A 68,775-nucleotide genomic window follows, 5' to 3' on the forward strand; every position below is an offset into this window, starting at 1 on the left:
CGACGTTTAAAGCGCTCCTGCTCGAGAGGTTCCTCAGGCACGATAAAGTCTTCGTCACCGAGGCTCACCTCATCCTCGGAGAGTGGGAGATAATTACTGTCCTCCGAGTCTTCGTTTGCGGCCCGTTCCTCAGGGCTGACTTGCCCATCTTCCCGATCGTCCTGTTCAGTAGTTGGCTCGTCGGGGTCTGCTCTGTCTTCGGCACCGTCCGGAGTGTTATTGTCTCCTAGGCCGGTATTGCTGTCTTTTCTACGGCGTGATTTAGAGCGGCGCCGCTGACGCCGGTGCTTTGGCGGTATCTCAGGAGGTTTATCCTCAACTAGGCCTTCTTTGTCATCGCCATTATTCTCATTGGGTGTATCCACCATATACACGTCATACGAAGAGGTGGCCGACCAGCGTCTGGTAAACGGCGGGTTTTGGGCCTGCTCATCTCCGACATCGTCGTCCATACCGTCGATGTCTTCGGAGCCGTAATCGAGCATATCGGTTAAGTCCTCGACAGTGGCTATGAAATGGGAGGTGGGTGGGAAGCGAAATTCCCCATCATCCACCCCCCGTTCAGACCGGATATAATTCGGCTGCGAGTCCCCTGCTAAGGAGAGGGTTTTTAATTAGTTCAGCACATCGCCTAAAGGTGAGTGCCGGAAGATGTCCGCGGCGCTGAATTCGACGACCGGCGCCGGATCGGGCTCGACGGACGTGAATGCACGTGGTTCGGAACCTGTGGCCGGAGACGAATCCGAGGTTCCGGTGACGCAGGTCCCGCTCGAGGTTAGGTCTGTGTGCGGCTCCAGCGCCACTGAGTCTGCGGCTCTCGTGGCGGGGTTGAGCTTCCCGTCCTCGGACGGCGCAATCTGCTCCGGATCTAGGGCCGGAGCACTTACAGGTGCTATCTCCTGGGTATGGTCCGATGACAGATTTAGGTCATGCTCATCGCGGTGGCAGGGAGCGGCTGCCATGGGCTCGAATCCGTCAAAGATCAAGTCTCCGCGGGCATCGGCAACGTAGCTCAAGCTTCCAAACCTGACGATGGCCAGGGGCGTAGCTGTCGATCTGCTCTATATGGCCAAGCGAGTTGGCCCGCAACGCGAAGCCGCCGAATACGAAGATCTGGCCGGGGAGAAAAACTTCCCCCTGGACAGCATTGTTGTAGACGATTGACGGAGCCATCGAACCTCTTGGAGACGATGTAGCGGAACTCTCAATGAAAGCACCAATGTCGGTGTCAAAACCGGCGGATCTCGGGTAGGGGGTACCGAACTGTGCGTCTAAGGTCGATGGTAACAGGGGACACGATGTTTTACCCAGGTTCGGGCCCTCTCTATGGAGGTAATACCCTACTTCCTGCTTGATTGATCTTGATGAATATGAGTATTACAAGAGTTGATCTACCACGAGATCATAATGGCTAAACCCTAGAAGTCTAGCCTGTATGATTATGATTGTGCCTATGGACTAAACCCTCTGGTTTATATAGATATCGGAGAGGACTAGGGTTGTACAAAGTCGGTTACAGAGAAAGGAATCTTCATATCCGAACGCCAAGCTTGCCTTCCACGCCAAGGAGAGTCCCATCCGGACACGGGTGAGAGTCTTCGGTTTTTTATCTTCATAGCCCACCAGTCCGTCCGGCCCATGTCCAATAGGCCGGACGCCCGAGGACCCCTTAGTCTAGGACTCCCGCACCCACCCCCGCGCGCTCGACCACCACCCCGCCGACCCCGGCGCCGCCCACCGCCCATCATCGCTAGATAGGCCATCCCCCCCCCCCGAAAAGAGAGAACGTTTCGCGCGGCAACCTCTCCACCACCTTCCGGACGAGTTTTCCGGCGTTCCAACCGCGCAGGGCGGCATACCGGCGGCTCTGCACCCACCACGCCCGCTAGGTGTTCGGCGATTTGTCTGCTCGGCGATGGACTCAGACGATGAGGAGGCGCTCGCGGCGTTGCTGGAGGAGGAAGCTGATGCCGACGTCCAGGAGGAGGAGCACCTCATGGTCCTCGCTGCCCTCGCCGGCCTGCTCACGAGCAATGAAATGCCACGGCGAGGTGTCTCAGCGCCGGGGTGGGTGAAAGCAAAGAACCGACATCGTATGGAAGGCTATTGCATGCTCTACTCCAACTACTTCGCTGACGCTCCATTGCACGGCGACAAAGTATTTCGGCGCCGTCATCGGATGAGCCGAATTTTTTTCCTCAGGATTGTGAATTCCATCTGGGAGTTCGACGGCTACTTCAAGTGCAAGAAAGATTGCACCGGCAAACTTGGATTCACCTCAATCCAGAAGTGCATGACAGCTATGAGTATGCTTGCATACGGAGCTCCCGGTGATTCACTCGACGACTACGGGCGCATGGCCGAGTGCACGACCATTGATTGTTTTTACAAGTTCTGCAGGTCAGTGGTGGCAGTGTTTGGACCGCAATACTTGCGATCACCCAATGCTGAAGACACTGCTCGGATCCTAGCACAGAATACAGCAAGAGGATTTCCTGGGATGCTTGGAAGCATCGACGTGCATGCATTGGAAATGGAAGAACTGTCCATTTGCTTGGCGGGGGATGTACAAAGGCGCCAAAGGCGGTTCCAGTGTGGTACTTGAGGCAGTGGCCACACAGGACCTCTGGATTTGGCACTCCTTCTTTGGTATGCCAGGAACTCACAATGACATCAACGTGCTGCAGTGCTCCCATGTCTTTGCCAAGCTTGTTGAAGGTCATTCTCCTCCGGTGAACTTCGAGGTCAATGGCCGGCACTACAACGAGAGGTACTACCTAGCTGATGGCATCTATCTGAGATGGTCTACGTTTGTGAAGACTATCTTAAATGTTGTGCCAGGAGGCAAGAACTCCCACTTTGCGAAGGTTCAGGAGGCTTGCAGGAAGGATGTCGAGCGGGCATTTGGTGTGCTCCAATCTCGATTTGCTGTTGTCCGGTACCCCGCTCATACCTGGTCGAAAGATCAAATGTGGGAGATCATGACTTGCTGTGTCATCTTGCACAACATGATCATTGAGAGCGAGCAGGAAGAGCTAGTGTTTGACACTGAACCATATTACAGGCAGGGTCCTCTTGCGCAGGTTGATCACCAGCTATCGGCAACCTGGACTGCCTTCCTCAATATGCGTCAGGAGATCCGAGACCCATAGGTGCATCAACAACTGCAGCAGGATCTGGTGGAGCACCTATGGAGGCTCAAGGGCAACGCCTAGCCCGACGTGTGATGAAATATGAGTTTTTATTTGTTAAACTATATAATTTGATTTGAACTATTTGTTGTTGAACTATCTGATTTCTATTGATTTTTTGTGATGAACTATGTGATAAAAAAAATTACTTTTGTTGAATTTGCACCGAATCACGGCGAATATGGGCCGATTTGCGCCGATATCGGGCCGATTTTGCACCGAAAGTGGGCCGAAAAGCGGGCACATTTGCGTCAAAATGGGCCGATATCGGCGCGTGGGGGCGACCTGGGAGCGGCGGCTGGAAACCCAATCACCACAGAGCCGATTTTAGCGCCGGCTCGCCCCTAGGCGGCGATTTTTAAGCCTCCTGGAGGGCCAACGGCTGGAGATGCTCTTACAATCTGTACATATAAGAGGATTTGACAACACGCTTGTAGGCGTTCGAATCTTGGGAACCGGTGGCTGTAGTCGGTAGTAAGAAAAAATGAACACACAATCATTTATAGTGTGTTCTAAAACTTCTTCGTAGCATTCATTTGCATAGGTTTCTTTTTATGGGGATATACCCGAAAAAGGCATAATTGTTTTTTTTGCGGGAAAAAAGGCATAATTAAGTGACCCATGATGATTTTTATATATAATACCATTGTGATATGAACAGACTTGCTCGAATCCTGGTAGCTACACTTAATTTGAGGAGAGTTGCCGAATCTTGGTAGCGACACATCGAGAAGAGTAGCCACATAAATGAGCTCTTAAGAGTACATTTAAGATATTTGTAAACTGTATAAGCCGTAAGTAGATTTTTGGAAGGAAAGAAAGGGGTACATGGCTTGGAACTGGAACTGAATCGGGTACTCTCTGGAACTGAGTCGGGTACTCTCTGAAGTATGAAGTAGACACTAGGCGGGCATGCAGACTGAACATTCCTTTGCTAAGAACAGCCGCAACCAACTAAATTAACATAAAAATACATTTTTTACTCTTAAGAACTCATTTATCCAAATATTGGAGTCACTGCCTTCATGAACAATAATAAAGATAAATGTGTAGTGAGGTGCTGCTAGACCTGCATCTTGAGAAGGTAGATGTGTCGTCCTTCAGGTTTTGTCATGTTCCATTATCGCTGTCGTTAATTATTTCTTCTGAAGTATTGCTATCCTGTATCTACTTGTTATGATACCTATCATCCTCGGAGTTGAGGAAGAGCAATGCTTAGTCCTTGCAGGAACATACGGCGAGCTGAAAAAGATAATTTGCACGGTGACTCCAAATATAACCAACACGAGGTTTGATGAACCAACATAGACAACATGCAACTTTACTATTTATATTTATTGTTTGTTTTCTGAGAATTTTTCTGTAGAACATTGTAAGAAAAAAGTGTTCCAAGAAAAGAAGTCATTGCAAAGGACAAACACAAGAGATTATTGACATACTTACTCTTCAACTTATTCTTAATTTGGTTCATTAATCAAGATGCATTCACTTTACAATAATCATGAAGTATCAGGAGAAACAGGCTCTTGTACAAATTATTACATGAACGACAGACGACAATGCGCGTAACGTGTTGCAGAATCATATGTATGTCCTCTTTTCAAAATAGGCTCAGTAAAATGAAGTAGCTAGATGCAGCATTTGGTACGTAATCCTCGCCGATAAGAGGAAGCAGATTTCTGATTTGCGCACTCCATGGACTGATCTTACATGCTCGGCTTCGAGCTGAGACGGCTCGCGAGCTTCTGGCCGAGAGACTTGTCAGCCTGCACGATCCCACGAGAAGCAATTCAGTATGATATCTTACTATAATCTTCAGAGAACATGGAAAAAATTACACACAAATTTCTTCAGAGATGTTTGATTACCTGAGACCAGTAGGAGAGCCAGATGGCCTTGATCTCGTGGGTGAGGCGGGGGTCGGACAGCGCATCGATCCATCTGTTGATGAATCGCTCTTGCCTGAACATACACACACACACACACACACACACACATACATCATTCAGTTAGCAATACCAAATTGATTAACCATGCAAGTTCATAACAATTGCTTGCTGATTGATACAGTAGCTTGGTACGCACCTTGCCGGGTCCATGGAGCGGTACCTCTCCCCGGGCTGCTTGAAGTTGTTCTCCTTCTCGATCACCATCTGCATTCCATGCATCATGCATTTTAACTTACTAACTTGTGAGAAGAACAGATCAGCAGGTGGCAGCCAAGGTACAGCATATAACAGTACGAGTACCTTCTCGCGGCGGCCGTTGAGGGTGCGCGAGGGGATGGGGTAGCGGGGCGCGTGCTTGGCGGGGTCGAACCTGGAGGGGAAGTAGTCGACCTCCTCGTCGCGGTGCATGAAGTTCATGAGCCCGTCGTAGTGGTTGTTGTGGTGGGAGCACTTGGGCGCATTGGCCGGCAGCAGCAGGTAGTTGGGCCCCAGGCGGTGGCGCTGCGTGTCCGAGTAGGAGAAGATCCTCGTCTGCAGCAGCTTGTCGTCCGAGTAGTACACCCCGGGGACGATGATCCCGGGGCAGAAGGCCAGCTGCTCGTTCTCCGCGAAGAAGTTGTCGATGTTGCGGTTGAGCACCAGCCGCCCCACCGGCTGCAGCGGCACCACGTCCTCGGGCCACGTCTTGGTCACGTCCAGCGGGTCAAAGTCGAAGCGGTCCTCGTGGTCCGGGTCGATGGTCTGGATGTAGAAGGTCCACTCCGGGTAGTTGCCGGCGGCGATGGAGTCGGTCAGGTCCTTGGTGGCGTGGCTGTGGTTGGTGCCGCCCACCGTGACCGCCTCCTCCTCGAGGAGCGACTTGACGCCGCAGGTGGGCTTCCAGTGGAACTTGACGTAGTGCGCCTTGCCGGCGCGGTTGACGAGCGTGTAGGTGTTGACGCCGGAGCCGTCCATGTGGCGGTAGTCGGCGGGCACGCCGATGTCGTCGAAGAGGAAGGTGAACATGTGGAGCGACTCCGGGTGGTGGGAGAAGAAGTCGAGGATGCGCCAGTTCTCCTGGATGTGGGTCTTGGGGTTGGGCTTGAGCGCGTGCACCATGTCCGGGAACTTCATGCCGTCGCGGATGAAGAAGACGGGGAAGTTGTTGCCGACCAGGTCCCAGTTGCCCTCCCGGGTGTAGAACTTGATGGCGAAGCCGCGCGGGTCGCGGAGCGTCTCGGGGGAGCCGCGCTCGTGGATCACGGTGGAGAAGCGCACGATGACGGGGGTCTGCACGCCGGGGGCGCGGAGGAAGTCGGCGCAGGTCAGGTGGGACACGTCGTGGGTCACCTCGAAGAAGCCCTTGGCGCTGGCGCCACGCGCGTGCACCACCCGCTCCGGGATGCGCTCGCGGTCGAAGTCGGCGATCTTCTCCACCAGGTGGTAGTCCTCCAGCAGGATGGGACCTGAAGTCACAGTCACAGCACATACAAGCATCGTCATTAAATCAATTTGCAGGCGTCGTCAGCATCAAACACTCGATTGATAATTTGATATGCATGGTAGTATATGTTTGTCCTGAATTATTCTTAATCTCCTCTATCATTATTAGCACTTAAAGAATAACCAAGTTCTTTGTGTCTTTCTTTCACCATGAATTATTCAGTTGCTCCCAATCGTACTGAAGCCTAAATCACTTCATTTTGGGGGGTTAAGAACTCAAAACACTTTAAGTTTGCTTACTGCGAACTTCAGTATAGTATCGTCTGAACATTTTCTGTAATCTCGGGCTTGGTAGTCTAGCTTAGTTTGCTCTGACAATTTGAATCCCCGGCGAGGCACTAATCACTTAGGAATTCTATATGATACAGAAAGTAGGAAATGTGAATTTTGTGACAATGAAGAGAGCATTGATCACTTATTATTTTTCTTGCTCACTAGCTAGGTTCTTATGGAATGTTATTGGGGCTGCTTTGGGAAATTCCAAAATCTTTTCTTGATTAATGTCAGAATAGGCGTTGCTGGACTTTTTTGGACTATCTGGAAAACAAGGAACAAATCTTGCTTTCAATGTGTACTTCCTAATGATCTCAGGAATGTTATATTTTCTTGATGTTCTCCTGCTGGGTTTGTGGACTGTTGTATAGAAAAGAGGATTGTAGAAAATGTCTCCCCTACCCCTAGTTAAGTTTCTTTTTCTTCCAGTTTAGAACCTCTGATCTGATGTAGGCCGGATGTATGTATGTCTTGGGGAGTGTATGGCTGCTATTGCCACATGTTTTGTACAAAAATACTCTGTTTTCTTAATTGAAAACGGGGGCCTGGAGGCTCCTCTGATGAGAAAAGAAACTCCGGACGATTTTATTAGTAACAAATTAAAGCTACGGCGTACGTACTTTACTTGCTATATACGTAGTGATGATATGACTCCGACGGAGTGAGAGTGGCCACACCCACAGGCAGCCACACCACACGTCCGTGATCCGGCAAGTAGTGGTAAGAAGAGAAGAGAAGGGAAGGGAAGGAGAGCGGATGGTGTAGGGGGTAGGGTACCTCGGGATCCGACGGTGAGGGAGTTGTCGTTGTTCCAGACGGGCGCGCCGGAGTTGGTGCTCCACATCGGGGCGTTGAAGGAGCTCGACGGCCGGTACTGCACCACACAAGCACAAGACTCCCATCAAAACCAAACCAAAACCAAGAACCAGCACGAGCCGCGAGCCACCTGGGCAGGGCAGCGGAGAGAGAGCGGAGCACGCACCTTGTAGGGGTCCATGGCGAACGGAGGAACGATCGACGGGCGGACGGCCGGCGATGCGCGCGCAGAATGACGACTAGGCGAGCCCCGCCGCGCGGCGCGGATGCTTTATAGCGGGAACGAGAGGGCGACAAAGATTTGTCCCCGTGCCGGACGCTTCTGGGCCTTCGATCGTGGGCGTACGTGTGCTCTCCCTGCTCCGGGGGTCGGGTGGGCGGATACGGGCCGCGCGCGCCTCATCCACACGCGCCCCGCCCGGCGCTCCCCGGCCAGAATAAAACGGGGCAGTTTCCGGCGCGGCCACCGGATAAACGCGGGCGGGAAATGGAACTGGGTGTGAACGGGCCGGGGGATGCGAATTTGGCAGATGCCGTTCACATGGCACGCACGCGACCGACCGTGGCACGGCGGAAGAGACGCCTTACCTATCGTGCAGTGCACCATCGCCGCCTTGCACGGAAGGCACTAGCCAGAAAAAAGAGACGCAGGGTTCGTTAGCCACGCCTCTCTTCTTTTTCTCCTATATACTGACGATTTTTCACCTCATGCGTCAGGTGAACCGCGATGCTACACGTTGGGCCTTGTACCGACCGGTGTTCCATACGCCAGTCGTGTGTAGATTCGGTACAGAGCATGTGCCGCTCGCTTCTCAATTTGTGCGTGTCATCCTTCCATGTTAATCTTCTCTGTATCGTTCCAATATTATCAGATGCTTCTCTCTTCGGTGCTTCACATAACATCTTACGTACATTACCTCTTCCGAAGCTGCTGTGTAAACATTCCGCGGAACAAAAAATTCTCCGGTTCCACCAAAGGTGTCTGCATAGGAATCAAGAAAATCTGGCAGCAAGAATACATGGGCGGTAAGATCAGGGCAGAAAGACAGCGGACACATGATGTACTTTTAAGACCACCACAATTCAATATGTATGTACACCGACGACCCAAGGTACTACTACCAACAGCAATATACCACAGTTTAACCACCACGACACGACACGACACGACACGGGACTCATGTATACATGCAAAGGGTAGCCAGTAGATAGACTGGTTTATTCATCCATCTTAAAACACATAGAATCTAGAGATGCTGCCTTTCAATCTCACCGGGACCGGGTAGGGTATACAACCAATCAAGCCTCACAATGCCAACTACTACTATTGCCCAAAGTTCCCAAGAAGGCGCTCCACCGCGGCATGGACATTCCCATTGGTAGCCAACAGCGCCCGGATGTTCTCCTGTGGGTCAAAGAAACCCATTTCTTGGAGCTGGGCTAGCTGCGTCGCGTAGCGCTCTTCCGGTGGCACTGTCAATTCAGAAACTCAACCGATGAGCAAGGTTCATGGACAACACACAATCACACTATCAGAGGGTGTTTCTTTCAATATTATAAACAATGGAACACATACTGACCAGTTGGGATATTTGGGACACCACCCAGGCCACCGCCCGCTCCAAGCCCACTGAACATGCTCATCAAGCTGTTGAGGTTAACGTTGCCTAGCATCCAATACATTGTTAGAAAATTAGCTAGATAATAGTGTAATTACAGCTAAAAGTTTAAGCGTGGTTGACTTAACACGAGTTTGCAAGTAGAGTATAAGATAAAAAAAATCATTGACTTTGCATGAAAGAGTTGGATGAGGCATCTCAAGGATATAAAAAAGAAAGCACAGAATGAATATATAACAAATCAGGAACACAAAACTGTTTCCAAGTAGAGTTTGTTGTTCGCCCAAAGGGTGTTATAATTTATTATACAACCAAGGTACAGACCCAAAAGGGGGGAAATCTCAGTGTGCTAGGCATTCTCAATTTTGATACAAAAACAGAACTCATGGAGAGCAATATAAAAAAGTGATGTTTAACTTATCAAAAGAATGTAAAGGAACACAACCATAAAAAATACAGATATAGATTCAGGCAGGATGCTCATTAATGAATTATGCATATATCAATGCTAGGTAAGATAAGCCATTCAAATGGTAACTAGGTAGAGAGCAAATTACCTGGAGTAGTGCCCGCTTGGGTCCGCTCCCTGAAACAAGCAACAAAACAGATTCAACAAAGAGAGCATAGAGCAAGGCTTACCATATTAGCATCATCAACAACAACAAAGCCTTTTTTTGGTCATAAACAAGAAAACAGATTCAACGATAAATGCCTATTCTCTTCATTTTAGGTTCAACAAGACATAACAAGAAGTGCATTAGATAGAGGGGAATAAAAAACATCATGAGCTAAGGAGGTCAAGTTGAGCTGAAGATACTTACTGGCCAGCAGCTTGTTGACCAAGCTGTGACGTCAATGCCTGCTGGAATGAAGCTAATTGCTACATAAAAGGAAAGCAATTTAGTTTATCATATAATCACATGCTGTGCACATACATATAGCAGTATAAATTTCACCTGCAATGTTTCAGGAGATGTCAACTGGCGAAGAAATTCTGGATTCTGAAACATTTCTCTCATTTGGGTATTTGATTCCATCATGTTACGTACATTCGGGTTCATGTTGAGCAACTACATGCAAGAAAACATTAGGAGAGGGCCAAAACATTATGTACTCAGGTCAACTATTCAAAACAGAAGTAGTTGAAGCTGTGTACCTGATTCATGGTCTGAGGATTAGACATAATGTTTTGCATCATTTGCATCATGGCAGGGTTTTGTATAACCTGGTTCAATAAGGAAGCATCAGAGCCACCACCCAGCATACTTCCCAAATCTGCAGAACCCAACCCTCCTAGGCCACCGCTTGTGGCACTCCTTGCAGCAGCAGAAGGCCTTGCTGCTCCTTGTGCAGCCCCAGCTGTAGATTTAAGTCTTAGATAGCAAAACAAGACAAGAATAAATGCACATGTGAACACCAAAAATATGGGAGTACCCAAACGGCCAAACCTACCATTTGCACCCCAGGGATTTGGGAGTGGATTGGTATTTGGAGCAGGAGCAGTAGTTGGTGCATCTCCAGTTGGATCTCTGGCTTGGTTAGACCCCTGGTCTCCTAGAAGAGCTGCAAATGGGTTTGGATTTGTGTTGCCCTCCCCAGCCATTGTTGTTGCATTCATAAATGGCTCTTGAACAGTTTCATACATGCGGCGCAGCATATTAAACCCTTCTGGAGAAGATTCAATGTTGCTCATGGCTCTGTCTGTGTTCCGCATCATCTCTCTCATAAGTTCAGGATTCCTAGCTGCTTCAACAGTTTGGCGGAGAATGCTTGGATCATTCAGGACATGTGCCAGATCCGGATTACGGTCGACGAGCTCACGCATTTGAGGATTGTTCATAATTAAATCGCGTATTAGATCAGGGCTATTCATTATGTTTTGCATGGCTGGTGTATTCAATACTTCTCTCATTAAGTTGGGATTCTCAGTTAACTGCTGTTGCATCTGCTCTAATCCTGGAAGGCCAGAGCCAGATAAACCAAAAGCTCCACTGCCAGCAGTTCCTGTACTACCAAGACCTTGAAACAAGCCTCCAAGACCAGCTGGCGGGGTATTCGCAGGAGTCGTAGTTGAAGTCCCAAGGTTGGCTGCAGCCGGGGCAGCCGATGTTGGTGGTGGTGCAGCACCACGCACCATATGGATGGTGTGATCGGCCTCCACACCTTCAAAAGCAAAGGAGAAAAAAGCCACCAGAATGAGAGTGAATTCGTAAAATTAATAAGTTGTACTTCCATGCATCAACCAATCAAGGGTAGGTCCACTAATCCTGAAGCACATGGACAGGTAAGTTATAAGGATTGACAGTTCATTTGCGCTTCAAAATCTGTGTGTACCTACTGAAGTTCCTAGAATCAACCAACAGACTAATGACTGAACTCTATATAAGCAATCAGTCCTACACAACCACAAAGGGCATTTCTATATCCAAAGTTAGCGTGTTCTGAAAGTGTTAGACTTAACTGGACAGGATCTCCAGTACTTACATTCACACACTAAAACAAGCAGATATAATGCGGCTCACATAGCTCAAGGCATGAACGGAACACAAAATTCTTTTCGATAAATTGTCGCATACAGATAGTTGAATTTTTTACTGGAGGTACCAGTCTAGCATGGGAAATTTGTCCATGTCTCGTTCCTTTTTATTACATGGAGTTAATGACAATTGCAAGGAATTTTCCAAATTATACATCTTATTTGTATGGCCAGCTCAAGTATGTTAGGATAGCAATGTATGGCAAGTTTACTCATACTTATCTAAAGGAACGAGCTAAACATATCATGTTGATGTTGTGACTTACATAAAAAATGCTAGCTTATTCAACTTTGCCAAGTACCAAACATGAACATGAATCAATGAAGGAATGGTTAAAAAAATACCTTTTTCATGAAGATCAAAACTACTTAACTACATGTACAAAAAGAAATCTACAGAACTGTAGACCTGACATGGTAATTTGCAGGTACAGATTAAAAGGCGAGGATGCACTAAAACTTTGAAGTAGTTTCCCATAGAATTTCTCTGTTTGATGAAGAGTGCCAGATGGATAATGCAATAAAAGATGGTTCCTATTGTTGTCGAAACACGATAAGACTTGATGCCATAATAGGAATAATAGCATTGTACCAGCTGAATGAACACACATTACATGTGGATGACAATGGTTGATAACATGTAGCCCTAATAACAAGCACTTGAAAATCAATCTAAATACAGTTATCGGTGGGAACCTGAAAGCATTTATAATAGCATTCCTAGTGGCTAATCAGTGATTGCTAAGATGCTGTCATGCTGCAATCCAGCAAGATGTGTCGATTCGTGCATGTTAAATGGCTGTATACCACCCTACCGATGTATCACCACCTAGAATTTTGCTTACAAACGCAAGGTGCGTAACGTGACGCTGGCAGTTGCATGACATCATATTGTCTGAAACTACATTTGTGTAGAGGCATCATAACCGTGTTCATTTCACTTCTAACCCCCCCCCCCCCAAAAAAAAAAAAAAATAGGGCACTACTTGTACACATCGTCAAAGGGGCTAAGCTGCATCTCACCCTCCTGCTAGCAAAACAAATATGGCAGGCATTGCATCTAAGACACAGGCGCCACCCAAGGCGACCAGCATAGCGCACGCATAGGAACTAACCAATCACACCATCAGCGACGCCAGATTAGGAAATCGCAGCGAAGAACAAGCTTCTCAGGGTGGGGGTAAGGAGCACACGCACGCACCGTAGCTGGCTAGGGTTTGGTCGTCCTTCAAGATCCGGCCCTTGTAAATCAGCCGCTGCCGCCGCGCCGGCACGTTGCAGGTCCTGGCGAAGTCCACCTTGAACTCCCCGACGGTGTCGCCCAGGTCGGCCCACACCGAGAAATCGTTCCCCCTGGTGTCCCGGATGTAAAACGCTACCAGCACAGCCACATCTGAGGCCTCTCCTGCGGGCTCGCTGCCCACCTCGCCCTCGCCGCCGCCCATGCCCCTAGCCCAAGGGTCGATCCGGCCGGCTTCCGCCCAGATCCGGCCTGTGGAGTGGGAGAGGGGAGGGGTTTGTGTCGTGTTGTCTGTTGTGTGCGTGAGTTTGTCCATTCTCCTCTTTTCTCTCGCTTTTGTACAAGCGTTCGCTTCGCCAGATGAGCAAGAGCGGTTGTGGGGGAGATCTAGCTGCAGCGAGGGCGTGTGGCAGGGATGGAGGCTGGGAACGCTTTGCGTGATGTGGGGTGGGTAGACCCCGCCGCGTGGAACGGGCTGTCAGGGTTGGCGTGAATGGGAGTGGAGAAGGTTCTAGTGTCAAGGCCCCGTCGCCGGAACACGTAGTCCGTCCTGTCCGGTAGTATGCATTGTGTGTCCGATACGTGCTGCTCCCTCGTTTTTGCCATTTGACACGGTACTGCTCTGCTCCCTAGTTGTTTCGGTGCTAAGCTTTTGCATCGACTCATGGAAGAAGATGAAATTCCATCAGCCGCTCCGGAAAAGAACTACAAAAGTAAGTGTGGAGAGTTGGAATTGCTTTTATCGCTCGGGCTTGCTAAATATCAGTCAACTGAGATTTAGCGGAGTCTCGGTCGACACACTTGAGCCAATGTTGCTGGTGGTGCAGCACCACAGACCATATGGATGGTGTGATCGGTCCCCACACCTTCAAAAGGGAAGGGGGGAAAAGGCACCAGAATGAGAGTGAATTTGTGAAATTAACAAGGTGTACTTCCATGCATCACCATCCATAATCCTGAAGCACATGGACAGGTAAGTTATTAGAATTATCACTTCGTTTGTGCTTCAAATCTGTGTGTACCTACTGAAGTTCCTAGAATCAAGCAACAGACTACTAACAGCAATTCTATATAAAGCAGTCGGTCCTACACAATCACAAAAGGCATTTCTATATCCAAAGTTGGCGTGTTCTGAAAGTGTTGACTTAACTGGACAGGATCTTCTGTACTTACATTCACACACTAAAACACGCAGATATAATGTGGCTCCATATTGTTCTGTCATGACTTGTGACACATAGCTCAAAGGCATGAAAACAAAAAAAATCTTTCCAATAAATTGTCAAATAAAGATAGTTGAATTTTTTTACTGGAGGTACCAGTCTAGCATGAGAAATTTGTCCACGTTTAGTTCCTTTTTATTACATGGAGTTAATGACAAGCAAGGAATTTTCCAAATTATACATCTTCTTTGTATGGCCAGTTCAAGTATGTTAGGATAGCAATGTATGGCAAGTTTAATCATACTTGTCCAAAGGAACAAGCTAAACATGTCATGCTGATGTTGTGACTTGCAGCAAAAGTGCTAGCTTATTCAACTTTGCCAAGTACCAAACATGAACATGAAGCAATGAAGCAATGGTTAGAGAAAACACCTTTTTCATGAAGATCAAAACTACTTAAATACATGTACAAAACGATATCTACAGAACAGTAGATCTGATATGGTAATTTGTAGGTACATATTAAAATAGGCGAGGATGCACTAAAACTTTGCAATAGTTTCAAATAGAATTTCCTGTTTGATGAAGAGTGCCACGTGGATAATGCAATCAAAGATGGTTCCTATTGTTGTCGAAACACAACAAGACTTTAATGCCATAATAGGAATAATAGCATCGTGCCGGCTGAATGAAAACACGTTACACGTGGATGACAATGGTTGATAACACGTAACCCTAATAACAAGCACTTGAAACCAATCTCAATACAGTTATGGGCGGGAACCCGGAAGCATTAACAATAGCCTTCCTAGTGGCTAATCAGTGACTGCTAAGATGCTGTCATGCTGCAATCCAGCAAGATGAGTCGATTCGTGCATGCTTACTGTCTGTATGCCACCGCCTAGGATTTTTTTGCTTACCAACGCAAAGTGCAGACGTGACGCTGGCACTTGCATGGCGCCATGGTGTCTGGAACTACATTCATGTGGAGGCATCAGAGCCGCGTTCATTTCACTTCTATAGCATAATGTTCACTAAGGTGTGCTGTCATTCAACGCCTAAGGCTCTACTTATTGGGCTGTGCCTCTGCGCCAATCCATCAACCAAGGAGGCAAGGACCACAGAAAATCATAGGGCACCCATCGCATGCATTCTCGAAAGAGCTAAGCTGCATCTCGCCCACCTCCTAGCAAAACAAGTGAGGCAGGCATTGCATCCAACACAGAGGTACCACCATATACGCAGACCAACGCAGCGCAAGCATCGGACCTAACTAACCACATCATCAGCCACGCCAGATTAGACTACACGAAGTCGCACCGAAGCCCGAGCTTCTCAGGGCGGGGGATAAGGGGGCACACGCACGCACCGTAGCTGGCTAGGGTTTGGTCGTCCTTCAAGATCCGGCCCTTGTAGATCAGCCGCTGCTGCGGCGCGGGCACGTCGCAGCTCTCGGCGACGACCGCCTTGAACTCCCCGACGGTGGCGCCCAGGTCGGCCCGCACCGCGAACTTGTTCCCGCTGGTGCCGCGGATGTGCAGCGTCGCCTGCGCGGCCGCGGCCGGGGCCGCTCCCGCCGCGGGCTCGCCGCCGGCCCCGCCCTCGCCGCCGCCCATGCCGCTGGCCCGAGGGTCGATCCGGCCGGCCTCCGCCCCGATCCGGCCTGTGGAGTGGGAGAGAGGGGGGGAGGGGTTTGTGGCTTGTGTCGTGTGCTGTGTGCGCGAGTTCGTCCGTCCGTTCCCCTCTTTTCTCTCGCTTTTGTACGAGCGTTCGTTTCGCCGGAGGAGGAAGAACGGCTGCGGGCGGAGGATCGGGCGGCGGAGAGGGGCCGTGGGGCGGGGACGGACGGCTGGGATCGCTTCGCGTGGCGCGGGGTAGGTGGGCCCCGCCGCGTGGAGCGGGCTGTCAGGGTCGGTGCGGACGGGGGAGGAGAAGGTTCTAGTGTCAAGGCCCCGTCGCTCGAAGACGTATCTGTCCGGACTACGCATTGTGTGTCCGATACGTGCTGCCCCCTCGTTTTTCTCGTTTGTGACACGCTACTCTGCTCCCTCGTTGAGCTTTTGCATCGGCTCACTGAACAAGATGAAATTCCATCAACCGCTTGGAGAAAAACAGACTTCAACAATAAAGCGTGAAGAGTTGGAATTGCTTTTATTGTTCGGGCTTACTAAATATTGCTCGACTGGGATCTAGCGAAGTCTCAATCAACACATTTGAGCCGTTGGATCAACAATGCTTAAGGTTTGCAGTGTCGCTTGTCCCATCCCGTTATGGTGTGATTGTTATGTTCATTTTTGTTTTGTTTTTTCCTTGTGTTGAGGGGCAGGGATCGCAATGGACTGGGCGTGATGGAGGGGTCTCTTTGTCTGCTGAACTTCTTCTTTTCTGGGCGTGTGAGAAATCCTGTGTCTGTTAAGACATAGGTTGTTTTTTCTAGTTTGGTGGTTCATTTCTATTTTGTTGTTGTTCCGCTCAATATTAATCTGAGCATTCTTACTACTTTTAATTCACAAGGCAAGTTGTAAAGAAGACAATGACATCTTCATTTTCCTTTTTCCCTTTTTGTGTCCTTTTCCCATGTTCATGAGCCCTCGTCCGACGCGGGGGCGTTTTTCTCAATTTAAGTGGTTTCTCACACGTGTGTGCTAATTGCATGCTCACCATTCGAGCCACAATTGTTATAAATCGACTGCAAATGCACTATGTAACACGAACAAGTGCTAGCTACTTAGAAAGGATAGGGGTAGTGAATATTTGTGTGCTTATCGTTTGTATGCCATTGGTGGCGGAGAAACTATTTTGGTGTACTTGCACAAAGATGCTACATAATCATGTGTCTTGCATGCCATCGATGACACAATTAATAAACTCGTTAAACTACGCCATGGCTCGACTCATGGCTATACAACGTACGTATGATTGTGAAGTGCTAATATTAATATTGATCATGAATTATTACTAGTTATGTTCAACAAAGGTCATGTCGTTTTTACAACGCTTCTTGAGTTGGCTTGCCGAGCTTGCGTAGGGGCATGGGCTCCGCTCGCTGAACTGCCGAGTCAGTCCGAGACCAAGCCAAGTTTTTAAAAAGTTTGAGCTTGGGCATTGGCGCAAGTTTATGTCTCGTCTTTAGCGAGACGAAAACCGAGCTCACCTACAAATAGCGGATAGTGGGTTCGCCTAGTAGCCATGTGGTTTCGTTAAACTGACATCACACATGTGTTTTTTTATTTTTGATTATGTTTTGGAAAAATAATTAAATACATATATTATTGAAAAATAGTATATTTTATATCAAAAAATTACCACACATTTGAAAAATATTCATGCAGTGTAACACAATGCAGCTCCACTTTTAGAAAATGTTTAAAGCATACAAAAACTGTACACAACATTCAAAAAACGATCATGTATTTTTTTAAATGTACGTGACATTTTAAAAAAATGTTATACAATGAAAAAAAATGTCTGTGTGATTTTAAAAAGGTTCTGACGTTTCAAAAAAATATGTTTGTGACATTTATAAGAAAAACATTTATGAATTTTTAAAAACAGTTTGCATTGTTTAAAAAATGGTGCCTATAATTCTAAAAAAGTTTAACACATATTTGAAAAATGAGGATGAGCCCGTGGCTCGGTGGTTGGTTGTGGCGGTGGCCACCAAGCCCGCCCAACATAGATCTCTAGGATCGGCGTGGGTGTCTCACCCTGGGAATTTTCCCCTTGCACGTCTACATGCCATAGGGATGATAGACATACCCATCATTCATAGAGTCAGATGGCTTCGAAAGTTTCTCAAGACATGTCGTGTGTGCATAGGCAGTAGATATTGGTAGGCGCATAGCAGGTGTGTGTAGTGATGTGCGTGCGTGTGTGTGGTGTATGTACGCATGTTCTGGTGTATGACATGTATCCATGTAATTGAGGCTAAAAAGCATGTATTTGATAAATGTGTAGCACAAACTTGATACTTTTGTAAACACATATTTGAACAAATGTAATCATATTTTTTTGAAATGTATATATAATATGTTTTAGATGTATATGAAAATTTATGATGCGCATGTAAAAAAATAGACATTAAATATATTTAAAAACATGTTTATCATGTATTTAATAAATGTTAAACGTGTGTACAAAATGTTTGAGATGTATAAAAAATGTATAATGTGTATGATTTTTTTACATGTGCCAAAAAAGAAAAAAGAAAAACCCAGAGAAATTGGTGAAAACAAGAGAAAGAAATAAAGAAAAACCAACAAAATAAAAGTAGACAAAAAAATCAAAGAAAATCAGAGATAACCCAAAGAAAACCCGAAGAAAGCCGATGCAAAACAGTGAAAAAACTGGTAAAAACACAAAAACCTCATGCGCACCTAGGATATGGGCCCGATCTAGCAATGGCGTAGGGGAGACCTATTTTTTTAAAACAACATGACTTTATTTGAACTTCAATGTTTTAGGGAATAGAAAAAATGAGCTGCGGGCTCGAGCAACCAAACGTGGTATCATGCCTCCATAGTAGTAAGTTAGTAGCTTCCCTAGCTAAGAGCATCTCTAGCAGACCCTGTAAAAAGCCCTTACCCCCAAAATAACCGTCGAAATGTAGGTTGGCGCGGAAAATCCCGCACGAACAGACCCCTCAAACGCGGCCGGCCCGTAAAATTTTTGAGGGGCACGGGCCGCGCGGCAAAATCTTGGCCCCAACCCGCGAATACGCGGGTCCTCCCTCCCCCCCCCCTCCCCGGCCCGTCGGTGCCCTGCATATAGCGGGAGCGGTTGGTGGGGAGGACATTTCAGCCCGCGCTTTTCCTCACCTGCCACCTCCGCTCTTCCCCTCGCCCCGCCGCCCACGATTCCGGTGAAAGTATCCGACGGGATCACGCCGAAGTCCGCCACACGCACGAGGTTGCCCTCCGCCCCCCCCCTCCTGCGTCGACGGGCTGGAAAGTTGCAGATTTGCGGCCCTTCATCGCGGGCGGCCAGATTTGGCTTTTTCGGCCACCGGTGGCTGCGCCAAGCGATGGAATGGTCGGGGAGCACCTCGCGCAGCCCCGACAAAGTCCCATCGCCGCATGCAGGTACGGGTTTGTCCCGTTGCCGCCGCCGCCGGTTTGCCGGCATGGATTCGGCCGGCCGGCCATCGGGCTCGGCGCTCGCGCAGCGGCTCTGCGGCTCGCCGATGCCACTCATACAGTGCGACGACTGCATGCGGACAGTGCTGCGGCTAACTTCGGGCACGCCGAAGCACCCCGGATGGGTGTTCTTCAAATGCGAAAACGACGGGGTACATGTTCTTTTCATTCGGCTTTGGCACCGCATTCTTTGGTTCAACTGCGATAGCTCATTTCGAACATCATCATGTGTGTAGGAAGATGGATGCTCATTTTGGTTTTGGAAAGGCGAATACATTGATTTATTGATAGAAAGAAACTTAATAGACGTTCGTGCACTCCTTAGTACAATCGAAGGTAATGAAGCGGCTGCATGTGCAACTAGAGGGGAAGCAACGTCTACTTCTTTAGAACCAAAGAAGAAGAATGAAGAATGCAAGATCAAGAATCCGCAGATCAACAATGAGTGCATGGAGAAGATATTGCTTCAACTTAATAGACGTTCAAGATCAACAATGAGTGCATGGAGAAGAATGCAAGATCAAGAATCCGCAGATCAACAATGAGTGCATGGAAAATATATTGCTCATTTTGGTTTTGGGAAGGCGAATACATTGATTTATTGATAGAAAGAAACTTAATAGACGTTTGTGCACTCATTAGTACAATCGAAGGTAATGAAGCGGCTGCATGTGCAACTAGAGGGGAAGCAACGTCTACTTCTTTAGAACCAAAGAATAAGAATGAAGAATGCAAGATCAAGAATCCGCAGATCAACAATGAGTGCATGGAGAAGATATTGCTTCAACTAGTGGGAGCAGTTATGGAAGTTGGAAATCTTCTAAAATGCATAATTATGGTTCTTGTTTTCTTTGGTCTTGCTATTCTAGCAAAGATTTGGTGATGTCCTATGTATCCAATGTCGTTGAAAAAGCAAAGAAATGTATTATCTTGTGTCAAATTGAAGTGCAAATTTCAGATTTGCGGGCCGGCGGGAGCGGCGCCAGACCAGCCCCCGCAAAGCCGACCCGTAAAAGAGCATATTCCGCGAAAATCCTTTTATACGGGTTCGTTTTGCGGGGTCTGCCTCTGCGGCCGTCCGACCTGGCCCGGCCCGCAAAGCCATTTTTTCGCGAACTGCCAACGCGTTTTGCAGGTCGGCGTTATGCGGGGTCTGCTAGAGATGCTCTAATGGATGGGTTCCCATTACAATCGCATTGTTTTATGACCAAAGTTGCGCCGCTAAAACTATACAGCTCAATCTTCGCTCTCCTCTTGGATCATGGAGGCTCCACGGATGGATAGATCCCTGTAGCTCATTAACGACTCTTGAACAGTCGGATGCAATACGAGCAATACTGGCATGCAGATCTTCAGCTAGAGATAATGCCTCCTTGCATGCCAAAGCTTTGAGCGTCGCTGGATCCGTAACACCCTCAAACACCACGGTAGAAGCACCCCAAATAACCCCCGCAAAAAAAAGCGCCCCAAATAATGGCCTTGGTCATCTTGGCACACTACACCTCGGTTGGCCTACTTAACAATCGCGTTGTCCGCATTTAGCTTCGCGATTCCCAACCCTGGTGCTTGCCACTTGGTAACTGGCCTAACACGCCCTTGCCCGCCTCCTGTTTCCCTCCACCTACTTCCACATGATCCCAACCGGGCGAGAAATAGCATTTGCGTTGAGCTACTTTTTCTTTTGAGAAACATCTCTTCTTCATACTCATAATAATTACGGATACACTGATTTGGATCTAAGCTCGAAGAAAATACAAAGTAACACTGGTTGGGCTCAGCTCGTGGCTCACTGGCCTTAATGGGCCGTATCGCGTCAGCCCGACTGCGCCCGGCCCCTCTCTCCGTGGCCACTACATAGCGGCCCGCTTCAGCCTGGCCTGCCAGGTACAACAACCGTGCGCCGTGCGTGCCGAAGACTCCCCGCCGCCACCGCCCCCGCCTGCCTCCCCAGGCCATGTCATGACGGCGGTCCGACGGTGCACCGACCTCTCCTCTCTCCCCTCCCCCGCTCCCCTCCTCTCCCGCCTCAGCTCCGCCGCCTCGCGTCTCCTCCAGGTCAGTCGCCACGCCGCCTCCTCCCCCGTGCCCGTCTGGCATTCCGTCGAGCACCTCGCCGGCGGCGCACTTAAGCAATTTTTCGCTCTGTCTCTAACCCATCCATCGCTCTGCCACCTTCAGATGAGGAAGTACGGCTCGAGGAAGGAAGGCGGCGGCGGTCTGCGGAACGGGCGGTCCAGCTCCGCTTCAAGGCCAGGTAAATCATATCGATGCAGCTCGCCTTCCGCAGCTGTTGTGCAGCTGCACGGGTAGCTTGTTCTCGTTTAGCTCCTGTACTTATTAGTATCACATTCTCTCTGCACTGGTTTTTGGTGTATGGGAAGCACCCAGTTGTTCGTTTCGAGTAAAGATGTTCAAGTAAATCCTGACAAACAAATGTAAGCCATGTATGTCTATGCAAATTGACTTTATCAACTGTTATTCATGTGCAGGATCCATCGATCCTTCCTCGTGGAAATATTTTGACTCGAGAGCCGTTGGAATCCCCGCGGGCGCTATACCTCGCAATTGTATGGCTGTTCTACAAATGCTGAAACGAAAAGGTGCATAGAAGTCGCTTGGTTATTTATCCCTGTTTCAAAGCTAAGAGCTTTGGCACCACATTCATGTCATGCTTTTGCTTCTTAATACACCACTGTGCTAAAAAATAAACCACAGAATGTAAGAATGTATGCAGTACTCAAGGACAAAGTTGTTTTACAGGATTTGAAGCTTATCTTGTTGGGGGATGTGTGAGAGACTTGCTACTCAAAAGGGCGCCTAAAGATTTTGATGTGATCACCACTGCAAGTCTCAAAGAGGTTTCAGCTCATTCAAAGATCACACGTGTTCCTTTTTTCCAAAAATAATGATACCATTGTCCCATTGACGTGCTTCTGATTCTTTTCAGATTAAAGAACATGTTTTCTCACGTTGTTTCATCGTTGGCAATCGCTTTCCAATATGCCTTGTTAGATGGCGTGGTTCATTATTTGAGGTTTGTTATTCATAGGAACATTGGCATTTTGGATACTGGTTCTTAGAGCATTGTTGTCTAACCCTCGCTTGCTTATGTTTTCTTTTATTCTTACAGGTTTCAAGCTTCAAAACAAATACGACTCAAGTGAAAGGAAATGAAAATGTAAACTGCTCAGAAGATACAGATGGCCGTGATGGGGGGGATATTCTTCGCTGGAAGGATTCATTGAGAAGAGACTTTACAGTAAACAGGTAATATGTTCTGTAGGAAGTCTTGTACTTCAAATGCTCATCAAATGCAGTTTTTGTGAAATATCATGGGAGCTAAATTACTAACATTGTTTTAATGCTTGTATGGCAGCCTATTCTTTAATCCATTCAATCACAGAGTTTATGATTATGTGAATGGAGTAAAGGATCTAAGAAAAAACAAGGTAATAGTGAGTGAGAGTCTTCTCAGGCAGATTCAACCATGTCCTCGTCTACTTACCCTTTTCCTTCTGCTTAACTCCTTAAATCATCAATCAGGTGTGTACAGTGATTGCTGCCCATGTTTCTTTCAAGGAGGATCCTGGTAGGTGTTCAAGAATGTCCTTGATTTGTATTATCATTATCTATCCAAGACAAATTTTGATTCTAATTTCTTTCAGCCAGAATTTTGCGTGGCTTGAGAGTTGCTGCTCGCCTTGGCTTTCAGTTTTCCAGCGAAACTTCTACTGCAATACGTGATCTTTCTCCATCCATCATGGATATCGACAAGGTTTATCTCCCTGAAAGCGATGTGCAAACATATATATTTTCTCGTGTATTTTCTCTTTACGTTGATGACCTCATTTATTCTGCAGCCAAGGTTGGCTATGGAAATGAAATATATGCTATCTTATGGGGCGGCAGAGTCTTCGATTAGATTACTTAGAAAATATGGACTTCTCGATATTTTGCTGCCTTTTCAGGTAAGTTGAGCAATGCGGTCTCGTTGCTAGACAAGTAGATTTCTGGTCGTGACCACTTCTCTTTCAGCTTACTCATTATTGAATGCTCTTTGAATTTTAGGCAGCATATTTGTCAGATCAGTTAAAGGGCAAATCTAGTGACAGAGGGCTGATGCTCATGGTGAGTAACTCTGAAATGTGCCATGTTGTGTGGAAAATTGGATTCTAAATATAGTGCAAAATTTAAGCGCACACTTAACTCTAGTTTTGCTATTAGTGTGGGTACATATTCATATCTGTCAAAATGATGGGGCTGGCTTCGTTGCCCTGAGGTATTCCTCACCTTGGCAAAAGATGCTTCCATCAACACTCTATATTAGGTCTCTAGTCATCTGCAGTTACGGGCTTGTGGGGCTATCCACTGGGTTTATTTTTAATTAGATTGACTTATTGTACATCCCCAGTTTCTTTATTGCTGGGTTATTTGGTGAAAAGAACTGTTTTCCTGTGCACACGTCATGGCACTGGCAGAGTGTTGCCAATAACTAGATGATGTATCTGTCACTTTGACATCTTTCTATACTTTAGAACTACCACTTATCATGTTGCTTATTTCTGATGCTTTCTAAGTTGGTATTATATTTCAGCGGTACTTGATTCCCTTTTCAAATTGCTGTTGCCATGTGGTTGTCCTTCCCGTTAGTTCATGTGAAATTTGGATTTTAAGATTATGGCTTAATATGTTGTCTCCTGCTGTTGATTTCACTTGTGCAGAATCTATTGGCCAATCTTGACAAGTTCTTCTCCGCTGACCGCCCATGCCACTGCTCTTTGTGGTAAGAGTCCTTGAGTGCTGAAGTCCATGTCTCGACTTGACTGTGCTTACGATTGTGGGTTTACTCAAGTTATACCAAGGGCAGTAAACCATACAGTGTTCCTTTGTTTGTACTTGCTAGTATTAAAATATGCTCCTCGGGAAGTGCTGGTACTAGATATACCAAGTACCAACCAGACAAGCCTAAAGTATATCTAGTAAAACTAATATACACATTTGCTGGCTCTGTTAAGGGCTGTTTTATCAGCATGGTGGGTGTGTACTTCCGTAATCTGGTGGTTGTTCTAACATTTGTTATCAGCTCATGTCATATACTAATATCATCACTTTAATTCCTGGGTTTCACATTAGAAGATAATCATGGTTTTGCTATATCACCATATTTATCTTCTTTACATTTTGGCACACAGTTTATTAGGCTATATCATCATAATCATGGCGTACTCCCTCCGTCCGAGTTTATTAAGCACCCTAGTATTTTGGATCAAACTTTGGCAATCTAAATATAACTCACAACATATGATTTATATGCTACAAAAAGTATGCCATTAGATTTGTGTTGAAAAGAAGATACCATATGATTTTTGTGACATTATATTCATACGTATTTTATTAGTTAACTTTATGGTCAAAGTTCAACACTAAATACAAGGAGGACCAATAAACCCGGATGGAGGGAGTAGTTTTCACTTTCAGTCTGGTTGAGTAGAGAAGACAAAGTGCATCTTTTATAATATCTGCATAGTACTCCGTACCACTGTCAGTGTGCATTTACGTTGTCCTCTTTTGTGCCTATACTAGCACCCATTATTCTGAGTAGGCAGACTGTTTTTTCTGTTTCTTTATTTGACAACCAAGTAGCATATCTTGACCCAATTTTCAGTCCTCGGTATGAATATTCTTTGTCACTCATGCTCCGGATATTTCATTCACTTGATATTATTTAACAGGCTAGCACTGTTGGCATTTCACAATGCATTGGTAAATTCTCCACAAGATGCCCAGGTAATCAAGGCTTTCGCTGCACTGATGCATTTTGGAACATGGGACAGCGCCATCGAGTTCCTGAACGAAGATGTTGGAGCACCAGTTACATATGTCCCAGAAGCTTTTGGGCTTTCTGGGGCCAAAGTGGATAATCTTATGGAACAGACATCACATCTAGCGTCACTAGTCAAATCTTCGGTTGATACATTGACATGTTTAAATACTCTCAAACAATCAGTGATCAGATATCCAGGGGCATCACAATTTTCAGGACTTGTAAGTACCGCTTTAGCATATCCTAATTCCCAACCATGCATCTTCACACCAGCAGTTCTTACCTTTTTATTGAATTTTCTGTTTTCCTGTTCTGGGAGCAACTTATGTTATTTTCCTGTTTCCAGGCTGAATCAGCAGTGCGTTTTGTGAAGCGCTTTTTAATTGCATCTTTAATCTTTAAATAGTTGTTTAGATTGTTTCTATGCTCTCAAATATTGGTATCATTTTATTATCACTTCCACACGTTTCTGTTTTACTGGGCAAATAGAAAAAGAAAACAGTGGTTGGGGCTCTTATTGATGGCACTTGAATCAATATTGCCTAGCCACTTAAGTTAACACACAGTACACTGATGAATCGCTGCCAGTTTTAACAAGAGAATATGCATGGATGTAGCAGAACAGTCGCTATATAGTTTAGTTAAATTGCTAATTGCCTTGTACTACCTCCGTCCCGTAATATAAGAACGTTTTTGATACTACACTAGTGTCAAAAGTGTTCTTATATTATGAGACGGAGGGAGTATATTTGTTCTCAAGTCAGTCGATAATCATCATGCATACTAAGATTTCTCGTGGGTCTGTTCCCAGGTTTTTGTATCAGCCAGGGAGAAGGGCAGAGTGTTGGGGATATTTAACGGCCTTGACTCTGACCTAACTTCATATGACAAGAGAAGAGGGATGCATGGGATTGACTATAAGTTGCTGGAAGACGGAGTTACTGCCGAGGTCCGATTTGTTCTCGGAAAAGTGATCATGGACACCATGAGTGCTGAGTCACCGTGTGCATCCACCGATGCTGCTGCTGCTTTGCCAAGGCCAGCGGCGGATGTTACTGATGCAGACCATCGTCCACTGTCCACGTTATTTCATAGTGGTGAATCAGAGTGAAGCAGCAACACCCCATCTGTTTTCATCAATGCTGGTAAGCACATTGAAGCCCTCAGATTTGATGGCGTGAAGTTCAGGATGGCCAATACGAACACAATGCTACGATTCTGTCGGTCACTGAACTTACCTTGGGAGGATGCCCTCCTGGTTGTGCAGAAGATCAAGCGTAGGCTGTAGACAAGATACATGTAAGGTTTATCTTGTTTAATTTCTTCCGTTTACTAGGCATGTAAGTGACGTGAGCTAGAGTTAGAGTGCTGTCAGCATGTGTGGTTGCATTTGCAAAGATTCAATAAGAAAGTGGGCTGAGCTTAGGGAAAATGGAGCTCTCCATTTTTATCAATTGCTTCTATGTTCATGCAAAAAATGAAAGGAAAGGCAGCCTACTGCTTCAGTTGTGTTCTAAGGACAAATTATGCTTCCCAGTGAACTTCCCTCCATTTCAAATTATAAGATGTTCTACTCCATCCAATCCAGATTAATTGTCACAGCCGTAATACAACTTTAGTACAAAGTTGTACTAAAGCTGCAACAATTAATTTGGATCGGAGGGAGTAACTTTTTTCTGAATCAGATCTATATAGACGCGTTTTAGTGTGTTTGTCCACTCATTTTCAATTTGTATGTAGTCTATATTGAAATATCCAAAACATCTTATAATCCGAAACGGAGGTAGTACTAATTTCTCATCTTCAATTGTGGGGAATTCCATTGGTTAGTTTTGCCTAGAAAAGAGATATGTTTTGACTATTGTCGTGGATTTTAAACAGATAAAGGGTAAACGTTGGAGAGGTGTAGGTATAAACAGGAGGAAAAAAGAGAGAAGATGAGAAAACCAAGAAAATCAAATACCTAAACATAGGTAAGAAAGCTTAAGGATGGCACTTCAACAATCTACTAGTTCCCACGATAGTTTTGGTCGCGCAAATTTAGTTTGAATAAATTTACGGTAATGTTATAGCTGGGTGGGGGTGGCAAGGGGATGCATTTTTTGGCAGTTTTAGTTAGGAAGCGAGATCAAATGGTGGCAGTTCTGAAAAGAAATTGTCATGCGGTTCGAAAGAAATTGTCACTTCTCATACAACTAAAACTGCCATCACCCTAAAAAAAAACTGCCATCAAAACGTTCGTAAATGCCAACCCCTCCTAGCGAATGTTCGCCAGCTAAGAGGACCCATAAGTTTATTCTTAATATATGCATGCATATTTAGTTTAGACGTGAATTTGACTATTGCGTGCTAAAACAATTTCTCCTGTAAAATTTATTGTGGCCCTCCCGGAGGCTGGAAAATACATACGTGTACGCACATTCCGTATCCTATGCTCGAAGGCGGAAGTTCACGAAGACGTAAACCTGCCAGCTTCCACCTCCCTCCCCCCACCCCCCTGAAACGCTCTGGTAGTCTCCGTCGCGGAGATGGAGAACGCGGTGGTGCTCCGGGAGTTCGACCGCGTCGACGCCGCCGGCACCGGCAACATCACGGCTCCTCAGCTCCAGGTTCTCCCTATCCCCTCACGCCCCCTACTCGTAAGCGCCTGCGACCAGAATTCGACCACTAACGCGCGAATCCGCTCTCCTCCCGCCAGAGCGCGCTCGCCGTGGGCAACCTCGACTTCCCCCTCTCCGTCGTGCAGCAGATGATCAGGTCCTCCTCCTCCTCCTCTGTCCGCCGGGGCTTTCGCCTCGTGCGCTCTCCTCTGCCTAATTTATCCGATGACTCGAGCTCATTTGGGGATTGGGAGGGTCAATGATGATGATATATGTACTGTACTGTGCAGGATGTACGACTTCGATCGGAACGGCACCATGAGCTTCCAAGGTTAGCCGCTCCGGTTCTGCATGAACTTTACTACTCTAGGGATAGTTGACCATTGGCTCCATGCTGTGGTCACTTCGAAAGATGATCTGATTTTGACCCCGCTTGCTGTATCCCTTTGTACTTGCAGAGTTTTTGGCTCTTAACAAGTTCCTTCAGAAGGTACGGGGGATCTATGTTTCGATCTGTCATTTGTCTTTCCTTTTAAAAAACCGATAGTCTTGTGGCCATGGTATTTGAAGTTAGGTAAACAACTGAATTGTTAAGTAAATTAGTCTGTACTAAAGTTACACTATATGGTACGCTACACTACATTTCGGAGGAGTGAGCTTCATTGCAATACATTCTTATTCCATACTTCCTGTTTGAATTGATTGTTTATATGCTCTACTCCTTTTCAATTTGCAGGTGCAGGGTGTCTTCTCCACCCTAGAAAGGTATCCTGTTTCGTGAGTTTGCAGCCATGTGTGACATTCATACATTCATAAACTGTTCAAGTACCACTCTAAACTTTGTTACAGTTTGTATTTTTCTCGACTTTAGGTGTTCAGTATGTTTGTGCGTGTGTTTTGAGATACTATTCTTGTCTACTTTTCTTATCCTCTCCTTATTTTCAGGGGTCGTGGATTTCTCAGCCTTGAGGATGTGTATGAGGTGATATGTTATTTTCTCTAGTTTTGAGATGTACTGTCAACTGTATCCCGTATGAGCAACATTACAGGATTTTGTTTAATTCCCTCCATGTTCTATACAGGCGTTGATCAAACTCGGTTTCTCTTTGGATTCACCTGCCTTCTACACTGTCTGTGAGGTACTTCACTTTCATTGCGACTGCACGGTTGATTGTAGCATTATTCATGCCTAGCTTTAGAGGCTCTCCCAAAAGGCATCATGAGCTTGTGAGGAACTATTGCAGTGATACATTTGAAGGGTGAACCTGTCCAAATTTAAAACTTGAGATGAAGAAGTTATTTATCCTAAGATGCCTTTTCTTGCAAATTGGGGCATCTAGGTGTAAAACTAGTATTCGTCGATCGCCCACCGTTGCTGTTCCAAAAACTAGTGTTGGTCGTTGAAGTACTAAGATGAGTTATATGACCATGGGTTTTCATATTTGAGCTTGAAATGGGTCATGCAACTGAGAAAATGTAGGTGGAAACTGAAGTCAACAGTGAATATAAAATGAAAAATTTGCAGTAATATCCCTGTAAAAAAAAAAACTTGCAGTATGACAGAACTTGAGAAAATGCTACTTCAGTATTCTTTAGTTCGTTCGTCCGACCATATCCATTTCCTAGTTACGCAGCCTAGAGGCCTTGGCTAGTACTTCTAGTAATGAATAAGTACCTGTAGCTGCATTTGTGCTTCTTATTCTTTAATTCATTTTGTTTAGCTAATCTCATACCTGTCTATTCTCAGAGCTTCGACAAGAGCAAGAAGGGGATGGTTCGTTTGGATGAGTTCATATCGATCTGCATCTTTGTGCAGTCAGCCCGGTATGCACAGCATGGTTCCGACGTGCATTTCAATGTTTCACAGTACACAGCTGCTGGACATCTTCTACTACTTTGCAACTAAAACCTAATTGTTGACTGGTCTGTGGTTACTTCATATACATTTAAATAACGAGGAACATTTTGCGGAAATGTGTTCAGTGATTTTGTCTCTCTCAAAGTACCATGTGCTAAATTTTACTCCGAATTACTGATGAAACATTTTCTTGGTTTCCAGTAACTTGTTCAGTTCATTTGACACAACCAAGCAAGGGAAAGTGACGTTGGATTTCAACCAGTTCGTCTACTGCAGTGAGTTTCAGCCCCCCTGTATATACACAACTGCTTATATCTCATGCTCGTCAGAGTCTAGACAACCTTATTATTCCTCAAAGACAGATGAAAGGTTTTACCACCCTTGTTCACTAACTTGCATCTTTCCGCATAATTCTACAGCGGCGAACTGCAGGATATAGCCGTATTGCCTGAAACTTGTAGTACATGGAAGACCAAAAAAGAAATGCCACCCTACACCGGAACCACATGTGAAAGAATGTTCTGGTGGCACATACATTTGGAAGTCCAAATTCCAAGTCATCATTTGGTTTATATTCGTAGTGTTCATCAGATATTATGTGATTTTATTTAATACCATCCAGGGCTGTATACAGAAACAAGAAAAATGAGAAGATGCTTATGCATGACTGTATGCTTTGTGATTCTGCATCTGAAACCCAGGAACAGTACCATGTTTGGATTATTATTCTCCCACTTTCTTGCTCCCCCTATCCTGCATGAACTCCAGGGTTGGAGAGTTGACCATTAGTTCCTCCATGATGTGGTGACTTGAAATGATGATTTGAATTATTATTAGTATATATTTTGGTTGGTATCCATAATATAAGAGCGTTTTTGACACTATTAGTATACAGCCAGCCATGTCTGACATCCATAAATTGTTTTTTTAGGGGCATCCATAAATTGTTTTTTTGAAGCGTTTTTGGCATCCATAAATTGTTCAAGTGCCATGCTCTGTCTGAAGCAATTTCTTCTACAAAGGCCTAGAAAAGCCCATCTGGCTACCGTGTCAAGGTCAAACTCTCGCCCACCCCCGAACCCCACAAAAAAACAAAACCCCGCTCGATCGCTCCCCCGATCCCCAACCATTCTCCGGCGAACCCGCCCCATCCGCCGTGCTTGGGTAGATAGATGGAGGGCCTGGCGGAGGCGGGGAGCGGCGGCCATCTCGCGCCTCTCCTCGACGGCGTCGGCGGCGGCCTGGACGCGGCCCTCCTCCGCCGCCTCTACGCCGGCCACTTCCTCGCCCGATGGGGCGCGCGGTACGTACGGCCAAGTGCCTTTCCGTCGCTTCAGCGATTAATCCCACCCTTATTCGATCGCATTCCATTCGCATCGTGTCGCGTCGCAGCATGTGGGAGTTCTCGGTGGGGCTGTACATGATCCGCGTGTGGCCGGGCTCGCTGCTCTTCGCCGCCGTCTACGGCGTCGTTGAGTCCGCCTCCGTCGCCGCCTTCGGGCCCATGGTCGGCACCCTCGTCGATAGCCTCACCTACCTTCAGGTTTCTTCTTTCACTCTTTGTTTCCAGATCACGAGAACTTTGCTCACTGAAGGACGTCCCTCACTGAACGAACTAGAAACAGAGCCCCTTTCCCGTATAAAAAACTGTTTTAGGGGGATCTTTTTGGCAAAAAAAAAAACTACTCCAGCAGATCCTGTAAACGTGATTTCTTTTAGGGACCCCATACAATCAGCCCATGTGAGTGGGGACCCCGTACAATCAGCCCATGTGAGTGAGTGTAAAGAGCAGCGGAAACGATCAAAACAACGGGTAGGGTGTTTTGGATCTCGGCCTCCATGGAGATCGATTTTTTGTAAAATTCAAAATTCAAAATTTTTGGTTTCAAAAATCTGAAAAAATTTGTACATGTAAACAAGGATGTGAGGTGTGTGTGTGTAAAATTTTAGGATGAAATGAGTTGAAATGCAACCTGTACAAAAATGAAAAATGCATGGTCTGAAAGGATGAATAGTATCATGTGTTAAAAAGATCCAGATTTTTTTTTGCATAGACCTCATTTCAACGTATTTCATCCTGAAAATTTACACATGTGCATTATACCTTCATGTTTTGGATCTGTATTTTTTTTCACAATTTTTTGAAACGTGAAAATATAATTTTTCATGAATTTTGAAGTTTGCATTTGGAGGCTTCCATGGAGCTCGGCCTCCAAAAGCAATTTTCACAAAACAACAAGCTAGTTTTTCACAAGCACCAAACTATCCAATGTTCACCACAATAATATACTTGCAAGAGCAGCTCGCTACAACATCAATACCCCAACATAATCATCAACATATCAAACAATCCATGCATGTCATGTCTCCAATGTCAACACAAGCAACAAACATGAGCAATAGGTACCACTGGCAAGCAAACACTTGAGCAGCAACCATTACGACAAAAGAAACACCAAATCAAAGGGAGACACAATGATTTACGTGAAAACCCCTTGCGGGAAAAACCAGAGGCAACAAGGAGCAATCTTCCACTATAGAAATGAATCAAGTACATGGTGAAATCCTCGCAAAAAGAAGTACATTGTGGAAGCCAACAAGGAAGGGAGGCTCCAAATCCTCAGTTTTAGTAATCAGATTTGGGTGAATCTGTAGATCAAGTGGCTCCACTTCCCTAACCTTGGAGCTATAACAAGAACCCAACTCCCCCTCTATGCAGGGGGAAAAGGTATTCCCGTAAACCTTTTCCTAAAGGTGTCACGTCAGCGTGCCGCCTCCGGCGTCCGCCACGCCGCCACACCACCGTCATAAACCATTTTTCCGAGGATCCGTATAACCATTTTTAGGGAGAGTTTCTGGGGGGACTTGTTGGAGATGCTCTAACATAACCGCAGTGTCTAACTAAAACCTCCTCAAAGACGACCAATCATATATATTTAACTAAGTAATAAATCAATCATGAAAAGGGATTTACTAAACAATTGAGAATGTTAGGTTTCATGTAAATTATGGCAATACAAGTTAGTCATCCATATTGTAAAAACCGTCTCAGATTTATTACTTATCATAACAATGGTATTATGAAACAACCATCTTGAATATAAACTGATTATGTGAAAATGTGATTGTGATAAGCCTCATATATATGTGAATATTTTATAGAACTGTGTTGGATGAGCAGCCTTATTATGTGAGTTCTTGTAGTAGTGCATGGATGGGCCGACGAAGAGGAATTTCTTAATCAGGATTAACATTCGCCAGTGACTTAATATACATGGCTAAATGCAGGTTTTGGGCCTGTGGCTACTAGTTCAAAGCTCATCCTTCATCGTTGCCGGAGTCTCCGTAACCGCGCTGCTGGTATACGATGACCTGAAAGTGACGAGCTTCCCGGTCTTCGTGGCTCTGGTCGTGGTCACCAACGTGTCCGGCGCGCTCGCGGCGCTCTCGACTCTCGCCGGAACCATACTGATCGAGAGAGAATGGTACACAATTCGAAACCCACAACTTAACTAGCTGCATTAGCTGTACGTACGTGTTGTTTGATGGCCGCGATGGTGCATTCAGGGTGGTGGTGATGTGCGGCGGGCATCCGCCGGCGGTGCTGACCAGAACCAACTCGGCGATCCGGAGGATCGACCTGAGCTGCAAGCTTCTGGCGCCGGTGCTGTCGGGGTTCGTGATCAGCTTCGTGTCGGCGCAGGCCTCCGCGGTGGCGCTGGCGCTATGGAACGTCGCCTCGGTGTGGCTGGTGTACTGGCTCTTCGTGTCCGTGTACAACGGCGTGCCCGCTCTCGGCGCCAACAGCCTGGCAAGGGACGCGGCCGCGGCAGCGCCGGAGGCCGACGAGGCGGTGCAGGGTCACGGTCGGGACGCGTCGGACTGGAGCGAGAGGCTGACGACGCGGCTCTCAGTCCTGCCCTGCTGGGAGTCCTGGGCCGTGTACGCGAGGCAGGAGGTGTTGCTGCCCGGGGTTGCTCTCGCCATCCTCTACTTCTCCGTGCTAAGGTAATTGAGCACAGTTTACGGATACAACAAGAAACATTTTATTTTGATCTTGTTTCTGTTGCTGCTGCAGCTTTGGGACGCTGATGACGGCGACGCTGGACTGGGAGGGCATCCCGGCGTACGTGATCAGCCTGGCCCGGGGGTTCAGCGCCATGGTGGGCATCGCGGCGACGGTGGTGTACCCGGCCGCGCACGCGCGGCTGTCCACGCTCCGGACGGGGCTCTGGTCCATCTGGACGCAGTGGTGCTGCCTGCTGCTCTGCGTCGGCTCCGTCTGGGTGGGCGGCCGCGTGGCGTCGGCGTGGGTGCTCATGGCCGGCGTCGCCGCCTCGCGGCTCGGCCTCTGGATGTTCGACCTGGCCGTCACGCAGCTGATGCAGGACGGCGTTCCCGACGCGGACCGGTGCGCCGTCGGCGGCGTCCAGAGCTCGCTGCAGTCCGTGTTCGACCTGCTCACCTACGTCATGGGCATCATCGTCTCCGACCCCAGGGTACGCACGTTCGTGGTGTCTTTTGTTTCGTTCAGTTTGTGCTGCCAAACGGCGAGAGGAGTACGGTGCTAAACTGGTGATGATCTCCGTGTGCAACCAAATTATTATTACAGGATTTCGGGGAGCTCATCGCGCTGTCCTTCTTGCTGGTGACCTGCGCTGCGGCCATGTACACGCTGCACGTGTACCGCGTGCGGAAGCACCTGTTCCACCTCGACAAGATCTTCGCCAAGATGCAATAGCCATGATATCAGTATTGAAAATGAGAACATGCGTGTGCATGACTGTACGATTTGTAATTTTGTAGTAGCAGTAGTATAATGCCATGCTTAGATTATGGACCCTGACAAGTGTCATACGTGTGGCACGGCGTAATTCCGTCATGACATTTTTTTATGGCAAGTTTAGTCATCCGAGGATGACAACTTTAGTTGTGAAGTATGACAACTCTCTGTTTGGATAGCAAGTTTCAGTTTTTTAAGGGTTTGTTTTTTTCGGATAGCAATTTTAGTTGTAAAAAAAGGCGGCCTGACACTTATCATTTGGGTAGATTATTCTCCGACTTTCTTGTTTTCTGGATTTCAGTATTTTCTTCTGCAGTTAGAATTCCCGCCATCTCCCATAGCAAGGTTGCTGGCTCCAATCTCCAGAAACAGAAATTGAAAAGAAAAAAAACCGTGTTATTTGATGGGCCCAGGCTTCTTTCCATGAGTGTATGGATCAAATGCAAGGTCCAGTAAGCAAGCTCAGCTGCGAACCGTGGCCCACAGAACAGTCGTGTGCAGAGAGCTGAGCCTGAGCGGTCAGGCGAGCTCTCACCACTCACCTCCGTCTCCGGCCATGGCGACCATCTCCGCGGCTCTCTCCGTCTCCTTCCTCCCGCCCGCGGCCCGCCGCGCCGTCTCCACCGCCACCTCCTCCTCCCCGCGCGTCAAGGTAAGACACACACCGTCCGCACTTCCGAGCGCCGTCGTCGCGCCCTCTGATTCCGTGGTCCCCGCAGAGAGCCGCGCGGTTCAGGTGCTGCGCCCAGCCTCCTTCCCCGGAGCAGCAGGAGACCCCCGCGCCGCTGCCCTCTCCGCCGGAATTGCCTTCGTCCCTGTGGGGCGTCTCCACGAGCGCCTGGACAGCGGGAGTCGCGGGGCTGGGGCTCTTGGAGACCGGCTACCTCAGCTACCTCAAGCTCACCGGCTCCGAGGCCTTCTGCCCCGTCGCCGGGGGAGGCTGCGGCGACGTGCTCGACAGCGACTACTCCGTCGTCTTCGGTAATTTCCTCCCCCACTGCTCATGGGATTGAGGGCTACTTCTAGAAGTCGCACATTTGTACTGCTTCCGTTGTGCTTGCATTGTCAGTATGTACAAGGTAGGATTGTGTATTGAGGAGGATAAATAGTCAATTTCCTCTCTAGTCCGTACTGAGAGCTTAGCCACCTTCGAGATTCAGTGTGTATTCTGTTCCAAATCATGGTTGCAGATTCAGAATTTATACAACTATATGCATGATCTTCCCTTTTATCATTCCGTGATAGTGATTCGGCCAAACCTCGCGCTGTCGTGTCCTGATTTTTACTTACACATAACACAGTGCTACGGATGCTCACAATTGGTCTGTCTTTAATTCTGTATGTAGGGATCCCTCTTCCATTAGTTGGTATGGTGACATATGGTGTGGTGACTGCACTTTCTCTGCAAGAAAACGGAGAGGAGTTACTCCCTGGACTCGATGACTTGGATATCCGCCTAACCTTGCTTCTGCTTGCTACTTCACTGGCTACTGCGAGTGCTTATTTTCTTTTCATCCTGAACACCAAATTTGTCGGGACGTCTTGCTTATACTGTCTATCGTCAGCATTTATCTCCTTCACATTATTTTTCATCAGACTGAAGGTGTGTGCTTTTCTGAAACATAACAGCGCATTCCTCTTCTTCATTTAGATCTTTTGGTAATCAAGTAGCCCGTCCAACTGACCTTGTGCTCCAAGGAATTGTTGCAGGACATTGGCTTGGCACGTATCCAAAAGTTTGTTGGTCTTCAGTTAGCTGTAGCTGTCATTGTTGCTCTTGCTTTAACAAACTCATATAGTTCGGCTACTACTCAATTAAAGGGGTGAGACTTCCTCTCACATTGGTTAATAACGTTGAATGATGGGATTGCCACAGCGAAAATACAAATTATAAGGCGTCTTTTTTACCATTTACTTGGAAGTTTCATCGAACGTGCCACAAAACGTTACATTTTACTCTCTATTATGGTTGTATGTTTCATATCCCATAGTGAATTTCTCTTTTGGACAACCATTTTACTTTTCCTTTTTTAATTAGGAACCAGCCATTTTGATTTGAGGTCAATGTGAATTTTAGTCTGCGTAGTTCGTTTCCTTTAATATCATCGCAAGTGACTAATAGACTTTCTTTTTCCTTCATTTTATGCAGCACAGGTGATTTTGTATTAGAGCCATACAAAACAGAGGTAACATCAGAATCAACCCCTTTTGCTATTTCACTGGCAAGACATCTACATTCTATAGGTGCTAAGATGTATGGAGCATTCTGGTGTACTCACTGCAATGACCAAAAACAAGTATGAGTTCTTTCATCTTCCTTGAATCAACAGCTTTTAATAGTTACTACCACAGTACCTGATTGTTGCGGTGCTAGATCTCCAAAAATGAAGCAGAGCAAAATCAATCAAGACCTACTTTATAATTCTTACCATATGGTCATGCAGTTGTTTGGTCGTGAAGCTATGGAAATTCTGGATTATGTGGAATGCTTCCCTAATGGAGCCGGTAAGGGGAAGAAAATGGCCAACGAATGTGTAGCCACTGGTCTGGAAGGTTTTCCAACATGGGTCATCAACGGGAAGGTACTCCCCATAACTTGGATGTTTCCATTAAAGTTCAAGTCCATGATGTTACCCATTCAGCGTTTTATGTTGAGGCACGATTTAAGTTCTTGGTGCACACGTGCATTTCTGCCAGTATTGGGCACACACTGAATCTGTAGCTTATCCTCAGATGACATCCTCTGTTTTACTTCGTAGTTGCACGCATCTAGCTTTAGTTTTCCACATATGATGTTGTCGGTCACTACACTACGTCGTGGCTTGCCCATGCTTCCTAAGATGATGAAAGCACTATGCTTCCTATGTGTTCACGAACTGACTATGTACCTCCCTTCCACTCAGCTCCTGAGCGGCGACCAGGAACTCTCAGTCCTCGCAGAAGAATCCGGTTTTGTCTCCGAGAGCCCCGAGCAATCCTGAGGCCATGGACCTCGACGAGCAGAAGCACCCCACCGATTCGAAGTGCAGAAATCGAGAGCTCTCTAGAGGCAAGGACCTGAAGCTTGTGGTAGTTAACAGCAATGCCACAAAAATCTCATCCGAGCTTCAGATGAGGTGCATTCCAATGGTGCATAAATAGATTATACTACTAAATACAACCACTAACCACTGTGATACTATGTAAAAAAAAAACATATTTGTTCCACCGTCGAATGGTGCGGAAGGAGCATCGAACCCGGGGGTGAATGTACTACGACATTTTTGTAGAGCCTGTAGTTTGTGCTGTGAAACTTGTAGTCCTGGGAAACCACACAGTTTTCGTAGTTCTCGAGTGATACTTTGCACTTGGACATTTGTAGTCCTGGGGAAGGACACTGTGTGTGCCCTCCACCCTTTGAGACGAAGAGTTTCTGCTCTCTGGGCGCATATGGGAATTCCTGAGCTCCACAGCGTCGATAGTTGAGCCATTAATACTTTGTTGGTGAAACTGAATTTTCTGCCTGATATGTGCAGAAAGTCAGAAACACAAGGAAATGGTCTAATTCTTGCAGCAACTGAAGCAAAGCCGTCTCCGTTCCCCAAAACATATGGATATGCAAATTCACTCGTGTCTGGAAAAAATATGTGAGCGTGTAAAGTGTGCATACTCATGTTTCTGGCAAAAGGAGAAATAAAGACTGAATGATCTTTATTTCTAGCTTAAGAAATTCGACATATGCACTTCGGGGTCGCGGAAAATGTAGCGAGAGGGAGGGAGGGAGCATGGCACACTTGGGGGTTTCAGAAAAAAAAAACTGAACTTTGTTTGGACAACTATATATAGAAGATAGCCACTCTGGTTCTAAAAACGGAGAAAACTATAGGATTTCTTAGAAAAGTTTTGAAGGATTGTGAAAAGCATGGCACAAATGCACTGTGGCGCTTTATTCAGCAGAAACCTTTATTTTTCTTGCTTTATTAAGGTTATTTTCTGCAGAAGAGACATACACAGCTGGTGCTGCTCTCCGATCTCCAGCACGTTTGTTGTTTGACACGGGCGCCGATGACTTGCGCCTGCGTCCAGCACAACGCCTTGCACAAGGCGTCGAAACAGAATGGCATCGTCGAAACCCGGTATCTGCAATCCTCTGCACGCAGACACCACATTATTACATTAAAAGAAAAAGGAAACAACACATTATTACATTACATGTGTAATTGTAAATATCCACGCATCAGTTAATTATTAGTTTGGTTTCTCGTAGCCTCATACCGTGAGCAAAGAAGAGAAAAACATGCTAGACCCTAGATGTGGGGGAGGAAAAAACATAAGGCCATAAGGGGCGTGTTTGGTTCTCTGCATGAATTTGGGCCTCCTGCATCTGTGATTTGGTTGAGTATGGCTGAGTAAATATAGACAGTAAACCATGTTCTGCAATGCGTTTGGTTGCTCACAAAGCTCCAGGCTGCATGAGAGCACAACAGACGTACGACGTTTGGTTACAAGTCTTTGCTCACCAGATAAAACTTACTATTGTTTGGTTACGTGTAAGACATACAGTGTGGTTACATCTTTTTTGAGTGGTGAGGTTACGAGCACACACAGTCATAGGCACACCACTTTCAACAAGCATACACACAATCATAGACACACCACTTTCAACAAGCGTACGCATGACTACATTAACAAGCATACACATAGCGACACAATCATAGGCATAATAGTGACAAGCAAACATACGCATAGCCACACAATCGTAGGCATAATGGTTCAGGACCGACAGACTAACAAACAAATATTACAACTCTTGGATCATGACAAGTTGAGTCATGATGGCCGCACTTGACCACCACGCCTGCGTCGGAAATGTTGAACACGATGAACTTGAAACTAACAATAGTCAGGACCTATGGCAAAGCAAACCCACCCTTGATCCATGGCATGCCTCCCGTTGACATCTCGGAGCCTGACCCTTTAGTTACAGGCGGTGTTCGTCCTCAGTACAATTTACTGATGGTGCCCATGTGTTCATGGAAGGCATCATGGATTAGAAGTAAGCACCTTGCAGAAGTGGGATGGATCTACGTCCTCATGTAAGCGGCCGATATTTTCATCCTCCCCTAACTCCTCTTTGAACTGTTGCCTTCTACTACAACCTTGCCCTTGGAACAGCTGCCTGAAGCATCATTTTCAATGACCAACTTGTCGGAAGGGTAATGCAATGAAGAACATTAGGCTCAACACACCATCGAACTACAATGTGTAGGATCATAACAATGTGTATGTCACGGGTGATGATCCTCATTGCTTGCTGTCATATAGAAGGAGAGAGGTGGTACAAGGATCAGAACTACAATGTGCAGAACCAACCCTCATACCAACGATCACCCTAATACATGGACTGCACATCAATGAAGATCATTGCTCAAGACTGTCCAAGTTAAATTGTCCCCCAATTCAGATTGATATACCCCCTAATAGAACTTAGCTTCCCACAAATATAACCCTAAATTTACACCCAAATTGAGCCCTATCAACCCCTAAATGGAGGCCTGTAAAACCCTAAACCGGATGCTAAATCGAACCCTAAATCCGGCAGGGTAGGGCTTATCGCCATGCGGAAGGTCGCCATGCAAATCTTCCCACCGCCAATAATCAAAACGCTACCTGTGAGGGAGTGGTGGCATAGACAGGGGAGAGTGAGCGGTGAGAGAGGGATGAGGGGATTTATGGCGCGGTTTCGAGAAACTATGCACCGTCTCCCTCTCGTCCCCGCATGTGCAGCCGTGTGGCCTCTTTGTGTTGGGGAACGTAGTAATTTCAAAAAAATTCCTACGCACACGCAAGATCATGGTGATGCATAGCAACGAGAGGGGAGAGTGTGTCCACGTACCCTCGTAGACCGAAAGCGGAAGCGTTATGACAACGCGGTTGATGTAGTCGTACGTCTTCACGATCCGACCGATCCAAGTACCGAACGCACGACACCTCCGAGTTCAGCACACGTTCAGCTCGATGACGTCCCTCGAACTCTGATCCAGCCGAGCTTTGAGGGAGAGTTCTATCAGCACGACGGCGTGGTGACGATGATGATGTTCTACCGACGCAGGGCTTCGCCTAAGCACCGCTACGATATTCTCGAGGTGGATTATGGTGGAGGGGGGCACCGCACACGGCTAAGAGATCCAAGGGATCAATTGTTGTGTCTAGAGGTGCCCCCCTGCCCCCGTATATAAAAGAGGGAGGGAGAGGCCGGCCCTAGAGGGGGCGCGCCAAGTGTGGGGAGTCCTACTAGGACTCCTAAGTCCTAGTAGGATTCCCCTTTCCTTTCCGGAGTAGGAGAGAAGGAAAGAGGGGGAGAGGGAGAAGGAAAAGGGGGCTGCACCCCTTGTCCAATTCGGACCAGAGGGGGGGCGCGCGCCTCCTTCCTTTTGTCCTCTCTCCACTATTCCCATATGGCCCAATAAGGCCCAGTACTTCTCCCAGTGAATTCCCGTAACTCCCTGGTACTCCGAAAATACCCGAATCACTCGGAACCTTTCCGATGTCCGAATATAGTCGTCCAATATATCGATCTTTACGTCTCGACCATTTCGAGACTCCTCGTCATGTCCCCGATCTCATCCGGGACTCCGAACTACCTTCGGTACATCAAAACACATAAACTCATAATACAAATCGTCACAGAACTTTAAGCGTGCGGACCCTACGGGTTCGAGAACTATGTAGACATGACCGAGACACGTCTCCGGTCAATAACCAATAGCGGAACCTGGATGCTCATATTGGCTCCTACATATTCTACGAAGATCTTTATCGGTCAAACCGCATAACAACATACGTTGTTCCCTTTGTCATCGGTATGTTACTTGCCTGAGATTTGATCGTCGGTATCTCAATACCTAGTTCAATCTCGTTACCGGCAAGTCTCTTTACTCGTTTCGTAATACATCATCTTGCAATTAACTCATTAGTCACAATGCTTGCAAGGCTTATAGTGATGTGCATTACCGAGAGGGCCCAGAGATACCTCTCCGACAATCGGAGTGACAAATCCTAATCTCGAAATACGCCAACCCAACAAGTACCTTCGGAGACACTTGTAGAGCACCTTTATAATCACCCAGTTACGTTGTGACGTTTGGTAGCACACAAAGTGTTCCTCCGATAAACGGGAGTTGCATAATCTCATAGTCATAGGAACATGTATAAGTCATGAAGAAAGCAATAGCAACAAACTAAACGATCAAGTTCTAAGCTAACGGAATGGGTCAAGTCAATCACATCATTCTCCTAATGATGTGACCCCGTTAATCAAATGACAACTCATGTCTATGGCTAGGAAATATAACCATCTTTGATCAACGAGCTAGTCAAGTAGAGGCATACTAGTGACACTCTGTTTGTCTATGTACTCACACATGTATTATGTTTCCGGTTAATACAATTCTAGCATGCATAATAAACATTTATCATGAAATAAGGAAATAAATAATAACTTTATTATTGCCTCTAAGGCATATTTCCTTCACTTTGCGCTCGCTCGTGCTTGACTCACTAGAAACGGTCGATTCGGCCATTACTCCAAAGCCATGCTCTGGGCTGCTTTGAGTAGCGTGCTATGCAAGCCTAACCGCACGCGCATGTAACCAAATGACCAAAGTTACCTTCCCAGGATTTGGCTGGAGAGGATGTGGGCAACCAAACACGCCCAAGGTAGCATGTCTGGCGTCCAAGTAGTAGTATATGATGTGATGGTTTCCTCAGAAACCTCGGGGATGGAATGGGTGGAGAGCATGTCAAATACACTGGTTGGATGGTAGTAATAATTATCAGGATTAATTATAATTCTCCCAAATCTTAGTGGGTTTGCAGTTTAATTTTTTGTGATTCGTACTTATCGAGCCAGTTTTTTTTAAGGGAAAAGCTTTTTTTAAAGAAAAATACAACAGAGGAGCATCTTAGATCCTATAATTACAATGGAAATACAACATGACATAAAATGATTAATAATAATAAAATCACATAAAAAACCATACTAAAACAACACATGCATTAGTTTTTTTAGCAGGGTACACATGTTGCCTTAGTTATTTGCTTCAGCCTCTCGTGTATAACGCCGTGCAAAGAAGCGAAAAACAAGTTAGAGAGAGAGAGAGAGAGACATACCGGCAACGGCGCAGTAGAATTTCTGTTTAACACAAGTACAAGGAGGAGGAAACAGAGAACCACATGCCGGGCATCCATGGTGATGGAAGTGATAGTTTCTTTCTTATATCAAACCTAAGGGAGAAGCCGCCAATAGTATCTCCAAGAAAATGATATGCATATATCTGTCACCGGTTATAAACAAGTCTACTTCATCAGATAAAATCTGCCAGGCAATTAATATTTTATCAAATAGCACCATGCGATTAGTTTCTATCAAATATCAACATCTAATTATATTTCACCATATATCTACATGCAATTAACATCCTGCCTTTTTTATAGTGAACTAATATCCTACTACCTATATAGAGAGTCTTCGCATGCTCTTGTTAAACATTTTTAGTCGGAATGATTGCATCTATCTTTAAGATACGATGAATGCTTACTATATATCTTTGAGATTTGAGATACGCTGGACGGTACCCCGAGAATGGATGGATGGCCACACTGGTGGCTGGTTAGCATCTCCCCGTTCTTGGCCATCAATATAATTAATCCATCATGTCTGTATTGATATTGTTGCTAATAGAGTGAAATGCGTCATTAGTCCATGAACTCAAATTGATTGCACACTTTAGGCCAACAACTCAAGAAGTGATCGAATTTGGTCCGCAAACTCGTTGATTTGATCAAATTAGGCCAAAACCGGCCCGAGAGTAAAAAAACCGGCCACGCAGATGCCATGTCATCGTTCCGTTGACCATTCATGAGTTCACTATTTTTACAGGGGTGTATCTGCAAATTGACCGATTTTTTTTAAAACCATCCTAAGGGCGTATATAGACTGAAAAAGTATTGAAAAAAACCTTGCATCGCCCAGTACTTGAACTTGGGTCGACCGGAATTTTGATTGCCTCAGTGACCACCGCACCTACACCGCACACGCACAATAAATTTCAGCCTACTGCATATGTACGTAGAATCAGGAGAGAGAGAAAAACAGAAGATCCCTCCAGATCGTTTTTCAATCATGCGATCCCTTTCCTTCTGTTTCGCTTGACTGTTGCCTTGTTTGTCGCTAGATCGTAGCGTTCCATGGTTTCGTCTGCCTTCTGTGACAAGCAGGTTAGGACGACGCACCTCCGCAAACGACCACGGCGGTCGTCCTCTCGACGCCGTCTAGCCGCAGATGGCGCCGCGGCTGCGCGAACGGAGCGCCCCCGCACCCTCATATGGTATGTATCTTCTTCCGTTGTCCCAGAGAGAGACAGAGTTCGTGTGTGTTCTGGCCAGGAGAGTTGATCTCACCGAATCGATCCAATCCATCAGAGCTAGTGCAGGCGAGAGTCACTTATACGTATAACAATACGCGGCTAGACGTGCGAACACTGTCAAGCTGTCCGCTTGCTTGCTTGCTTTGCACAAATACGTTTATTAGCTTCTGGGCAAATCATGCTAGCTATGTGAGAAATCATGATGACTGGACATTAGATCAGAGAGAGGATGCATATAATTGTAGTGCGGATTTTTTATTTGAACTGAATATGTGATCTATGTTTTCTTGTTTGTCGTGGAATGCAGAAATTGATTATGGTTTGTTCACCCTAGAGGTACATCACAATGGCTTTTTCTGTGGCTCGGGAAGCAATAGGACATATTGGATGACAGAGTTGATTTTTTCGATTATTGTGAGGCAGAGGACATGTCTATTTTGTGGCTTGTTGATTTGTTAGAGCGACCCGGTTACCCTGATAGTGAAAAGTACAAGATATATTTGCTCATGCCTGGGAGAAGTATTACTGAAGGACTTTTCTATGTGTGGTGTGATGATGATCTTCAGAAGATGATGAGTACAGTACCGAAGAACTGCAACAGCATAATACTTTACGTCGATCAAATGTTTGAAATTCCTGTTAACATATGTGATGAGGTTGCCATAGAAGAAAAGGTTTTAGAGGTAAAGAAAACTCTATAATGATATTGTGTTACTGTTGTTTGTCTTGTTATAGTTCGTCACCATTTTTTATGCTGTTTTGCAGCCCATTGTAGGTGAGGGGGTCAATCCTGAGAGCATTGTAGGAGAGGACATGTTGCGGGCAGATCAGGGCAGGTTGCGGACAGAAGAGAAAAGGTTGCAGAGATTGCAGAAATTTAAGAAACTGAAGGATGAAGAGTCTGATGACAGCGACCAGTTGGATTCAGATGCAGATTTCTTTGATAGTGACAATGACCCATTAGATGGGGATGATGACATCTTTGCTGCATTTGTGGACCATGATGTCATAGATGCAATGATTACTAGCAAAGGCAAAAAAGTAGTTGAAGTAAATGAGGATGGTAAGGACAAGAGGAAGAAGAAGAAGAAGAAGAAGAAAAGTAAAAAGGAAGATTCTGATGAGGAGTTGCTTCTTCCAGATTCAGATGACGAGAACTTCAATTTTAAGTTCAAGTCTTTTGCTGAACATGACATGGCAGACCCGGAGTTCAAGATTGGAATGACTTTTTCAACAGTTGAGCAGTTGAGAGAAGCAATATCTGAGTATAGCATAAAGAATAGAGTGGCTTTGCACAAGACTAGAAATTGTAGAACCAGGGTTGAGGTGGTCTGTGCTGAAGGTTGCCCCTGGTATTTGTATGTGACAGAAGACAGCAGGTCCAAGAGCTTGCTTGTGAAGAGATATGTTAATGAGCACACATGTAGCAGAGAGTGGGCTATCAAGGCAATGACTGCTCCCTATCTTGCCAAAAAATATGTGGAAGAAATAAGAGACAATGAGAACATTGATGCAAAGTCATTTGACAATAAGGTGCAAAAGGACTACAATTTGGCTCCTGGCAGAATGAAGCTGCAAAGGGCAAAGAAGAGATCAATGGCTATTATCAGAGGAGATGAGGAGAAGCAATATAATTTGCTTTGGGATTATGTGGAAGAGATTAGGAGATCAAACCCTGGGAGCAGTGTCTTTCTTAATTTGGATGCAAATGGTTTGTTTGAAACTATGTACTTTTCTCTTGATGCATGCAAGAGGGGCTTTCTGGAGGGTTGCAGGCCAATTCTTTTCTTTGATGGTTGTCACTTGAAGACAAGGCATGGTGGTGTTATGTTGATAGCAATAGGTATTGACCCTAATGATTGTATCTTCCCAATTGCCATGGCTGTGGTAGATGTAGAGTGCAAAAACAGTTGGAAATGGTTCATGAACACTTTGAAGCATGACCTGAACATCCACGACCACACGGCAGCCTTTACTCTTATGTCAGATAAGCAGAAAGGGCTGATACTTGCAGTGCAGGAAGAATTTCCAGATAGTGAACATAGGTTCTGTGTAAGACATCTCTACCAAAACTTTAACACGATTCACAAGGGGGAAGTTTTGAAGAATCAACTTTGGGCTTGTGCAAGATCTAGTAACAAGCCACAATATGAAAGAAACATGGACAAATTGAAGGCTCTGAGTCCTGAAGCATATGCATGGCTTGATAAGCACCCACCAAACCAATGGTGTAGGGCTTTCTTTGATTGTTTCTATAAGAGTGACACACTCCTCAATAATCATTGTGAAGTGTTCAACAAGTAAGTTACCGAATGATTGTATTACGTGTTCTCAATAATGTAGTTTTGTTGTTGTTGTTGTTGTTGTTGTTGTTGTTGTCGTACAAATCACCAGAGTTATTGGAGCATGATAAAATCTTGAGAAAAAGTAGATAACAGAACCACATATGTCTATTATTTTTGCTAATAATTTCAGAATTTTATAAGTTTCAAAAATATGTTTAAAATTAATTCTTTGCATGCTGGTTTGTTTTGACAGATTATTCTGCAACTTGTATGTTAGCTACTGAGTATATGTTTGTGTAGTTTTTGGAGTCTTCTTGATCATGCTTTGTATTACATGTTGACGCAAATATATACTAGATGCAAGAGAGCTTCCAATCATGAGTATGTGGGAAAAGATTAGGGGCCAGATTATGCACAGGATGTATGATTATGCAAACACTTGTGAGAACAAATGGACTGGCAACATTTGTCCCAAAATCATGGACAAGATGCGTAAAAATGAGGACTATGCTAGTGATTGTTTTGCTTATCCTTCTGGCCACAAGTATACGAAGTGAAGAGCAAAGATAACACCTATGAGGTGAAGATGAATGAAAAAACTTGTGATTGCAGAAGATGGCAACTAACGGCCATTCCATGTTCGCATGCCATTTCCTGCATGAGAAAAGAGAGAATAAAGCCAGAAACCCAGATAGCTAGTTTCTATACAAGAGAAAGGTACATGAAAGCATATGGAAATACTGTTTGGCCAGTAAGGGATAAATCTTTCTGGGAAAAGACACATGGTAGGGATGTGGGAGCACCTTTGTATGAAAAGAAAGCTGGGAGGAAATCAAACAAAAGGAGAGAGCACCCATCGGAGAAGGAGGAAGGGACGAGACTTAGCAAGCATGGTGTGAAGATGCATTGCAGCTTTTGTAGGGATCCTAATCACAAGAGGCCTTCATGCCCTGAATTACATCCCGAACTCAAGTTGGAACCACAAAGGAGGACAAATGATGATGACAATGTTGGTGATCCTTCTGTGGTAGAGGTAAAGAAAACTATATAATTATATTTTTGTTACTATTGTTATTATTGTTATTGTTGGTCATCGTTTCTTCTTTATACTGTTTTGCAGAACATTGTATCCGAGGAGGGCAATCCTGAGTTGATTCCCACACAATGTACTAGGACTTTTGTAGTATTGAGCTCATGGAGGAGGAAGTAAGAATAGTTTTAACTATGAGATAGGATTTTCAGCACCTGGGTGCCCCTACACCCTCTATGAACAGTAAATTCAAGACAAATTTTTAAAAAATCAAAAAAATCTGAAACTCTGGGACATCGAATATCATGAAACTTTTGATGATCTTGCAAAGTTTTAGCTAAAAATATCATTCGAAGAGCACTCAAATAAAAAAACAAAATCATTGTTCAAAGTTTATGTACATTTTTGAGCAGTGATTTTGTTTTTTTTATGAGGGCTCCACAAAGGTTATTTGTTCCTGAAACTTTACAGGAATATCAAACCTTTGATAATCTTTGATCCCTGAAAGTTTCAGATTTTTTTGATTTTTTTTTCAATTTTATATGAATTTACTGTTCATGAGGGTGTAGGGGCACCTGGGAGCTGTTAGACATTTCTCTTTAACTATTTATATGTTGATCTATATATTTTGTATGGTTTTAATGTGATGTAATCCCTATGATCTATTTCGCAGGTGGAAGAGTTGTCAAATCCAACAAGGAGGAATAAAGGTCCACTTCCTGCAAATGCATTTATTCAGGACCATATAAGTGAATTTCCTTCTCCGAGGCCAACAACGGCAACAAGGGCTGGCATGGACATTGCAAGAGGTAGAGGAAGGGGAGGAGGAAGGGGAAGAGGGAGAGGCAGAGCCAAGTCTTCTTCTATTACAAATAATGTAAGTGGTTCAGATATTGCTTCAAGTGTAGATGTGGAAAATGTAATAGAAAGAACAAGAGCAAGCGTGAGAGGGACAGGGACAGGGAGAGCAAGAGTGAGAGGAGGAGCAACCGATGGTACTGCTACCCATGTTGAAGGAAGTAGTGCTACTGCTAGTAGTGTGCAACAAGGAGGAGGGACAAGTGTTGCCCACGCTGCACCAAGAGCAAGAAGAGCGAGAAAAACAAAAAGACCAGTGCCTGGAGGTGATCATTGGAATGGTTATGAGCACTCAAGATAGTATCAGTTGCTCTACAGAAATAAGTAGAATGTTTAAGTGCAAGTATGTGCAACCTGCTTGTAATGCAATTTCAAATGGTTTCAGAACTATGTTTTAGAACTACGTGTTGTCACTGTTTAAAAACTATGGAATAAGTGCAAGTATGTGCAACTTGCTTGTAATACTTTTTCAAACGGGTTACAGAATGATGTGTTGGATGGTTTTAGAACTATGTGATCATTTGGATTTTTTAAAAACTACGAATGATATTGTCATTGAAGTCATGTTCTATATATTTTCTGTAGTGTGAGTGTATATTGAATGTGAGGTTTTGTATTGTCGTCAAGATTTATACATATTACTTTGATATTCTCTGAAACCCACTGATTTTATATACATATTTAACAATGATTACGTGAAGATATATATAGTAGCCTGCCTATTTGAACATAAATCACGTCATGGTGCATTGGTCTGGAAGCCAACTTCTAACCCAGACTGCCTGTGTTCAAATACTACAGGACACACATTTTAATATTTATTTTTTCTCCTGATTCAACATAAATATATATATATACTCGGCACCGTGTTAGTCTGCGAACTTTGTGTTATTCCAGTGGTTGGTGATGTGTTGCCTGTTCGGAACGGCCAAGGTTCAAGTCTTGGGCGACACAATTTTTAATACTTTTTCGCTCCAAACGCCCTTAATTAGCATGGTCTATGAGAAAAAAAAAACCCCGACCAATTTGCAAATAAAACCCTATAAAAATAGTGAATTCACAAGCACTCAAAGGATCAATGACATGGCATCCACGTGGCCGGTTTTTTCCTGGTCAGACCGGTTTTGAACTTATTTGATCAAATCAACGAGTTTGCAGACCAAATCTGATCACTTCTCGAGTTCTTGGACTAAAACGTGCAATCAAGTTGAGTTCATGGACTAGTGGCGCATTTCACTCTTGCTAATACACAAGCACGTCATTAATATCTGGGGAATTTTGCACCCGTATCAAAAGGAAATTGTTGACTTGACGCTCTTTTAGATTGTAGGTATTAAAAGTGTAGAAATTTTAAAAATACAAAATTGAGATGTGAGTACCATTGTTAGTTTTAAAAGATAAAAAATCTATAAGAAATAATTGTGAACAATGCTATAGTGCATGGGAAATAAACCATATTGACAGGGACCAAAGTTCATGCGGCAGTGTCCGAAAGCAGGGCAATGAGGCCCTCTACCTGCTCCCGGTGTCTTTTCCAAGAGCAGGGCGGTTGTATCCAGGGTCCGACATCGTCGGGATCTAGCTTGGCTTCAACGACAAATATGTGCATACTTTGGGTAAAAATCCATGTTGTCGCCTCTTCAGCTTGATCCGGTAATGTCATGTGGGTGGGTTGTGCCTTTGTTGAAGGTGTTAGCTTAAAGATTGGGTTCGAGGATGAAAATTATAAGTGTAAATATTTGATTGGACCTGTCATCAACATCGACACGGTGTAGTGATCCTTTCCTGAAGGCTTTGTTTAGGAGTAACGTTTTTGTTGGTTGCTTTGTCAAACATTATAGGGCTCGTGCTAAGTTTGTGGATACATGTTGTGAGGAAGATCCTTTTGTGGATGGCCTCGTTTTTTCAACCTCATTTATTCGGTATCGATATTGAGTTGTACTTGGGCATCGATTGAGATTATTGAAGAATCAACAATATTTTACTATGTGCATCAGTTCAGGTGGCTAATCCTCATTTTCAGAGAGAAAAAGTAGCAAGTACTTTATTTAGCGGAAACCCTTTATTTTTTGTTGAGATTAATTAATCATTTCCTGCAGAAAAGACAAACACAAATGGCATCCAATGGTGTTTTGTAACACCAGGCGTCTTTGACATGGCCGCCCTCGATGAGAGCCGCCTTCGTCCAGCAAAGCCCCTTGCACCAAGCGTCGAAACAAAATGGCTGCCTATAAGCTCCTTTCATGCAATTCTCTGCACGAAAATAAACAATCACAGACATCCACGCGTTATTATTCAGTCTACACGAGCATATCCATGAAGCTAACAAAAACATAAAAACAACCTTTTCTGCATCAAGTTAGAGGGTGGGAGAGAGAGGGGGGACGGACCGGCCATGGCAACAGGATTTGGATGTAGCACAAGTACTAGGAGGAGGAAGCGGAGAACAACAAGTCGGGCATCCATGGATGGAGTGATAAGTTTCTTTATTGCCGAACCTCAAGGGAATATAAACACCGATAGCACGGTGTGATGTTGTGTCCATATGTGTATATATAGGATCGTCTTTGCATGCTCTTGATAAATACTCATTTGTTCATATTCAATAGCCATATCTATGTATCTTTGAGATACTACTACACTAACGGAGGTAGTCAGAATGGATGCATGGGTGGCCACACTACCATTTATCCCCGGACGACCACGTTGTCACGTTAGAGGATTCGGTGGCCGCCTCACGAAGAAATCTTTCATACGTTGCTGACTGCTGCCGTTCGCATTGGCGCCCGGCTACCGGCTAGAGAAAATAAATGACCTAGGCTTTCTTGGATTGCAGAGGCTAGGTTTTTCGATGAGCGGTACATACTAGTAAAAACAACACATGTGTTGACGCCGGTCTAATAGGCCACAATAACTAAGAGCATTTTCAATAGAAATGGTCTAATTCTTGCAGCACTGAAGCAAAGCCGTCTCCCTTCCCCAAAACATATGGATATGCGAATTTACTCGTGTGTCTTTTAAAAATAAATGTGAGCATGTAAAAATAAAGACTAAATGATCTTTATTTATAGTTTAAGAAATTCAGCATATGCACTCCGGGGTGGTGAAAAGTGTTGATAGATAGAGAGGGAGAGAGGGAGGGAGAGAGAGAGAGATAGAGAGAAAGAGATTGGATGCCCTTTTTCTTCTTAAGAAACATGAAATACAAACTTGGGGTTTTTAGAAAGAAACTGAACTTTGTTTGGACAACTATATTTTTAATACACTATGCTCCCTAATTTTTAAGGGCTCACAACCAATTGCGGTCTCTAATTTAGAATTGGGTCGTCTTTTTTTATGGTCAAAACAGTAGGAGCTCCTACTGCATATATATTTAAAAAATGGGGGTTAAAAGGAAGATATGGTGGGTTTTATATTCTTTGGCACTCTCTTATTCAATTCTTTTAATTCACTATGCTTCCTAATTTTAGAGCTCTTCCATTCGAATGAGGTATTCAATATTAGATTTAGTTTACGATTTTGACCGGGCCAACGATTTTTCAAATCAATTAGCAACAATCGGCCTATAAAAACATATCAATCCCACTCACCCTCTCACCAATTAGAAAAATGAAGGGTCATCATGTGACACTATAGCACCAATATAGTACATGCAGCAACCGACTCAGAAATTTCCTGTCATATATATGGGTTGATTAGCAGATAACATAGAATCACATTGTGAAAAGCCGACCAAAACACCGCATTATATGAATAAAAATAAAATACACGCCATCATCTCCTCCGCTCGCTAAACATTCCCTCAGTTCTAAAATAGAAGGTGCATTTAGTTTTTTGAAAACTCAAATTTCTTTAACTTTGACCAAGTTCAGAGCCAAAATATCGACATCCACAATACTAAATAAATAAAATATAAAAATCCGTTTCATGATGAATGTAATGATACCAATTTGATATTATTGATTTTGATATACTTCTAATTTGATCAAACTTAAAGAGGTTTGGCTTTTCAGAAAAGAATACGCCTTCTATTTTGAAACAGAGAGTAATTTTTTTATGAAAACCCAACAATACCAATGGCGCAGCAAAGTGCGCCTAGCCCTTCTAGTATAGACGATAGCTGCTCTAATTCTAATAATGGATAAAACTACAGGATTTATTAGAAAAGCTTTGAAGGATTGTGAAAAGCATGTCACAAATGCACTATGGCGCTTTATTCAGCAGAAAGCTAGAAACCTTTATTTTTCTTGCTTTATTAAGGTTATTTTCTGCAGAAGAGACAGACACAACTGGTGTTGTCCTCCAATCTCCAGCATGTTTGTTGTTTGACACGGGCGCCAATGAATTGCGCTTGCGTCCAGCACAACGCCTTGCACAAGGTGTCAAAACAGAATGGCGTCGTCGAAGCCCGATATCTGCAATCCTCTGCACGGAAAAAACACAATATTACATTAAAAGGAAAAGGAAATAACATAACTATAAATATCCACGCATCAGTTAATTATTAGTTTGGTCTCTCGTAGCCTCACACCGCGAGCAAAGAAGACAAAAACAAGCTAGATCCTAGATGAGAGGGGGGAAGAAACATAAGCCGCGTGTTTGGTTCTGTGCATGAATTTTGGGCCTCCTGCATCTGTAGTTCGGTTGAGTCCAGATGAGCAAATAGAGACAATAAACCATGTTTTATAGTGCATTTGGTTGCCCACAAAGCTCCAGGCTGCATGAGAACAGAAATAGAAGTACTACCTTTGGTTGCAAATATTTGTTGGTCAGATGCAACGTGTTGTTGTTGTTCGGTTACGTGCAAGACATAGAGTGTGGTAATCTCTTTTTTTAGTGGTGAATTTAGGAGCACACACAGTCATATGCACACCACTTTCAACAAGCATACAAATGACTACATTAACAAGCATACACACAACGACACAACCATAGGTATAATAGTGATATAGTAAAATACACTAGAGGCCCTACAAGTATTCCAAGTGTGTAAGGTAGGTCCTAAAAGTTTGAAATCGTCCACCGCCGGTCCTATACGTCTATTTTACCCGCAACTTTTAGGAACTACTTGACATAGTTGGAATACTTTTAGGACCCATGGCGAACGACGTACACACATTTAGGTCCCGCGGTGAACGATTTCAAACTTTTAGGACCTACTTGACACACTTGGAATACGTTTAGGACCTCCGGTGTATTTTACTCATAGTGATACACAGACGTGGCAAGGGTTGGGTCATGATGGGTGCACCTGACCACCACGTCTACGTCGGAAAGGTCAAACACAATGACCTTGAAACTATCCTACTCAGGAGCTATGACAAAGCCAACCCACCCTTGATCCATGGCACACCCCCGTTGACATCTCGACGTTTGACCCTTTAGTTGCAGCCAATGTTCGTCCCCAGAACGATTTCCTGTGGGATGGTGCCCATGTGCTCACAAAAGACATCATGTATTATATAGAAGTAAATATAACCCAGGTGCTAAAAGCATCTTGCAGAAGTGGGTTGGACCTACGTCCTCATGGAAGCAACTGATATTCGTCGACCTCCCCTGCCTCGTCTTTGAACTATTGCCTTCTACTATAGCCTTGCCCTTGAAACAACTGCCTGAAGCATCATTGTCGATGACCAACTTGTCGGAAGGGCAATGCAATGAAGAACATTAGGCTCACCACACCACTGAAGTACAATGTGTAGGATCATAACAATGTGCATGTAAAGGGTGATGATCTTCACTGCTTCCTGTCATATAGAAGGAGAGAGATGGTACAAGGATCAGAGCTACAATGGGAAGAACCAACCCTCATACCAACGATCACCCTAATACATGGACTGCACATAAGTGAAGATCATTGCTCTACGCAGTCCAAGTTAAACTATTCTTCCCCCAATCAGACTGATGTACCCCCTAATCTAACTTAGCTTCCCCAAAATTTAACCCTAAATCGACACCCAAATTAAGCCATATCAAACCCTGTAAAACCCTAAATCTGGCAGGGAAAGGGCTTACCGTCAAGCGGAAGGTCGTCGCTGGTGGTCACTATGCAGATCTTCCTGCCGCCGATGATCACAATGTTGCATGTGAGGGAGTGGCGGTGTAGATCGGGGAGAGTGAGTGGTGAGAGAGGGTGAGGGTTTTATGGCATGGCTTCGTCAAACTATGCGCCGTCTCCCTCTCGTCCCCGCGTGTGCAAGCGCGTGCCGTCCTTGCACTCGGTCATGCCTGACTCGCTGGAAACAATCGATTTGGCCATTACTCCAGTTCCAGGATCTGGGCTGCTTTAGTAGTCTGCCACACAGGTAACCAAACAAACCATGATTGCTTTCCCAAGATCTGGCTGGAGAGGATGCGAGCAATCAAACACACCCAAGGTAGCATGCCTAGCGTCCATGTAGTAGTATGTGATGTGATGGTTTCCTCAGAAACCTCACGGATGGAATGGATAGATAGTGTGTTAGGTACACTGCCTGGATGGTAGTAATAATTATGAGGATCCAGTATAAATTTCCTAAATCTTAGCGAGTTTGTGTTTTTTTTGTAATTTGTACTTACTGAGCCAGGGTTTTCTTTCTAAAAAATACAGCTAAAGAGCACCTTAGATTCGCTAATACAATGGAAAGACAACATGACACAAAATGATTAAAAAATAATATAATTGCATCAAAAACCATACTATAACAACACATGCATTAGTTTTTTCGCGGGGTGCACATGTTAATTGCTTCAGTCTCATGCGTATAACGCCGTGCAAAGAAGTGAAAAACAAGATAGAGAGAGAGGGAGACGAACCGGCGACATCAGTAGGACTTACGTGTAACACAAGTACTAGGAGGAGGAAATAGAGAACCAAATGCTGGGCACCCATGGTGATGAAGTGATAGTTTATTTCTTATCAAACCTAAGGGAGATGCCGCCGATAGTATCTCCAAGAAAATGATATGCATCTATCTGTCACCGGTTATAAACAAGTCGACGTCATCCTATAAAATCTGCCGAGCAATTAATATTTTATCAAATAGCGTCTTGCAATTAATTTCTATCAAATATCAACGTCAAGTTATATTTCACCATATATCTACATGCAATTAACATCCTACCTTTTTTATAGTGAATTAATATATCCTACCTATATAGAGAGTCTTTGCATGCTCTTGATAAACATTTTAATTCGGACAGATTGTATCTATCTTTAAGATACGTTGAACAAGCCAGGATCTAGGTTGGCTTCAATGACAAATATGTGCATACTTTGGGTAAAAATCCATGTTGTCGCCTCGTTAGCTTGATCCGGTAACGTCATGTGGGTGGGTTGTGCCTTTGTTGAAGGTGTTAGGTCGAAGATTGGGTTCGAGGATGAAAATTGTAAGTGTAATATTTGGTTGGACCTGTCAACGCCAACACGGTGTGGTGATCCTTTCCTGAAGGCTTTGTTTAGGAGTAGCGTTTTTGTTGGTTGCTTTGTCAAACATCATCATAGGGTTCGTGCTAAGTTTGTGGATACATTGTTGTGAGGAAGATCCTTTTGTGGATGGCCTTGGTTTTTTTAACCCCATTTATTCGTCATTGATATTGAGTTGTACTTGGGCATTGATTGAGATTATAGAAGAATCAATGATATATGACTATGTGCATCAGTTTGGGTGGCTGGTCCTCATTTTCGAAGAGAAAAAATAGCAAATACTTTATTTAGCGAAAACCCTTTATTTTCTTGTTGAGATTATTTAATCATTTCTTGCAGAAAGTACAAACACAAATGGCATCCCATGGTGTTTTGTAACACCGGGAGTCTTTGACACGGCCGCCCTTGATGAGAGCCCCCTTCATCCAGCAGAGTGCCTTGCACCAAGCGTCGAAACAGAATGGCTGGCTATAAGCTCCTTTCCCGCAATTCTCTGCATGAAAATAAACAATCACGGATATCGGCGTGTTAGTAGTCAAGTCTGTCACGGTGTCACTACACAGAGCATATCCACGAAGCTAACAAGAACATAAAAACATTTTTTCTGTATCAAGTTAACAAACCTGAAAATGAGAGAGAGAGAGAGAGAGAGAGAGAGAGAGAGAGAGACCGGCCATGGCAGCAGGATTTGGATATAGCACAAGTACTAGGAGGAGGAAACGGAGAACGGCAAGCCGGGCATCCATGGATGGAGTGATGACACCAGTACTATCTCCGAGAACTAAAGTGATGGTGTGTCCATATGTGTATATATAGGATCGTCTTTGCATTCTCTTGATAACAATCATTTGTTCTAAATACAATAGCCATACATCTATGTATCTTTGAGATACTTATCCTACGCTAAACCAAAGTAGTTAGAATGGATGCATGAGGGCGGGGCATCGATTCGTTGGCTGGGCAACTGGGGTTGCTGCCAGCCCACCCGAGTTCGAGTCCCGGCTCCGACGCACGATGCTCGCGGAGTTTCTTCTATAAAAAATTCCAACGAGGGTTAGCCCTTGGGTTGGTCTCATATTTTTAGAATGGATGCATGGGTGGCCACATTACCGTTTATCCCCGGATGGCCACGTCGTCGCGTTAGAGGATTCGGCGGCCGCCTCACAAAGAAAGCTCTCATACGTTCCTGACTGCTGCCGTTGGCGCCTGGCTACCGGCTAGAGAAAATAAATGACCTAGGCTCTCTTGGATTGTAGAGGCTAGGTTTTTCGTTGAGCGGTACGTATTAGTAAAAACAACACATGTGTTGACGCCGGTCTAATAGGCCATCATAATTAAGAGCATTTTTAATAGAAGATGTAATACAAAAATAACTAATTTTTACATTCCCGAGGCCTAAAAGCGCACCTTCAACAGATGATGTAGATGTAAAAAAATTACATCACCTACTTCAAGTGATGTAAAATACAACATTTGGAGATGTAAAACAGCTAGCCACGCGCAAACGCCAAACCGCCACTTCATTTCAGTTCCACCCACCCACCCGCCTCCCGCCGCCCGCGGCAGCCCAATCGCCGCTGTGCTGCCCGCCCTCGGACACCGCCGCACCCCGTTGCTGCTAGATCCGGCCTTCCCACTCCCCCCGTCGCCGCCCTCCGCCTGAAAATCGGTCGATCGGCCGCTTTTTCACCGCCTGACCACTCGATTGGAGCTCCCCCCGTCATCCTGCCGTTGCCGGAATCCCCCCTCCCCCGCACACCAGCCACCATCCTGCCGCCGCTTTTCGCCGCCCGACTCGAGCTTCTCGTGTCGCTCCGCCACTGCCAATCCTCCGATCAATTCAAGCTCCTGCCGATGGCCATTCGAGCTCCGCCCGCCACGGCATTTGAAGCTAGATGCTCAGGCGCCACGACACTCGTCGCTCTGTTGCCGCTCGATCCGCAACCGAATCTTCGGGACGCAGAAGAAGACGTCTGGTGCTACTTCGGCCGATTCGATGCCACCGGCAGCCGCGGCAACTGCCGCCGGCCATGGGCCTCCTCCTCGAGCACCGCAAGCCCTGCCGCCAGCCATGGAGGAAGACGCGGCCACGCCCGCAACCACCGCCTCCAACGTGCCCGATGGAATGTCGCAAAGGCCGTCGGCCATTTTACATCTTCAAATATACATCATCTATTCGAGCAGACATCAACGGAGGTTTCACAGACTCCTTCCTCCTAATAACCTCACCCCCTCATTTTCATGGGGGTGGGCCTTGCCTTTCTCCCTAATCTCCAATTAGAAAACCCCACCTCATACCAGTCCATTGAATCCGTAAAAGTCTGTCCGTTGATGTAGCATTACTCCTTGTTTTACATCACCAAATATACATCATCTGTTGGAGTTGAGACTTTTTGAAGATGTAAAAAGCAGTTTTGGTGATGTAAATTATACAACACCTGCTTTTATGTCTCCAAATATACATCTTCTATTGGAGATGCTCTAAGTAGGGTAAAAAATGGCCAGACAAAAACCTGAAAAAAATATGTGACGTGTTGATACGTCTCCAGCGTATCTATAATTTTTTATTGTTCCATGCTGTTATTTATCATTCTTGATGTTTTACAATCATTTTATAGCAACTTTATATCATTTTTTGACTAACCTATTGACATAGCGCCCAGTGCCAGTGGCCGCAAGTTCCAGAACCACCAGATCCAATCTAGACACCATCACGGAGGGGTTCATCATCAAGCTTAGTTGCTTCTCCAATGATGCGTGAGTAGTTCATTGACCTACGGGTCCATAGTTAGTAGCTAGATGGATTCCTCTCTCTCTTTTGATTCTCAATACAATGGTCTCTTGGAGATCTATTTGATGTAACTCTTTTTGCGGTGTGTTTGTTGGGATCCGATGAACTTTGAGTTTATGATCAGATCTATTTATCCATGAAAGTTATTTGAGTTTTTTATCTCTTATATGCATGATTACTTATAGCCTCGTATTTATTCTTCGAATCTTTGGTTTAGTTAGGCCAACTAGATCGATTTTTCTTGCCATGGGAACATGTGCTTTATGATGGGTTCGGTTATGCGGTGTTCTTTCCCAGTGACAGAAGGGGCAGCAAGACATGTATTGATCGTTGTTATTAAGGATAACAAGATGGGGTCTATTCCTACATGAACAGATTTTGTCTACATCATGTCATCGTTCTTATTGCATTACTCCATTTTTCCATGAATTTAATACACTAGATGCATGCTGGATAGCGGTCGCTGTGTGGAGTAATAGTAGTAGATGAAGGCAGGAGTCGGTCTACTAATCTTGGACGTGATGCCTATATAATGATCATTACCTGGATATCTTCATAATTATTTGAAGTTCTATCAATTTCCCAACAGTAATTTGTTTACCCACCGTATGCTATTTTCTTGAGAGAAGCCTCTAGCAAAATCTACGGCACCCGGGTCTATTCTTTATCATATTTTCTTTGAGATCTATTTTTATTTGCTTTTGCTTTCAGATCTATTATTCTAAAAACCCAAAAATACCTCGCTGCACTTTATCTTTATTTATTTTATTTTGTTTTATCGCGAGATCTATTTATCCAAAATTATACAAACCAATCTATCTTTTACCCGAAAAGGATTGACAACCCTTCTTATGTGTCGGGTTGCGAGTATTTGTTCTTTGTGTGCAGGTACCGTTTACATAGTGTTGCTTGGTTCTCCTACTGGTTCGATAACCTTGGTTTCATACTGAGGGAAATACCTACCGTAGCTGTGCTGCATCATACCTTCCTCTTCGGGGAAATACTGACGTGGATATGAGTCATCACGTGTCTATTTGGCCCACGCCACAACTTGTCCAGATTATACTCGCATGTGGACATTCTTCGACGACACCAATAGTAGTGGCAGGGCAGGCAACTAGGCCCACACATCCCTTGCATGCAATGGCACGGGCACGCCACCGCTAATGGAATATAGATGGCATATGAATTATGGTCACGCCAGAACTATTTGAAAAGAATAGTGGTAACATGGATGAAAATTGGCGCGCCACCAATTAAAGTTGTGGCTAACCATTTCTTTACTAGTGCATTGTCTCTCCGGTGCCGTGGAGATTATATTTTGATAGCTAGTTTATAGCAATGTCCAAGGAGTTGATGTTGTTTATATATCTCCTGATGGTACTATTTTTGAAGCCTCATGCCGCTTATAATATTGTTTGCACAAATAATCAAAACTGAACATGCATTGTTATTCAGACTGGAGCTTTTACTTGCTATAGGTGTTACACATGTTGAGGCTTCACGTAATTCTTCATTAGCAGTACAAAAAATATCAAATAATTATCAATATTTTGACGAATCACTTAAGGTATATCTTCATGCATGTTTAGATATAATTTTCACTTTGTATTGCTTTAGTATTGCTCATGAATCTAGATATGAAATTTGAGAGCAAATGAGCTGACTCAACGAGCATTCAGCTACCGTGTTGATTATGATGTATTGCATATGTATCAATAGCTGACGCTTAGTCTCGCTAACATAGTTAATGTAGAATCGGGCCCACCACTTCAGCCACTAACGATTTTTTTTGGGCAGGCAAAAGCAAGGTCCGAGGAACCTCATTGTTCATTATTTGCAAGATCTGGTGAAAGGATGGACACGATGGTTAGGCGGATGGATTTGTGATGCACATTGGTATATGAAATTTTATTGCCGGATTATTGATGGTATTATGTTCAAGTGCTTGCGTAAAAACTAAGCAAGGAGCTGAGGAAGTTCCACCCAAGTTTGGATAAAAAATTTCAAGCAAGCAATGATCAATATACTTATCACCCTAAGCATATCAAATGGCCGATGTAATGTTGACATTGTCTTTAGCAAGAATGATACACATTATTTTTTTGCACACATGCTTTTCCAAAAATAGGGGGGTGTCTTGATGCTCAAAAGTGGCAATGATCGTAAAGAGTGGCTTGAACCTATAACAAGATGAAGTCAAAGTTATGATTCAGAGTCACCCTTGGATGGTCATCTCCGAGTTCATCAACATAAATATAAAGATCGTTTAAATAGAGCTTGGATGCAAAAGTTATGACAATTTCCGAGATGCATGTGCAGGCATCAGATCATAGAATGGAAGAAACACAATTAAGATGACTTCAGACGAAAAGGTTCTAACATTAAAAAAACGCCTTGTCGAGATGAATGATTTTGCTTTTTGAATCATCTCAATTCAAGATCGCATGAAAAAATTACAGCCAAAACTGTAAGGTCTGACAATGACCGGACTTTTCGGTAACGTAGCCGGACGTCCATTCCAGGGCCGGATGAAGGGAAGATGGACAAAAGTGTTGGGGAACGTAGCAGAAATTCAAAATTTTCTACGCATCACCAAGATCAATCTATGGAGTAATCTAGCAACGAGGGGAAGGGGAGTGAATCTACATACCCTTGTAGATCGCGATGCGGAAGCGTTGCAAGAACGCGGATGAGGGAGTCGTACTCGTAGCGATTCAGATCGCGGTTGATTCCGATCTAAGCACCGAAAGAATGGTGCCTCCGCGTTCAACACACGTGCAGCCCGGTGACGTCTCCCACGCCTTGATCCAGCAAGGAGAGAGGGAGAGGTTGGGGAAGACTCCATCCAGCAGCAACACGACGGCATGGTGGTGGTGGAGGAGCGTGGCAATCCCGCAGGGCTTCGCCAAGCACCGCGGGAGAGGAGGAGGAGGGAGAGGGGTATGGCTGCGCCGAAAGAGAGACGTTCTCATGTCTATGGCAGCCCCAAAACCTCAATATATATAGGGGAGGGGGAGGGCTGCGCCCCCATCTAGGGTTTCCCCCTCAAGGGGTGCGGCCAGCCCTAGATGGGACTTGGGGGGGCGGCCAAAGGGGGGAGGAGTGCCTCCCAAGTCAAGTGGAGGCCCTCCCCCTTAGGGTTTCCCCTCTCCCATGCGCATGGGCCTTGGGGGGGCTGGTGCCCCTGGCCCATTAAGGCTAGGGCGCCCCCCTTACAGCCCATGCTGCTGTATTGGACGTGGTGGAACATTTTCCGGACCTCCGGACCCCTCCGGAATCCTCCGGAACCTTCTGGAAGCTTCCCGGTACAATACCGAAAAAACCCGAACTTTTCCCGGAACCCGAACAACAACTTTCCATATATAAATCTTTACCTCCGGACCATTCCGGAACTCCTCGTGACGTCCGGGATCTCATCCGGGACTCCGAACAACATTCGGTAACCACATATATACTTTCCCTATAACCCTAGCGTCATCGAACCTTAAGCGTGTAGACCCTACGGGTTCGGGAACCATGCAGACATGACCGAGACGTTCTCCGGTCAATAACCAACAGCGGGATCTGGATACCCATGTTGGCTCCCACATGTTCCACGATGATCTCATCGGATGAACCACGATGTCGGGGATTCAATCAATCCCGTATGCAATTCCCTTTGTCCATCGGTATGTTACTTGCCCGAGATTCGATCGTCGGTATCCCTATACCTTGTTCAATCTCGTTACCGGCAAGTCTCTTTACTCGTTCCGTAACTCACATCATCCCGTGATCAACTCCTTGGTCACACTGTGCACATTATGATGATGTCCTACCGAGTGGGCCCAGAGATACCTCTCCGTTTACACGGAGTGACAAATCCCAGTCTCGATTCGTGCCAACCCAACGGACACTTTCGGAGATACCCGTAGTGCACCTTTATAGCCACCCAGTTACGTTGTGACGTTTGGCACACCCAAAGCATTCCTACGGTATCCGGGAGTTGCACAATCTCATGGTCTAAGGAAATGATACTTGACATTAGAAAAGCTCTGAGCAAACGAACTACACGATCTTGTGCTAGGCTTAGGATTGGGTCTTGTCCATCACATCATTCTCCTAATGATGTGATCCCGTTATCAACGACATCCAATGTCCATGGTCAGGAAACCGTAACCATCTATTGATCAACGAGCTAGTCAACTAGAGGCTTACTAGGGACATGGTGTTGTCTATGTATCCACACATGTATCTGAGTTTCCTATCAATACAATTCTAGCATGGATAATAAACGATTATCATGAACAAGGAAATATAATAATAACCTATTTATTATTGCCTCTAGGGCATATTTCCAACAAAAAGGTCAAAGGATCATTAGATCTGGCTGAAGGCCGGACATTTTCCTCTGAACTCGGATGTCTGGGCAACCGTGCGGCCATTGTACGTTTTTTCTGTTGCATATAAGTTAGAAAACAGTCCAAAACACCCTCAAGATGATCTTGAATCGACAACTATTCAACATGAAATTTGTTCGTCTTGTCGAAATGGATTAATTTGCTTTTTGGATCATCTCCATCTGGGAGCCGGATCTCCTGACGTACGGCCACCTGACGTGGGGCCACTGACGCGTGGGTCCGGGTCCACACGTCAGTGTGTTCGCCGTACGTTAGAGGAGCCGCGTCCCTCCATATGAGATCATATGCAACCTGTGGGTCTACCAAACTATCATATATAGAGGGGAGATAATGATCGATTAAACAACACACATCGACAAATCAATCTATCACCTTTTATCTTTTACCCTTTCTTCTTTACCCCAATTTTTTTTCTCATTCTTTGTTGTTCTTCTTGTTGCAGGGTGGTGAACCTCGAGGCCATAGGGGCGATCAGGTTGACCTAGGGAAGCCCATAGCCCCAGAGCGTCCATACGGGGTCCCTCCCGGCAGTATGAGGTTTTGTGTTCTTAAAAGTTCTTATCGGCGTGTCCTGTGTATCGCGCTCCCAACGAGGCTGCTCTAGCACGTGTCCTGCGTATCACGCTCGACGTCAGGTTGCACGATGACTTGTTCGTGTGTGAACACTTGCCTACAGAATTGACTGGATGGGAGATTATGGTGCACACTATTGTCGTAGATGGTTCATATGTGCAACAAAAACATAAAATCCTCGATTAAATAAAGTTAATTGGATATATACATAAACTCTGTTGGGAAACGCAGCATGCAATTTCAAAAAAATTCCTACGCTCGCGCAAGATCTATCTAGGAGATGCATAGAAACGAAAGGGGGACAGTGTGTGCACGTACCCTCGTAGACCGAAAGCGGAAGCGTTTGACAAAGCGGTCGAATTTCTTCTCGTTCCGACCGATCAAGCACAGACGTATGGCACCTCCGAGTTCTGCACACGTTCAGCTCGATGACGTCCCTGGAACTCTTGATCCAACAAAGTGTCGAGGGAGAGTTTCGTCAGCACGACAGCGTGGTGACGGTGATGGTGAAGTGATCCGTGTAGGGCTTCGCCTCAACACTACGACAATATGACCGGAGGCGTAAACTGTGGAGGGGGCGTCGCACACGGCTAGGAATCAATGTTGTGTGTTCTAGCGGTGCCCCCTCATATATATAGGTTGGAGGGGAGGAGAGGCAGCCAAGGGGGCGCCCCAAGTAGGAGGAATCCTACTTGGGCACCTCCCAATTCGGCCTGCCCCCTTCCGTATTCATCTGGAGATACTTGGGCACCTCCCAATTCAGCCTCCCCGTTCTATGCCAACCCAATAAACATCTTCAGAGATACCTGTAGAGCATCTTTATAATCACTCAGTTATGTTATGACGTTTGATAGCACACAAGGTATTCCTCCGGTATCCGGGAGTTGCATAATCTCATAGTCAAAGGAATATGTATATGACATGAAGAAAGCAATAACAATAAAACTTAACGATCATTATGCTAAGCTAACGGATGAGTCTTGTCCATCGCATCATTCTCCTAATGATGTGATCCCGTTCATCAAATGACAACACATGTCTATGGTTAGGAAACTTAACCATCTTTGATTAACGAGCTAGTCTAGTAGAGGCTTACTAGGGACACTGTGTTTTGTCTATGTATCCACACATGTATCAAGTTTTCGATTAATACAATTCTAGCATGAATAATAAACATTTATCATGATATAAGAAAATATAAAATAACAAATTTATCATTGCCTCTAGGGTATATTTCCTTCAAACTCATGGTACGCAAGGGAAGGATTGAAATCCGAGGGGCCGGCCTTTTTTGATGGGCACCGATAGGCGCCGGTCGACCGGCTTGGGCCGGTCGCCGCACAACCGTTGGATACGTCATTCCCGAGCCGTCAGATGAGTCTCACCTTCGTCCTCGTTTCATACTGCTTGTAGGAAAACCAAACCGCGTCAACGCGCCTGACGCAGCGTGGGTGTGGGGCGAGACCAACAGCGAGCGCAGCCGGCCCCGCCATGGACGCGCACCGGCCCACCTTGAAGCACCGCTGGCTCATCCACCTCGTCGCCGTCCTCGCGATGCTCAACGGCTGCTTGCAGCATGGGTGTTGCCCCCGATTCCAGCATGGCGCGATGCCTCTGGATCCGGTGTTCGGCTGTTCGCTGTCGTTTCGCAAAACACACTGAGACGACGATCCTAGCAGCCCCATGAACGCGCACCGGCCCACCTTGAAGCACCGCTGGCTCGTCCACCTCATCGCCGCCCTCGCGATGCTCGACGGCTGCTTGTAGCACGGGCGTTGCCCCCGATTCCAGCATGGCGCGATGCCTCTGGATCCGGGGTTCGGCTGTTTGCTGCCATTTCGCAAAACACACTGAGACGACGATCCCAGCAGCCGCCATGAACGCCGGTTTCTAGCTCCACCCCTGCTCTCGCGCTGGTTCCAAGCAAACAAAAAACCCGATGCCCCATTGCAGCTTTCTGACGGTCGGTTGCAACTATTCGACGAATGGTTGTAGCATCTCGCAGGTCGGCTGGACCTCACCCTCGCCCCCGTCGCTGTTTTCTGACGGTCGGTTCCAGCAAGTCTGGTGGCATCGCGTGGCCGTCCGACGCTGGTGCTGGTTCCAGCAAAAGTCGATGCCTTATGTAGCAAATTATGTCAGTTGGATACATCCCCGCCACGCTGACAGTCGTAGCCGATAGTTAACTAGTTCCAGCAAACAATGATGCCAAAGGTAGCAAAAATCGATGCCTGATGTAACAAAAATACCGGGGTGCATTTGAGGTGCTGGCTCCAGCAAAAACGCCTCGCCGCCGGTAGCAGCAAAAGAAAAGCCTCGCCGTTGCCACCGTTGACTTGGGGGTTGCAGCTTTTCTACACCACGATTCCAGCATCGCCGCTTGGTGGTTGTAACTTTTCTGCATCTCCACGCCGGCAGAGTAGAGCACAGCTGCAGCATCTCGCAGCCGCGGTTCCAGCTTTTCCCGCGGCCGGTTCCAACAAATTTCACCAAGGTTGAAGCTTTTCAGCAGCTCCCCAGGGCTGGGTCGGTCGAGCACCGTTGTAGCATCCCGCGACTGTGGCTCCAGCTTGCTCGCGCTCGGTTCCAGCAATTTCCTACCACGGATGCAGCTGCGACGTCGGCCGGTTCCAGTGCACGATCACTGCATCTCCAGCATCCCGGCGAGTTTGCTCAGCTACGGTGGTTGTGAGTTGAAGAATGACGCCTTGCCGGTTCCAGCGCATCGCCTGCTTGGCTTTGAAGCTTGCAGCAGGGCGGGAAGGCTTCTCGCGCACGAGCACGTCTTCGCCGGTGAGAGCTTGTGGTGGTTCCGCCACCACCCAGGCTGGAGGTCATGGCGGCTGCCCCAACCCCTGCGTCACGCAGCGCGCATACGCCCTCGCCCGTTTGCCTCACCACCAACGCTCGCCGCGGACGCTCGCAACAAAGCAAGAGGGGCTTGTGGAGAAGCAGAGCTCCATCGCGGCTGGAGGTAGAAGGAAAGGGGAAAAGAAATTCCAAGAAAGGATAAGGGAGAAAAGGGCCAGTCACACGGGACCCACCATGTTCACACGGAGTAAATTGCACAAAACCACCAGTTTGAAGGTTAGGTTTGCGAAAAACACTACAATACATTTTTTTTCAGAAAACACCATGTCTTCAGTAATGTTTTTGCAAAAAACACTAATCGGCGGATTTGGCTTTGTTAACTGAGAGTATGACATATGGGACCCATTTTTGCCTACGTGACGTAAATTTTACACATGCACCCCTCCCTTCTTCTCCATCTCTCTCCCCTCTCTGTGAAAATATGACTGGTCAAAATTCCCTTCGATGCCCACCCACGCCGTCGCCCTCCATCTCCCCCGCCGGCAACCAGCGATGAGCCCAACCGCGACGCTCAACTGTCGCGCCGTCCTTGATTTGGCTGGAGCCTCCGCCGCGCCGTCCTCGATCTGGGTGGAGCCGCCGCCGCGCCAACCTCGATCTGGATCGAGCCCCCGCTAAGCCGACCTCGATCTGGATCGAGCCGCCGCCGCTCTCTCTCCTCTTCTCCGCCCCACGACGGCGGCAAACTGCGGCAGGGGGGAGGCCAACGGCGACTACCACGCGCTTGGAGGGTGGGGGATGGAGGGGCGCACGTACGACATGTCGTCGAGGCTGGGCGCTAGCAAGCTTTGCTCCGGCAACGGTGCTGCCAGGCGCGCGTCGTTGAATGCGCCGCCGCGCTCTACACCCTCGGTCGCCGTCGCTGAACACGCCGCTCCGCTCTACACTGCCGGTCCCCGTCACCGGATGCGCCGCCGTGCGCACACGAGTAGGAGTGGACCAGTCAACTCCATCTCCTCGGTGGCCGTCGTCTGGGTCGCCAACCGCGGCCGCGAGCTTCAGCGCCTGCACATGCAACCCAGCCCGCCGCTGTTGCTCGCCTTCTTCTAGCTGCACCTGTTGTTGCTTGCCGCACCTGCAGCTCGAGCCGTCATGGCGAGGTTCACCTCAGGGGAGGAGAGAAGAGGAGGCACGCATCAAGATGGGGCTGATTGCATTCTTTTGTTTTGAATGAAGAGTGTTCTTGTAAAATACCAGGGACTATTTTGTGAATTTAGAACAAACTCTGTCTAAAGTCGTTACTTGTGAACCGTTATGCCACATCAGCAAAAATCGGGCCCATATGTCATAAACACGTTCAAACGACCCTAATCCGCCGATCAGTGATTTTTGCAAAAAGATTACATAAGACGTGGTGTTTTCTGAAAAACAAATATATTGTAGTGTTTTTCGCAAACCTGACCTTCAAACTGGTGGTTTTGTGCAATTTACTCTGTTCACCCGTCGCGTGAGTTGGGAAGAATCGTGGCGAGCGAACCAGCGTGGCGCAAGCCAGCGGAAAGTTTGGCCGGCTGACCGGCTACAAACGTTTACCTTTTTTGATTCACTGTTTGATTTCCTACCCCGCAAAACTAGATAGATATAAAAGGATCCACTGATTTCCCAAAAAAGGATAACACTACTGGCTAGTACACGATTTTAAACAACAATTCAACTCGGTAGGATTTCGTCTCTAGGGATGGCCTTGACGCTAGGCAGGAACCTTAAGAAGGTTCAGTCTTTTTTGCAGAAGAGGCAGTAGCAGGTGGAGCCTGGCCCTGATCCCACGCATCTGGACTCTTTTACTTCGGCGTTCACCACCGCCCCTTCCAGCCAGCACTGCGTCTTGCACAAAACGTCCTGGCATAGCGGCAGCTTATCGTTCCTGTATCTGCAATCCTCTGCACGAAAACAACACATAAGTATTATCTCAACACACGAAAATGTTCATAAAATTCACAACAATGTACTCCCTCCATCCATAATTTTGTATTAAATCAGCGACACTTATTTTAAAACGAAGAGCGAACACGAACCGGCCACTGCAGTAGGATTTCCGTGCAACACGAGAACTAGGAGGAAACACAGGGTGGCATGCCTGGCGTCCATGGTATGTGATGGTTTCTTAATAAAGCTCGAGGATGGGTAGATAGTGTTGGGTTTCGTTTTCTAGGACCAGAGATGGGCAGAGTATGTCCAGGAGGATGGATGATGTTGTGCTTATATAGAGTCCTTGCGTGAGAGTTAAAGCTCCGCTTGGTAGATCATATCTTTTAGATACGTTCGATGGTAATTACCCGGGTACGTGCAATGCAGGTTGATATGGCAGAAAATTAATATACATGTTGATATTAAGCAGAAAATTACTTGCAAGTTAATATTAGGTAGGATATCATTACAAGTTAATTATGTGGATAGTCTATATTTTGTATGTTATTAATTGCATGCTAAACATGTTGAGCCCTCGCATTGAAGCAATATAGGTCACTGAATTGACGTTGTTTGATGGCTGAGATTTGTTGAATCTGCTCCTTTGAGTCGTTTTATATTGGTATAGATATAGATATAGATACAACATTGCATTGTTTATTGACAATGATCAATTGAGGGATGAAATTGATGTATGTTAGGGTGGCCCTCTTACCCAAGCTATCTAGTCGAATAGTCAGTGTCGTCGGAGAGAGCCCTTTAGGTTAGGGAGCGGGAG

The 68,775-nt window shown here is 45.7% G+C and overlaps 7 protein-coding genes and 1 pseudogene across 9 annotated transcripts; 5 read left to right on the forward strand and 3 right to left on the reverse strand.

The window, feature by feature from the left end:
* Positions 1-4,642: 4,642 nt before the first annotated feature.
* On the reverse strand, positions 4,643-8,173 carry LOC123098877 (catalase-1-like). The gene is made up of 6 exons (XM_044520955.1): positions 7,878-8,173; positions 7,673-7,769; positions 5,441-6,585; positions 5,277-5,344; positions 5,060-5,153; positions 4,643-4,957 (listed from the first exon to the last, which is right to left on the reverse strand). The coding sequence occupies exons 1-6, from the start codon at positions 7,890-7,892 to the stop codon at positions 4,898-4,900; spliced, it is 1,479 nt and encodes a 492-aa protein (XP_044376890.1). The 5' UTR covers positions 7,893-8,173; the 3' UTR covers positions 4,643-4,897.
* Positions 8,174-8,505: 332 nt separating this feature from the next.
* Positions 8,506-8,602, reverse strand: LOC123100833 (uncharacterized; annotated as a pseudogene).
* Positions 8,603-8,773: 171 nt separating this feature from the next.
* Positions 8,774-15,996, reverse strand: LOC123098876 (ubiquitin domain-containing protein DSK2a). 2 transcript variants are annotated; one of them, XM_044520954.1, is made up of 8 exons: positions 15,639-15,996; positions 10,783-11,493; positions 10,487-10,689; positions 10,287-10,400; positions 10,152-10,210; positions 9,888-9,916; positions 9,292-9,378; positions 8,774-9,184 (listed from the first exon to the last, which is right to left on the reverse strand). In XM_044520954.1, the coding sequence occupies exons 1-8, from the start codon at positions 15,883-15,885 to the stop codon at positions 9,036-9,038; spliced, it is 1,599 nt and encodes a 532-aa protein (XP_044376889.1). In that variant the 5' UTR covers positions 15,886-15,996; the 3' UTR covers positions 8,774-9,035. The 2 variants fall into 2 exon arrangements, with proteins under 2 accessions (XP_044376889.1, XP_044376888.1); XM_044520953.1 differs by lacking the exon at positions 15,639-15,996 and adding an exon at positions 13,068-13,479.
* Positions 15,997-21,294: 5,298 nt separating this feature from the next.
* LOC123098878 (poly(A) polymerase I) lies at positions 21,295-26,769 on the forward strand. Its single transcript, XM_044520956.1, has 14 exons — positions 21,295-21,459; positions 21,583-21,658; positions 21,894-22,004; positions 22,165-22,262; positions 22,352-22,438; positions 22,535-22,671; positions 22,781-22,853; positions 22,948-22,993; positions 23,070-23,179; positions 23,265-23,372; positions 23,473-23,532; positions 24,126-24,187; positions 25,137-25,449; positions 26,040-26,769. Exons 1-14 carry the CDS (start codon positions 21,364-21,366, stop codon positions 26,337-26,339), a joined length of 1,677 nt encoding a protein of 558 aa, XP_044376891.1. The 5' UTR covers positions 21,295-21,363; the 3' UTR covers positions 26,340-26,769.
* Positions 26,770-27,621: 852 nt separating this feature from the next.
* LOC123100472 (sorcin) lies at positions 27,622-30,371 on the forward strand. The gene is made up of 10 exons (XM_044522401.1): positions 27,622-27,837; positions 27,927-27,985; positions 28,119-28,159; positions 28,287-28,318; positions 28,565-28,593; positions 28,774-28,810; positions 28,911-28,967; positions 29,576-29,652; positions 29,888-29,961; positions 30,106-30,371. The coding sequence occupies exons 1-10, from the start codon at positions 27,757-27,759 to the stop codon at positions 30,123-30,125; spliced, it is 507 nt and encodes a 168-aa protein (XP_044378336.1). The 5' UTR covers positions 27,622-27,756; the 3' UTR covers positions 30,126-30,371.
* Positions 30,372-30,755: 384 nt separating this feature from the next.
* LOC123100473 (solute carrier family 40 member 1) lies at positions 30,756-34,740 on the forward strand. The gene is made up of 6 exons (XM_044522402.1): positions 30,756-30,989; positions 31,079-31,229; positions 32,975-33,171; positions 33,254-33,694; positions 33,765-34,185; positions 34,299-34,740. The coding sequence occupies exons 1-6, from the start codon at positions 30,859-30,861 to the stop codon at positions 34,425-34,427; spliced, it is 1,470 nt and encodes a 489-aa protein (XP_044378337.1). The 5' UTR covers positions 30,756-30,858; the 3' UTR covers positions 34,428-34,740.
* Positions 34,741-34,915: 175 nt separating this feature from the next.
* LOC123098880 (thiol-disulfide oxidoreductase LTO1) lies at positions 34,916-37,918 on the forward strand. 2 transcript variants are annotated; one of them, XM_044520957.1, is made up of 7 exons: positions 34,916-35,121; positions 35,189-35,450; positions 35,816-36,072; positions 36,168-36,292; positions 36,619-36,766; positions 36,914-37,051; positions 37,373-37,918. In XM_044520957.1, the coding sequence occupies exons 1-7, from the start codon at positions 35,026-35,028 to the stop codon at positions 37,448-37,450; spliced, it is 1,104 nt and encodes a 367-aa protein (XP_044376892.1). In that variant the 5' UTR covers positions 34,916-35,025; the 3' UTR covers positions 37,451-37,918. The 2 variants fall into 2 exon arrangements, with proteins under 2 accessions (XP_044376892.1, XP_044376893.1); XM_044520958.1 differs by having other exon boundaries at positions 36,180-36,292.
* Positions 37,919-43,663: 5,745 nt separating this feature from the next.
* LOC123100474 (uncharacterized) lies at positions 43,664-48,602 on the forward strand. Its single transcript, XM_044522404.1, has 6 exons — positions 43,664-43,837; positions 44,184-44,559; positions 44,642-46,176; positions 46,415-47,194; positions 47,282-47,367; positions 47,865-48,602. Exons 2-4 carry the CDS (start codon positions 44,305-44,307, stop codon positions 46,443-46,445), a joined length of 1,821 nt encoding a protein of 606 aa, XP_044378339.1. The 5' UTR covers positions 43,664-43,837; positions 44,184-44,304; the 3' UTR covers positions 46,446-47,194; positions 47,282-47,367; positions 47,865-48,602.
* The last annotated feature ends 20,173 nt before the right edge of the window (positions 48,603-68,775 follow it).

This window comes from Triticum aestivum, chromosome 4D (genome assembly GCF_018294505.1).
Source record: "Triticum aestivum cultivar Chinese Spring chromosome 4D, IWGSC CS RefSeq v2.1, whole genome shotgun sequence".
Lineage (NCBI taxonomy): Eukaryota > Viridiplantae > Streptophyta > Magnoliopsida > Poales > Poaceae > Triticum > Triticum aestivum.

Bases quoted from the DNA above. Each gene is read 5' to 3' on its own strand.
- LOC123098877 (XM_044520955.1), bottom strand. The intron at 6,586-7,672 runs GTACCCTACCCC...CTGTGACTTCAG, and splicing joins CCTCACCGTCGGATCCCGAG to GTCCCATCCTGCTGGAGGAC. The intron at 4,958-5,059 runs GTAATCAAACAT...GGGATCGTGCAG, and splicing joins GGCTCTCCTACTGGTCTCAG to GCTGACAAGTCTCTCGGCCA.
- LOC123100472 (XM_044522401.1), top strand. From the start codon at position 27,757: ATGGAGAACGCGGTGGTGCTCCGGGAGTTCGACCGCGTCGACGCCGCC. The intron at 27,838-27,926 runs GTTCTCCCTATC...TCCTCCCGCCAG, and splicing joins TCACGGCTCCTCAGCTCCAG to AGCGCGCTCGCCGTGGGCAA. The intron at 29,653-29,887 runs GTATGCACAGCA...CTTGGTTTCCAG, and splicing joins ATCTTTGTGCAGTCAGCCCG to TAACTTGTTCAGTTCATTTG.
- LOC123098880 (XM_044520957.1), top strand. From the start codon at position 35,026: ATGGCGACCATCTCCGCGGCTCTCTCCGTCTCCTTCCTCCCGCCCGCG. The intron at 35,122-35,188 runs GTAAGACACACA...TGGTCCCCGCAG, and splicing joins CCTCCTCCCCGCGCGTCAAG to AGAGCCGCGCGGTTCAGGTG. The intron at 36,293-36,618 runs GTGAGACTTCCT...CATTTTATGCAG, and splicing joins GCTACTACTCAATTAAAGGG to CACAGGTGATTTTGTATTAG.
- LOC123100474 (XM_044522404.1), top strand. From the start codon at position 44,305: ATGTCTATTTTGTGGCTTGTTGATTTGTTAGAGCGACCCGGTTACCCT. The intron at 44,560-44,641 runs GTAAAGAAAACT...GCTGTTTTGCAG, and splicing joins TAGAAGAAAAGGTTTTAGAG to CCCATTGTAGGTGAGGGGGT. The intron at 46,177-46,414 runs GTAAGTTACCGA...TTGTTTTGACAG, and splicing joins CATTGTGAAGTGTTCAACAA to ATTATTCTGCAACTTGTATG.
- LOC123100473 (XM_044522402.1), top strand. From the start codon at position 30,859: ATGGAGGGCCTGGCGGAGGCGGGGAGCGGCGGCCATCTCGCGCCTCTC. The intron at 33,172-33,253 runs GTACACAATTCG...TGGTGCATTCAG, and splicing joins ATACTGATCGAGAGAGAATG to GGTGGTGGTGATGTGCGGCG. The intron at 33,695-33,764 runs GTAATTGAGCAC...TTGCTGCTGCAG, and splicing joins CTCTACTTCTCCGTGCTAAG to CTTTGGGACGCTGATGACGG.
- LOC123098878 (XM_044520956.1), top strand. From the start codon at position 21,364: ATGACGGCGGTCCGACGGTGCACCGACCTCTCCTCTCTCCCCTCCCCC. The intron at 22,005-22,164 runs GTGCATAGAAGT...GTTGTTTTACAG, and splicing joins ACAAATGCTGAAACGAAAAG to GATTTGAAGCTTATCTTGTT. The intron at 22,854-22,947 runs GTAATAGTGAGT...ATCATCAATCAG, and splicing joins AGGATCTAAGAAAAAACAAG to GTGTGTACAGTGATTGCTGC.
- LOC123098876 (XM_044520953.1), bottom strand. From the start codon at position 13,422: ATGGACAAACTCACGCACACAACAGACAACACGACACAAACCCCTCCC. The intron at 11,494-13,067 runs GTGCGTGCGTGT...TTGCTTTTGAAG, and splicing joins CCAAACCCTAGCCAGCTACG to GTGTGGAGGCCGATCACACC. The intron at 9,917-10,151 runs GTAAGTATCTTC...TGCTTGTTTCAG, and splicing joins GGTCAACAAGCTGCTGGCCA to GGAGCGGACCCAAGCGGGCA.